The 72089-nt window shown below is 36.7% G+C and overlaps 1 long non-coding RNA gene across 2 annotated transcripts; it reads right to left on the reverse strand.

Annotated features, from left to right (window-relative positions):
• Positions 1-24165: 24165 nt before the first annotated feature.
• LOC140610457 (uncharacterized) lies at positions 24166-44750 on the reverse strand. Of its 2 annotated transcripts, none has more exons than XR_012012109.1 (3): positions 44633-44750; positions 34053-34204; positions 24166-26068 (listed from the first exon to the last, which is right to left on the reverse strand). It is a non-coding gene; the product is annotated as an uncharacterized lncRNA (long non-coding RNA). The 2 variants fall into 2 exon arrangements; XR_012012110.1 differs by lacking the exon at positions 44633-44750 and adding an exon at positions 37183-37299.
• Positions 44751-72089: the final 27339 nt, after the last annotated feature.

Genomic DNA, 72089 nt, shown 5'->3' on the forward strand with positions numbered 1-72089 from the left:
CATGGTAAGAATTAGAATCCATATCCTGCTTCTTTCGACTAGTCCACATCTGCATCTATTCATCATTAGTTTAGGACCTTTTGGAGATACTGACAAATCTATTGTGGCAGGCAGGCTTCTGAATGAACTGCAAGATTTCTTTCCTCTGGCATAAGTTTTGAGTATTTTTTTGAGAGTGGAAAGGACCAGAAATATGATTAATGTCCCTCCAATGATTAGTTACCTCATATGGGAACGGTAAGGATGCTTTGCAGGTGACATTAAGGCTGGTAAACAGTTGATTCTAATTTAATCAAAAGGACTGATATCCTGGGTTAGCCTGACCTAAGAAGACGAGCCCTGTAAAGAACGATCAAGCAGTCAGAGGGGGGAAAATTTATATTTGAAGCAGCATAGATTCTTACTTTTTGGTTTTAAAGATTAAGACTATCATATTATGAAGAGGACTACTTGACAGGGAATAGCAATTGGCTTCTGGAAGCCAAGGGCCTAAGTTATGTAGTCAAAAGGAACTGAATTTTACCAACAGTCATTGAACTTGGAAGACCCTCAGCCAATACTCTGATTTCAGCCTATTGAGACACTGAGCAGAGGACATGCTCTGCACATGTATTAGCTGCAATCTTAACTATGGAAACCATGAAATAATATATTTATGTTGTTTTAAGCTGCAAAGTTAGTGGTAAATTTTATAGACAGATAGAAAACTAATGTACACATAGTGAGAGAAATATTTAATTTTCCTAGAATAATGCCTTATGTTACAAATGTTTCTTCCTTGAATAACTTGAGTCATTAAACTTGCGTCACGATCTAGCCCAAAATGTTTCTTGTCATCTAACCCCAATTCTGCGGAGTCCATCCGAACCAAACCAAGTAACAAGCATTTGTTACATCCAGTTCAATTTACGTCCTTATTTGGGGCTGACCCAGTTAAAAACTGGTCAGCAATTAACGGGTAATTTGCCTGACTCATCATTCTTGAGTGTTCATTTCTGAAAGGAGGCTTTGTCAAAACGTCAATCGTTGTATTCGGCTGTGCCTATAATCTGGTGGCTTTCCAGTTCTTGCTGAATAAGGAGCTAAATATGCATTTCTATTTTGGCTCCTAATTAAATGTGCATGACATAGTGGAGCTGAGAAGAGCAGAGCTTACCACTGCTCTTGTTTCCTTTGTGGTATGTGCTGTAAACCAGAAGTAGAATGAGACCAGCTTTATTTTAAACACTAACAATATATCCTAGGAACCAAGGAGGGCAAATTTACATAATTGGGTTTGATTTCACATGTGATCCTCATGGCCCAAAGAGAAGCAGCAGACACTGTGGGGGAAGGACCTTGTAGTTTCGAGAGTAAGAAAGCTTAAGAGGAGTAAGTTATAATTCTTATAAGACATTTGACCTTGGAAAAATCATTTAACCCAGCTGAACTTCAAGCTCTTCATCATACTGTATAACTCCCTTTGCTCTTTCTCTTCATATCAAAATTCACCTGAATTAATGGTAACTCTATTATTCTCCATGAGGTCCCTCTCACCATCCCATTATCTGCATCTCCACCTCTTTCTAACTTCTCTCCAAAATAATTTTATCAGGAGTGTTCAGTCTCACTGTCTCCACTTGTTATCTTTCAAATTTATTCTTCCTAATAAAGCCAGAAATCACTCTCCTACATACACTTATGTAGATGTTGAATCCCCCTTTTTCAAAACCCCTCATTGTTCTCTAGGTTCCTCATTTTCTATGGGATTAATTGGTACAGTCTTAAAATACCACACAAGATGAAGAGTGGCGTAGTGTCTGTACCTGACCTGCAGGTACATCCAATGCATCCTACATTCAAACTACAGAAGACTATTTATAATTTCAAAATGGTTCACCTCTCCATGCCTGCTTTCGTCTGTCATCCTTTTTATTCATCCCCTAATCCATTCATCCCTCCAAGATCTAGCTTCAATGAGTTTCCTTAGGCAAGCCTTCTTCCTCATGTGGCAGGTGAAATAAATGCTTCATGGCACTTGACTCATACAACCACTGGGATTGGTTGACACTACTGGGATTGGCTTTAAACGCAGCTGTCTCCCATACTGAATTGGGACTCCATGGAAGCAAATAGTTATTTTACTATTCTTTTATGTTTTCGCTGAACTCAGGAAATTGAATTAATGAATAATAAGTTGAATGAATGAGTGGATGTGGAATAATAACAATAAATAATCTTTACCCATATTTACTACCTGTTTCTGTGCTAAGGGCTTTGTATGGATTAAGTCATTTGACTCTTATAAGAGCCCTTCAGGGCAGATGTTATTATGTTCTCCATATTTAGATATTTAAACCTAAATTTATTGAAGTATTTTCTCTAAGTTCAAACAGCTGGAAGAAAAATGGGTTAAGTGACTATCAGAAGGTTTACTACAAATCTAAAATGCCTTTGTTTTCTTTCATCACCAGAAGGCAAGTATTAATTACATGCATTATAATATTTGTGTGTTTTAGTACATTGCAATTCTCAAAGGAGATCATCCTACGTAGTAATTATCTTTGCAGAACATTTTAAATATCAAAAAGTTAGGATATTGGGGGTAAATCAATAGCTATTGGAAGATGTTTTGAAAGAAAGGGAGTCTAAATGCCTAACACAAATTCATTTCCTTATATTTTAAGATTTGACAGTCCCAAAATAGTGGCTTCTAAAATTATAGAGTCTTTTGGGCTTTCACTGTAACTTACTACATTTATTATAAATTCTCTCAATATAAAAAAAATTCTCTCAATATAAAACATACTAATATTTAATGAATTCATGCACATTACTTTCTTGCAAGACTTACTGATTTAGGAGAGTTGAAAGACAGGTATAAATCATACCATCTATCATTTCAGATCAGGTAACACCTTTGTAAAACTGTCTAAAAATTAAATATTTCAAGTTCAACAAATTGTGCATGTCACTGAATATGTTGGATGTCCCTAACCATTCTGCGCCTTCCTGTATTTTATATGATGAAGTTTCTTGACATTGTCAATGAGCTTTGCACCTTTGGAGTGCTCTTGTTACTCAATGAGCCTCCACTCCTCGTCCTTTTGGATTCCTTCTGCTCAAAGGATAACTCAGAGCACAGAACGCTGAAATGGAAGGAAGGAACCAGAGAGATGTGTGCATGAGCCACATAGACTCTCTTGCCTCCCAAGTACCATATCTTTAACCAAATGAGCTAAGTTGCCCTGGTTGTTTCTCATTCTTAGTCTCTGAAAAAGTTGGCATCTGAATTTGAATCCCCAAGGGTACCTACTTTAGAAGTTATATTCTTCCTTTTTTGTTTCCTTGAAAGAAAAGAAGAAAAAGAGGAAACTAAAAACCAAAATGGGAGAGGGAAATGAAGTTGGGGGTAGAGAAGTTCCTGACCCAGTGCAATCTTAAGTGTAATAAATAAATTATTATTATTATTATTATTATTATTATTATTATATTTTTATTATATTGTATTTTTACAGTAGTATTCTTTATTTCTCCTCTGCTTTCCTGTGTGTTATTGTTGTCATACCTATGTTATAAACAGCACATACATTATTATTTATAAAATAAAGATATTTAAATATTTAACTATTTCAAAGATATTTAAATAATTAAGAATACCTTATGCACTTATCCATGCATTTACCATTTCCTGTGTTCTTTATTCCCTTGAATAGATCCATTTTTCCATCTGGTAACATTTTGTTCTGCCTGAAGACTTTCTTTAATTGTTTTGTAGTCTTCTGGTGATAAATTCTTGGAGGTTTTGAATGGTGAAAAAGATATTATTCTGCCTTTTTTTTTCTTTAAAGATTTTATTTAAATTCAAGTTAGTTAACATATAGTGTAGTATTAGTTTCAGGGGTAGAATTTAGTGATTCATCACTTGCATATGATACCCAGTCAGCATTACAGCAAGTGCTCTTCTTAATGCACATCACCCAGTCACTCCTTACCCCCCTACCACCTTACATTGACCCTCAGTTTGTTCTATATAGTTAAGAGTCTCTTATGGTTTGCCTTTGTCTCTGTTTATATTATTTTATTTTCCCTTTCCTTCTCCTATGTTCATCAATTTTGTTTCTTAAATTCCACATCTGAGTGAAATTATATGGCATATGTCTTTCTCTGACTGATTTATTCTGCTTAGCATAATACCCTCCAGTTCCATCCACATCATTGCAAATGGCAAGACTTCATTTTTTTCTTTAAATGGCTGAGTAATATTCCATTGTGTATGTGTATATATATATATACAGTGTATATATATCTATATATGTGTATATATGTGTGTGTGTGTGTATATATATATATACACACATCTTCTTTATCCATTCATCTGTTGATAGACATCTGGGCTCTTTCCATATTTTGACTGTTGTAGACATTGCTGCTATAAACATTGGGGTGCACGTGCCCCTTCAAATCACTATGTTTGTATCCTTTGGATAAATATCTAGCAGTGCAATTGTTGGGTCATGGAATAGGTCTATTTTTAACTTTTTGAGGAACCTCCATACTATTTTTCAGAGTGGCTGTACCAGCTAGCATTCCCACCAACAACATAAGAGGGTTCTCCTTTTTCTACATCCTTGACAACATTGGTTGTTTCCTGATGTTAATTTTAGCCATTCTGATAGGTGCGAGATGGTATCTCATTGTAGTTTTGATTTGCATTTCCCTGTGATGAGTGATGTTGATCATTTTTCATGTATCTGTTAGCCATTTATATGTCAGGAAGTTGTTTCTAAAAAAGTATTTTCTTTTTCCTCAGAGGGGAAAGACTGTAAGATTGAAGGAAGATGCTATTAAAATTAGGACAATCTTTCTCTACATTCTGGAACAGTGCCAGAATGGGCACAGCTACAGATGGTTTACTCTCTGTTAAACTATTAAACTACTAAAATTCTCTCGTCTAACCCCCGTGTGGAGGGGAGTGAGCTAGTGAGATAAGTCTTGGGTATGTGTGATGGCTTTCTCAAAAATTCATTCACCAGCCACTTTTTGTTCATGAATCATTCAAGCGTCTCTGAGATCCTGGAGCCCTGATAAGATTTGGAGGCCGGCTATGTGAATTTCCACTTCCTGTGGCATTAAATCTCTCTCACCATGATTCATGCCATTGCACATTAGTTCTTCAGAGAAGTGGAAAGGTGGAGGACTACAAATAATCCCCTGGGGACCTTAAGGGGAGGTGATCTCTGCTCAAGAATGGCCAGGAGGGGGTGCAGAAACATAATAACGAAGCTTCAGAGTGCATCAGAAAAACAGGATGAGAAGGATTTGGCAGCTGAGGGAGTAGTGTGGGCTCCCTTGTGTGAGGTGCCAAATAGCAGTAGTTTTTTAGAAGAGGAAGCTGCAAGAGGAATATTGCTGGGAAGACATAAGGGCCAGGCTATGGGATCCCTAGAAGACCAAACTCAGCATAAAAACTGATCTGGTAGTCCCAGCAATGCACCAGAAGTTGTTTAATGCCCACCGTGCATTTTAAAGGATGATTTACAAACGTGTTCTTAACAAAAGAAAACGATGACACTTTCTTTAGTTATCTCAGCCATTTCCTCCTTGAAGGTAGAATTCATCACAGGTACTCAGAGGGCAGAAATCAACATTCTGTCTTTGAAAACAACTCAAGCTACCTTCTTTTGGAACCTATACAAAGCTTCTGCCCAGAAATATGTGATGATTTTTAAGGCTTTTAACTTTGGCAGGAAAGTAGAACGATTCACTGTGTTAAAACACCTGAGCTAACACAAACACTTGATTTTGCCCAACGTTTACCTAAGAAGCACAAAGTATAAATATAGTTCCCTAACAAAGCTCAGTGGAGCTGAATGACGCTTTAAGGGCAAGTAAGAACAGCGACTTTTTCTTTTCAATCAGATTCGAAGAGAGTAACAAATCCAAAGAGATCAGTTAACCCAGAGTAAAAATGATAGTGAAATTGAATGAACCCTCAAAAGACATTTGTTTGCATACTCTAATTAGAATAAGTTACACTTTCTCTAGCCCATGCTTTCCATCTTGGTGGGAAATGCGATTGTGAGAAAATGTACCCCAACTGAGCAAAGTTACTGTACTTCCACAACTCTATCGAGAATTTCTATCCCTGGAGCAAACGTACAATTTCTTTCCCACATAGCCGCTATTCCTATAGATTAGGAGTTATTTATACTTACCTCTACTCAACACACTCATCGGTCTGCTCAATATCACTCCCTCTGGAATTTGCACTAGTTGATGCCCACTGCACGCTGAATGTTCCTAGGCAATCTGCCCATGTATTTCTCATGCCAGCACTTGAGATGTAACCCTACCAAAAGCCAAGAGCTTTTATTTCCAAACTTGTTGACGCTAAGTGTGCTTGTTGTTGCAATTATGTAATTTAATTATTAAGTAGTGTGCAATATCATGCAAAAACAGTGTTAAATTATTTGGAAAGCCTAATAAAAGATAAGCTTTTATGAATAAAGAGTAAATTATCTGTGGGTGAAATAGCTTTAAGATAGCAGAATTTCTCTAAGCTTTTGCTTCTTTTAAAGAAAACAAACCATTGATCAAGTAGAGACATGGCTGGATAGAAGAAATACTGCAAAATCCCTTGGTTCTCTACACACAATCCTTGGCCCTTGCCATCTCCATGCACTCCAGACAACTTTCCAATGTAGCATTTCTTCTGCTTCCAGAATCCTCTTTGCCACCAGAATGGGAGGCCAGAGATTCCTTAGAATGAACATCCACTGGGAGCAGCCATCAACAAATGATTGACAGAAATGGATGGGTAAATACCTGGGTCCATAGCCCCATGGGTGGAATATCTCTCAAGGGCATGTTCCATACTGGCCTCTAGATTTCCACAGTGGGTTCCAGTTCTCCTGATCCACAGCTGTGCTGTGCCTTATAACTAACATTGTTCTGATGGCTTTGCATTCCCTATCTCTTGTCTCTACTTTCTCTATTAATGTTTCCTTCCTAATAAACCACATATATTCAGAATAGGTTCTCTGCATGCTTCTGGTATGTCTCAGCTCAGATTGCCATGCACAATACTACATCCTGGGTGACTTAAATAACAATAGACATTTATTTCTTCACAGTTCCAGAAGCTGAAAGTTTGAGATCAGGCATGATTTTTTGTTTGTTTTGTTTTGTTTTGTTTTGTTTTGCTTCTGATGACCTCTTGCAGATGGTCACCTTATGCCTGCGTCTTCATATGGTAGAGAGAGAGAGTTCTGATTTCTCTTATTATAAGGCCACAGATCTAATCACCTCCAAAAGGCTCCACCTCCAAATACCATCACATCTGCAGTTAGGGCTTCAACATATGAATTTTGAGGTGCACAATTCAATCCATAGCAAGGCAGAATCAAAACCAGGACAAAACATTATATGGAGCCACAATCAATTGATATACACTCAGAGGAAAGGCCATGGTAGCAACTATAAAGATTGATAAATAACTAGGTATATAAACCTTTTAAGTAAAAACAAATTTTAGGGTATGCATGTAATCTAAATAACTTTTTAAGGTATCTGGCCCACTGTAAAATCTCAATTGTGATTTGAAAACAGTCTTCACATTGTGACCCAAACCTCTGACTCCTTAATTAAAATAGACACTTCTTTTTCCCTCTATTTTTAGACAGGTTTTTTTTGGCCCACTTTTTGAATGTCATTTTATCACTGCAATATGACTAGATTTTTAAAGGTGAAACATTTCAAGCATATAAAAAAAAATGAAGTGATGTAATGGGAAGAGGCACACCAGTAAGGTAAAGTTTTTGTATTTGCTTCAATATCTTTTTTTTTTAATTAATAAAATATTGCAGACCCACCAAAAGCCTTATCTCTCATCCTTCCCCATCCTGGGCCTCTCTCTCCATAGAAAAGCACTATCCTGAAGTCCACGCACATCATTCCCCTCCATATGTATGCACAGTACTTTTATCACACAGTTACAAATGGTGGTGATCCATTCAGGTCCCACGCAGCCATCCCTCAACTGCTGACATCAGCGCTGCTGGCTCACCGCTATGTTCCAGGCTGGGTTGAAGCACGGCCTATCCCTGAAATGGCCAAAGGTTAGATGATGCAAATACATATTCAGCTCCCTTGCCTCTGTGTGGAATAACTGTGAGGAACCACCCTAGCTCCAAAACTCCCTGTTGGATGGTCTGAGACCTCAGTTACAACCATATTGCAACCTGGCTTCTCACTCTGCCCAATTCTGCATTTCTCAGTTCTCTAAATCTCCTGCACACAACTCTCCATCTCAGAGTGGGCTCTCAGAGAATCCAATAGAAGAAAAGCCATAAATATATTTGTGGTTGTATTTTTTTTGCTTTAAAATTTCCACAAATGGGGGGATCCCTGGGTGGTGCAGCGGTTTGGCGCCTGCCTTTGGCCCGGGGCGCGATCCTGGAGACCCGGGATCGAGTCCCACGTCGGGCTCCGGTGCATGGAGCCTGCTTCTCCCTCTGCCTGTGTCTCTGCCTCTCTCTCTCTCTCTCCCTCCCTCTCTGTCGATCATGAATAAATAAATAAAAATATTTAAAAAAAAAATTTCCACAAATGGGATCATACTGTTTTATTCACTCTTTTATGATTTTGAGATATACCCATATTGCTACATTTGAATATAAATCATCTTAACTGCTATATAGAATATGATTCTATGAATAAATCATGATATATTAATTTATTCCCATACTGAGAAATAGTTTATTCCACTTTGAATATTACGATCATGGCTTCAATGAAACCTTCTTTTCTTTTGCATAGATGTGAGTGGTTCTCCATAATAGACATCAACATGCAGACTACTCATTGAGAGACTATGATGCTACAAGTTATCAGCCATTTCCCATAGCTCTAAAGTGGTTTATAACCATTTTCTTTTCCAACAAAAGTATAGGTTCTCATTTCTCTGTATCCTGGCTGAAACAATGTATTAAAAATATTAACACATTATTTTCTGCAAAGAAGTGAGATATGAAATATAATTTCTTTAAAAATTGAGATTTTTGGGATCCCTGGGTGGTGCAGCGGTTTGGCGCCTGCCTTTGGCCCAGGGCGCGATCCTGAAGACCCAGGATCGAATCCCACGTCAGGCTCCCGGTGCATGGAGCCTGCTTCTCCCTCTGCCTATGTCTCTGCCTCTCTCTCTCTCTCTCTCTCTCTCTGTGTGTGTGACTATCATAAAAAAAAGAGAGAGAGAGAATAAAATGGTATACTGAGTGGTTTCTCTTAAAAAAATAAAAAATAAAAATTGAGGTTTTTCCAATTGCTAGTGAGAATCCATGCTTTTCTTCCTTTTGTCTCTTTGTCATTAATATTTTCTCCTCTGTAGATTACCTATTCTTGCTGTATTTCCATTAGGATATTTGTCTTTCTTATGTTGATATGTATGTGTACATATAGATAGAAAGATATAAAACATATTATTCTTTATATACATTAGGTTCAAGCTGTTGTTGGTTATGTGCCAAATATGGGGCTTGATTCTCCATTGTATTTATGGTGTCTTTTATTTATAATATTTTAAAGATTTAATGTAACCAAATGTATTCATTCTTCCAATTATGCATTTTACTTTACATGTTCTGTTTAAGAAATTATCCCTTATGCCAAGGTTATAAAAATATGTTTTGGGCTAAACATTTTATAGTTTTCTTTCTACATTTAAGTTTTTATTCAAGCTGAGATTGATTTGTATATGGAGTTAAGAGAGATCTAATCATCTACTTTTCTTTTTTTCCATTAGGGAGAGTCTGTTATTCTAGTGCTACTTAGGTAGTCGTATACGGTTCCTGGATGATTTGTTCTGTCATTTCTGTCATAGGTGTAGATCCTTATAGTTCCTTTTATCTTTCTTTCTTTATTCTAGTCTTTTTGTTTGTTTGTTTGAGTTTTAGTTTGATTTTTTGCCTTAATCTGATTCTGGACAAATATAAATATTGCAGAATTTGCATGAACACATCAATGCAATATTTACATGTGCTAAGTCAAGTCTTTCCCTATTTTTTAAACTTGTTTTTTTATTTGATTTTGTGTTGATGGGTAATTATTTATTTATCAATGTTAGCTTATAAATGCATAGTAGTCTGTTTGAGTGTTCTACTTATTCTTGAGTCAGGTTTGATGAGATGTTTTTCTAGGTTATTGTCCCTTTGATCTAAATTTTCCAAAACATTATATAATTATTCATGATGCAGTTTTGTCCTTATGTGTGTTATGAACATTTTTTTCTTTTTGCTGAGCAAGTCTTCCAGAGATGTATATTTTGAAAGAACTAACCATTAACTTATTGATCCTTTTGATAATTTAAAAAAAATCTTCACTCATTTTTGCTTATGTTTACTATTTATTTTCTCATATTATCTATATTTGTTTTACTTGTTCTGCTATCATTGTTTTAAGTGGAGCTCTCAGGTTATGTCTTCAACATTGTCTCTCTTCTAAAATTTGCATTGTGACTACAAATTTCCCTCTAAGTAATACGTTTAACTACATCCTACTAGTTAAATATAAAGTGCTTTCACTATTATATAGTGTTAAATATTCTAATTTTTATACAATATATTCTTTCACCCATAATTCTTTTTTAATTATTTTAAGAGAGAGTGAGCGAGTATGCTCACATGTGCGTGCAGGAAGCAGGGACAGAGAGAATCTCAAGTAGGATCCATGCCCAATGCGGAGCTCAACACGGGGCTCTCTATCTCATGATCCTTGAGATCATGACCTGAGCCAAAATCAAGAATTGGTCACTTAACTGACTGAGCCACTCAGATGCCCCTCCCCTGTCATTCTTTTAAAGTGAAACCATGCAATTTGTTTCAAATTTCCAATCTTACCAAGTTATGAACCTATTTTGAGTATCTTAAGTGTTCCTTTGGTAGAATTTAGTCTCAAATTAAGTGAATATATTATTTAAATTATATCTGTGTAGTACAATGCAGACTGACATCCTCACCAGAGCATCTCTCTTTTCTCCTCACCACAGCATCTCTGCGAAGACTTCTTCACAAAGTCTTTTTAGATGGTCCATTGATTGACTCATCAACACAACTTACCCCTGCTATGCTTCTACTGGATGGGCCAGATCTTTTTATTTTAGTACAGTTAAGCCTTCTTTGCTAAGTATTTTCTGTAAGGTATGCAGAAATCATCTATTTCCCTTACTTTTTATCTTTGCCATGGTTATTTCAAAACCATTTGTATTCATAGTTGAACTCAACGGGGTAAAAAGAATGGTATTAAAAGATTCAAATTCTATATTTGCAGCCTGAAGGTCTCTGGAAACTCCTACTGCCCTCACTCTTTAACCTTTACCAATGAATTAAAATTCATCTTTAGTTTTAAAATAACTGTAATATTTGGTTTGAAGAGTGTTTAAGGGAGCTAAAACAATTCAGCTTAGGTTTGTAAGATAAAAAATGTGTGGAAAATTTAAATAGTCTTTTAAAATTTGGCTATTTTAAAATTAAGCTCTCTTATTGCTCAAGTTAAAACACTAACACATGTGCACACATGATGTGATCCTTGTTGGACACCCCCATGAAAACCCTTTTTAGACAAACATGTTTTACCTTTTTCAATAAAAAAAATAAAACAAATGATCTAGTTACTTGCATGGTGAAGAGAGTAAGTAGAATCAGGACTCATCCTAAAATATGTTTAAATAATGTTTGTAAAAAAAAAAAGAAAAGAATAATTAATGTTTGTAGTATGCCTATTCCTAATCAAGGTATTGTAAATACCAAAATACAAAGATGTATTAAACATGGTTCCTTTACCTCGTTCAATGGTTCATGCTAGTGGGACAAAAAGAAAAAAAATAATAATAATGTTCCCAGTGCAGGAGTTCAGTAAAACTGTAGAAGAGGGCAAATTAAATCAGTTCAAGTTGCTTATGAGAGTAGAGGATGGGTATTTTCTGGGAAGGAGTTACACACCTAACTTTTAAAAAAACGAGTGATTTTGTTCTAGTAAAAGCAGTGGAGATGATTGGTGTTCAGGCAGGTTCATTGGAAGCTATGTTTGAGGCAGCTTGCCTGAAGAAGTCTGTTTCAGAGCACTCTCAGGAGTTACACTTGTCAGAGAGGAAGGGATTGGGAAGCATAACTGGGCAGAGGAAGAAGATGGACTCATAACCAGTTGAACAGAAAATTCAGCCGATTTCCTGCGGCCTCTGCAGTTGGACTTGTCAGTTTCACAACCCATGAATGTCTTTTTTAAGGATCTTGGAGCTATCCCTTTGAAATACAGTCATCCAGAAATACCGCATCCCTATCTCCCCGTCATCTCTGTGAGAAGGCAGGAGCCTAACATTGGTAAGAGACAATTAGCAAACACAGATGGCACAATCATACTGATCACAATGTAACATTCTCAATACTTTTCCATTCCCTCATCCAGGGCTTAAAAACTCCCTCACCTTTTGTTTCAGTAGAGTTTCATTCCTCTCCTCTATTCCAAGTCTGGACATTTATTGCAATTATTGTAAATTAAAGTCTTTCTTGCCTATTTAACTTTCTTGCCTATTTAATAATTTCTTGCAGTATTTCTTTGATACCCATCACTGTGGACAGGCTACGCCAGGAGAAGTCTAGCCATGAACAGAGCAGTTTTCTTCTGCAATGGACAATTCCCAGAGAGGGACTCAGCTGGGATCCATCAGCATACCACACTTCTAGCAGTGGGGAAATGTTTGCCTCCTGAAGTGTGAGGTCTGGGCAGCACAGCCTGGCTGCCACTGTAAAAGCATTCTGAGATTTTTTAAACCAAAGTCAACTCCCTGGATTTTACAGAGCCTGCGTATTGAAAGGAAGGCCATCCTGTAAAATACTTTATATTTTAAAAATCAGTAAGATATGTGTCATCTTTTAGGGCATTTCTAAGTGCTCACCAAAAAGTGAATGTTCATCTTTGCAATTTATTTCACCTTTATGTATTCTATGACTGTGTTTTGAAGGCTGTCTACTTTCTACCCTACCCTAAAGGTAATTTGCTACTTCTGTCAAATTCTAAGTCAAACTTCTTATTAGCTATCCAATTAAAATTAAAACTCAAACCCAAATTTGTGCAGTCAATATTCTTCTTGAGGACAAAGTGTGTTTACAGAAGTGCTGTTCCAATATTTAACATTGTCATACTCTTTACCATCTTGCGGTGGAATCTCAGAGCCAACATAAGACTGGTATTTTACTGATACTCCCTTGACTGCAGACTTCATGGAAAGGATTTGGTTGGGGTTAAGCTGTGTGAGTTTAATATAAATCCCCCGTTTACTGATGTTTGTATGAACTAGACCCTTAATACCACCATGAGAGCCAAGGTCTGCATAATCAGTTTTCAGGTATCCTAGAAAATAATGGAAAAATAATAAAATAGAAATGTGTAATGAATTGTTTTCTTCTTTTGTTAATTTGAGTACTAAAGCTTTTCAAATCTTTTGAAATAGTTTTTATTGAACAATAATATGCATTGAGAAACATCCACAAATCAGAGGTATGCAGCTCCATAAATTACCAAAAAATGAACATACTCATATAACATCACACAAGTGAATGAATAAAATAGTACTAACACATCCAGACACACCCTCTTGACTTGTTCCTATCATTAACTTCTTTCTATTCCCCAAATGTGACTACTATTCTCATCATATAGATTGCTTTTACCTATTTTTGAAATTTGTATAAATAGAATTATACAGTATGATATCTATTTTACCTGGCATCTTTTGCTCAAAATTATGCTTATGATTGATACATATTGTTGTGTTTATTTGGAATAAATTTAGTTTCATAGGTGTATATTAGCTCATTACATGAATAATTATTAATTTGCTTACCTATTCCATTGTTGTAATTTGGAGTTGTTTCCAGAATTTGGCTACTATAAATATTTTATGGACTATGTTGTATTTTTTGGCCTATCTGTGTTAATATCCTTGGTGAGTATATATCTCTGAATGTAATTGCTGTATTGCATACAATCGGTATTATTGCATATATTGTGTTATATGCTAGTATGTAGAATTAGCTTCAGTAACTCTGCCAGACAGTTTGCAAAAGTAGTTACACCAAGATTCTCTTGCAGTGTATGAGAATTCCACTCGATCCCTATCCTTGTCAATACTTACCAATCAGTCTTTTTGATTTTGGCAATTCAGGTACTATAGTGATAATGATATTTCATTTTAGATTTATAGTGTCGATTTACATTTCCCTTATGATTAATGAGATTGAAAAATTTTAGCTTCTGAAAGTAAAGTAGGAAAAAGCGTAAGTGGCTTCAGGTTACATTAGTCATATCAGCAATTGAGACCATTCAAAGGTGGGCTTTGATCTCAGTGAAGTCAATGTCAACCTAGTTGTATATGTCAAACTAGGTATAAGCATAGACATGAGCCTTTCCCATAGCTTCCCTCCTTTGTGAACCCCAAATTCTATTTTTTTCTTGCAATTTTGCGAGAATCTCAAAAGCCCTGTTAAATTTTCTTCAGAAATCAGCAATAACTCAATTGGAAAAGAAGACCCAATGTGTTTGCCTTTTTCTCAGACTGACCCCACAAATCCTCATTGTGTTGATGGCATCCTAATTCCTTCAAACTAACTTTAATACAAATTCTGTGAAACTTTTCTTGTCTTTCTGTGTTGATGTGAACACATCATCAGCAACTTTTCAGATGTAGCTTCTTAAATTCTTGAAGTTCTTGTTGGGATTTGAAAGAATGTATTCATTAAATACTATCCTAGCTTTGACCCAAAGATTGAAAGTAATTGAGAAACAGAAGAGCAAGGAAGATGGAGATAACATATCAACTTTTTTTAACCTAAATAAGAGCTAGTTTGGAGATTTTTGACTTGCATACATGCATGACAAGAAGGTACTTCCAGATAACAACCCTAGAATTCTGTTTGACATTCAATGAGAGAGAAATAAAGGGAACAGAATGATCTCAGTGAATCTTTCCAACTCTCAACTGCCTCTCTTTTTGCAGAAACAAAATCTGTACACTTAAGCTTATTTCATATCTGAAACCAGAAAAAAAAATCACATTTTTGTTTGTTTTCCTCCAGATTTCCTCTCTCACATCCCCCTCAAAGTAGAGCTGAACTATATGTGTACAAGTATTTAGCACAAGTACAAAAATCAGATAGTGTTTTCCTTCCAAAAGAGTATTAGTAGGACATAAAATTTTGTCTCCTGCTATGAGAACATACATTTTACATGCCAAAGACATAATTTTATTGTTCTAAATGAGGAAGAGATCCAACAGACTTGTTATTAAAATGTATTCATCATACACAGCTGCTGATCATCCATTCTGATAAAAATCATAATTTGTGGCATATTCCCTTCAATCTCAGCACCAGGTCAACTCATTGGTTTCCTCCCAGCATATTTTGCAGCCAGATTATTTTTTTTAGGAAGACTAAAATATTCTGTAAATTTGAATCAGTTATTCAGTGCATGCTGTGCAATCTCTTGCTTGTTTATTTACTGCTCTGCTGGTCTTATTTAATACTTGTTTTGACAATTCTTCATTCAAATATTTGTTCTTGTCATGGCATTGACCCAGAACTGATTCCTGAGTGAAAAATTTTGGACCTGCTAACCTCATGCTGACCCTCAGGGAAATGTATGATAACTATTTTTTGGCACAAAAATTTTGTTCATCAGTTTTTATGAATATGTTGATCCTGCCGTTCCCCTCGTTGATTGCCAAAGCATATGGTTCTATATTACAACTATAAAATAGAAGAATATTCAGACTCCACGTTCTTGACAGGTAGTATCACCTTGAACTATTTGCTGCCATCACACATCAAAAGCTTGGTCATAGGAAATAATAATCATAAAAACAGACATGCAAGTCATTTATCTGACTGAAGAGTTGCTTTATATTTTTGGAGCAAGTAACATCATGAGTGAACAGATAAGAACGTGGGCTCTGGAGCTAAGCCACTTGGGCAAAAATGTGGTTAGGCTGCTTATACCCTATGTGAAGGAGCTACTGAATTTCTCTGTACATGTGTTTCATCTTTCTAAAATCACAACAATGTTTTAAGAAGTAAATTAATTAGTACATATACAACACTTCAAATAATTCCTGGCACATAGGAAGTTTCATAAATTTGGCGACTCTTAATTTGGTTTTTACACTTAAATTCTTAGCTAGTTTTAGAACTCTTACATCTATTTTAATTTCCATCAGTGCAAACCCCTGTTTGTTTACTGCCATATCCTTCAACACCCTTCAGATAGTACATGTTCAATAAATAAGTGCTGAATAAATGAATTTAATTCTACATGGACCCCTGATTTTGCCTTCTTTGAGTGATAAAACTTTTTTCTTATAATTTTTATAAGAAACTTATAAAAACGTGATGTTACATTTATTTGGGACAGTAAGTCTAGAGAAATATTTTTAAAGTTATACAGCACCCACTTTATGAGAGTTCATGGGACAAGTCCTTCATGGGTCTCAAATATAGGAAGATCCTACCCTTCTTCTTGAGGACTTAGCTCCTGGAGACAAAGAAATGCAGAAATGAACAACACAATTTCTCGCTTTAAGGAGCACCCAATATTGTGGTTATTGGGGCCATCTAATCAGAGATGAAAAATATATTCCAAATCTGGATATGGAAAGAAAACTGTAAATTGAAGGCCACCAGCACTGATTGATGGGAGCACTCTAGGAGACAAAGAGAAAAGTTAAATTTAACACACAAACACACATACACATCCTCATGCTTGTGATTCTAATTACATTCTAATTCGTTACTCAGAAAAAATGAAAAGTTTTATAACTGCCTTTTGCAGTACTACTAGATTATACTTGCTATAAAATCTAGCATCTGACAAATTCAAATCTGTGATTAATGTTAATGCCAATTGCATATTGTCGGCATACAGTGCACCTGCACACACATTTCCAACGACAAGCACCATATATTACCTTCAAATCAGCAAGGATTGTTTCCAAACTTGGAACTGATTTAACATATATTAAATCCCAGTGTAAGTATGTGCTACAAGCTAATGCCAAAACATCTTGAAAGGCCACATTTTAAAAACAATACAGGAAACAAATTGCACTTGAAAAAAAAGTACACAGTCTGTTGCTTGAAGCATTAAGTAAGAGATGTTGGGTTCTATGATCATGAGGACCCTGGACAGGTTATATATTGCTTTTTTTCCATAACTCCTGACTTTACGATTCTCAGGATTATACAGGGAAGAGAAGAAAAAAGACACATTAAGAACATTATTAAAGATATGATCCTTGACCTCCTGAAATGTTGATATAAAGAGTAAAAATATTATATCTTAGTTAATATTGATGCGGTTCCTGCACTCTTCTGAAAATATGTTTTACAAAGCTTGACTCATTTTGTACAACATTCAAGTTGTTCTTATGTTCCCCTTCTTACAGGCAAGTAAACAGAGGATCTACATAGCTAATTAGATATTAACTGGGTGATTGGGCCCTGCTCATTTGTCTCCATCTTGCTCCATATTTCACAGAGTGGGCTCCTAAAAATGCTGTGGATTATAAGCTTTCACTAGAAGATTACAGATGGCTCTTTCTCTAGCTACATGAGTTACCCTATGCATGGCTCATAGTGAGCACCTCATGATTGTTTGTTGCTTTTGAACTATTGGTGGTGGTGTGGATATTATTATTATTATTTAAAGATTTTATTTATTTATTCATGAGGAGACACAGAGAGAAAGAGGCAGAGACACACAGGCAGAGGGAGAAGCAGGATCCTCACCGGGAGCCCAATGTGGGACTCGATCCCCAGACCCTGGGATCACTCCCTGATCCTCAAGGCAGCTGTTCAACCGGTGAGCCACTCAGGCATCCTGGTGGTGGGGATATTATTATCACTGTTCTGAGGCAAGTGAGCATGTTCCAAGGTCAGAAGTCTTCTTGGCCTCCAATATCAGTAAAGAAGCCAAATAAAAATAAGCAAGCAGGCATTTAAGCAGGAGGGCCACCTTAGCAGAATTTGAGAGCATCTGGTAACCTGAGATTGGTACAAATTTTCAGTTAACAAATCCAATATGTACAAAACTTGACCAACCTGTCTATCTGATTAAATTTGATCATGCAAAGTGAATTTGTCACTGAGCTCTGCTTTCAAATAGCAGATCAATAAAATAAGAATGACTCCAGCTATTTAACTGGTTTATGTCTATTAATCTTCTCCCTGTTTACAAGGCATAGCAACATGCAGTGACCCTGTTGGACCTAGGAAAACTAGAATTCCTTTGAGGATCCCATCTTAGCGCAGAGGTTCACACACTATAGCCTATGGGCCAAATTCATTCAGCTGTGGGCCAAATCAGGACGCATTCATTTGTCTACATACTGCCTATGGCTGCTTTTGCACTTAGAATGGCAGCATTAGGTAGTTGTAATAAAGACCACATGGCCTATAAAACCAAAAATGGGTACTATTTGATTCTTTGTAGGAAAAGTTAGTTGACTTTAGAATTATGTACTCACTTATATCACAAAACATGCACACACACATACATAGAAAAAAATCCTTATTTATTCTTTATTTTTAAATATGCAGACACCTTAGTAACCTCAAATCCAACTCTCAGGACCAGCCTAGTAGGTCCTTAACTCTAAGCTTCTGAATATTCGTTCTTGCAATTAACACTGTGCAGGAGAGTGCTCTGTAAATCTCTAGGCTTCTGGGATTAATGTACAGTAGCACATACAGCAACTAAGGAATATTCTGCAAGTTTAAGTATTTCATGTCCCTCTTGCATTTATATGTTTGTTGGTTTAGAAATAAGAGGCATGGAGGGTAATATTAATTCTTTAATTTGGCAACTAGATGCACACCGAATACTATAATTGAAAAATTATATTCAAAAAGAATCAGTAGAAACGAATTTAAAAACAAAGCAACATAACTTTATTAGATTGACATTGCTTTAAAGATAATCTAAATTATCTAAATGTGCATTGTTAACTTTCAGTTCTATTGGTTGGTTTAAATATCTAAAAAGAAAAATATTGTTTAATGATAGGTGTAAAATATTTCTAATGTTTATATCTTATACATACTAAAACTTACATTTCAGATGTGTTAACATTTACTAACCTTTGAATGAATTTACATTTTATTTTTAGTCAGCTAGAAAATTATTTGCAAAATAAAAAAAATATGCGAAAATTATGGTTATACATGATAATATTGCTGAAATAAAAATAATTAAAGTAAATTATGAAATGAATATATAAAAAATTACTCATTATGTTCATCTTTATTTAATCAAATCACCCAAATATCATCTTTCCATCAATACAACACCTAGACATGAACTATAATAATTAAATTTGGTCTTTTTGATATTTTTATATTTCTATTGACGTCCAAACATATGATTTTTTTGAAGTTGTATTTATCAATACAGAAGCACATAACATAGGTATTTATTATCTTGACTTATGATGTTCAACTCTTTAAATACATAGTAAGAAGTCAAAGGCCTGTTGACATGCATGCAGTGAGACTCAGGTCAGAATATCTATCAGCAGGTCTGTGTGCTCCTGGCTATTTGGGCTCAGATGATTAATCTAACTTTTCTGTACCCAAGTTCCTTATTTGTACAGTTGAGCATCATCAGCCACATCATAAGGTTTCTGTGATTATTTGATGAGTCAGTGTCAGTGTAAAAGTGGCCAGCACAACATTTGGCTTATGCTAGTTTATTCTTCTAAATATATTGTGTCACATGAGCTTCAAAGTAATTAGATTGGTTTTATTGAGTTCTACCTGTATTTCTCTTTAGTAGATGATGAACCCGAGCTTCAGAAAACCTGGTATGGATATCACAAAATTAGTGAATGGTGGATATGGGGTCTTCCCGCATGACATAACGGAATAATGATGTAAGGATATGTGGTCTTTGGGGTCAGAGATCCAGTTTTAAATCCCCTCTTGACAACTTCCTGGCTATGTGACCCTGAATAACAGCTGATTGGGGTTAGGAGTAGCCATCTCTAAAATTTATGAGAATTAAATAAAGTAACATAAAATATCATATAGATGCATGTGATTGATATGGCTTCCTAACTTAGTCTCTGTATTTGCTTGTCTTGCATTCAACATACTTTTTAGCAGTGGGAATATGTCTTTCAAATAAAATTTCTTGTGGAACCCCAATATTTAATACAAAATACTTGAAGCGCAGCTTTGGATGACATAGAGCAAAGAGCCCTTGTGTTTAGAAATGTGACTTCTTCCTCCCATTCTTTATGGCCATGGCAGCACCTGTGGCACTTCCTTTGAACTTTTAGGCCCTGGGAAACACGGTTTGAAATAAATACCCTGAAATCATTTTCCTCCTTGTATCACTGCATATATCTACATAAGAAATCATTTGCAGGAGTAACTCTTCTCATGAAGCAGTTCTGACAGTCCAAGTGGAGAAGAATTTTCCATCTGCCTCTGTTGGCTGATGTTGCCACTTCTGAGCAACATGAAAATGTCTCCCCAGAATGCCTCCCACTTGTACTTCCTTTCCCCATTTTGTTCCAAGGCTGGGCTGACAAAGCATCAGTCATCACTATGACCTTGACTTGCCTTGACTCAACTTCTCCTTTATGTAAAAGCATTCTGAGACTCTTCCCACATCAGACTGATAGCCAGATGTAAACTACCAGTTTAAGTGCCATCTGGAGTTACTTGAGTTTGCTAACACCAGGGTCACATTTTATACACCTACAGTTTTCTTTTAGCTTTTCAGATAAGACTAGATTTTGCCAACACTGGCATTTTTCAGTAACAATGTATTTTTCTGACAGTCCCATTGAAAGCAAGTGGAGCTTAGCACCTTTCAATTCTGATATTGCCTTTGGCTCTCACACAGATGTCTGTCATTGTAGCTTCTATTTTGGGGGTTCTGGAATGCACAAGTCTTGGAAGACTATGCTATGCCAGTCATCAACATAAATCAGACCATGTCATTCTGCTGCTGCTTACTACTCCCTAATGGGTTCTCATCAGACTCAAAACTCTTCATCCTACCTTTAAAAACCTACATGAGCTGACCCCTCCCTAGTCCTACATTATCTAATAACACAGTTCTTCTCTGTCACTCTGCCCCACCGTAATGACCCACTTTCTGTTCTGTTGACATCCAGAGCTCATTTCTGCAGTAAAGACTGGACTAACCTTCCTTATCTGGAATGTTTCTCCTCCTGATTTCACATAGTTGTACCTTCATGCCATTCAGGTCTTTGTAAATGTTACCTCCTTAAAGAAAACTTTACTGAATTCTTAATCTAAATTAGCAATCACACAAAGCTATGATGAGTTAAGTAAGCACTTAACTACACCTTTCAATTAAAAAGATATTAAGTTCTATGATTTCCTGTGTATTTGCCTCTCATTTTGCAATGTAAATTCCATGACTGTAGTAAACCCCTATGATTTGTTCACTGCTCAATCTCCAGCATGGAAAGCTGAGCCAACCACATAGTAGATATTCAATAAAGCTTTATTTAATTATTGTTCAATTAGCTGCTTAGCCTTCCAAATCTCCAATTTCCATAAGGTCAGATCTTGTACTTCAATATTACATTGGACAGGAGAGACACAATGCTATGCTATGCTCAATCTCATTTGATGTTCTTTCCAACTGGCCACACAAAGAAATGACTAATCAACCTTTTGTAGTTAGACAGAGTTCTGTGACTTGTTCTGGTGACTTAATATGGTGTGAACGAAATTGACCTGTATCACCATGGGTAGAGGCAGAAGTTCCTCACCATTCTCCTCTTTCTTTACTTTGGGCATTGACCAGAGCCTGCAGGCCAAGATGGTGGACATGCAACACAGAAGCAGCTTGTATCTGTGAGTCATCACACAGAGCACAGCTGCCATGGAGGGTTGCTCTATCCACAATGGACTTTGTATGAGTGAAAAATAAGCATTTACATGTTAAGTTGGTTATTCCAGCACAAGCCTAGCCTGTCCTGTGTAATGAATTGGTGTAGAATAAAAGTAACATAGACTCAAGAGCTACCCAGAATTAAAGCCAGTTTATGTCACTTGACCTCACTAAGCCTCTATAAAATAGAGATAAAATGCCTAATTCACATGAGTCCTATGAGGTGATAATGCACATGAGAATCTGGAATGTGTGAATTTTCATTACATTTTAATTTTGGATTCAGTTTCTAGAAACAGAAATTTGCCTATTCTCCAAACCTACAATATAACACCTTGCATCCCACCTTGCATCTTAGCTTGGGCATGATGAAGAATGCCAACCTCAAAGACATTCATCACCCACTCAATTTTATTGGCCATACTTTTAGGTATAAAGAAGTGTTTTAGGAATAAAATTCTGAATAAAACACCCTTTCCCTCTAAAACAGCTCCTACTTTGATAATGATGATGGACACACATAAATTTCATGAGTTATGAAAAAATAATAAATGTTATGACAAAGGCTCCATACAAGTGGAAGTAAAATTTAAGTGGATCTAGAAATATAAGGATCAATCTGTGAGAGATTTTTCTGCCCATGCCCTTCTAATCCAAGTTCCATATAAACTTTGCTGGAGAGCACCACAGACATACATAGGTACACTCCAGAGCCAAGATCGCAACTCACTCAAGCTGAGGAGGAGGCTGTCTTGAGAATCTGTGCACTAACCTTTCCAATTATCATTCTCAGAGGTCAGAGGCTGTAACAAGTATTTCCCTCTAGATTAAAAACCAAGTTCAGGGATCCCTGGGTGGCGCAGCGGTTTGGTGCCTGCCTTTGGCCCAGGGCGCGATCCTGGAGACCCGGGATCGAATCCCACGTCGGGCTCCCAGTGCATGGAGCCTGCTTCTCCCTCTGCCTGTGTCTCTGCCCCTCTCTCTCTCTCTGTGTGTGACTATCATAAATAAATAAAAATTTATAAAAAAATAAAAAAATAAAAAAAAAATAAAAACCAAGTTCAAAATGATCCCTTTATACTCATGCAATGGCCTTGCCACTTACTTCCGACAGTAACCAGTAACCTGCTCAGAGTAAATTCCTGACACCCCCTCTTCCAGAGACACACTCAGAGCTTCTCACCCTGGCTTGGAAGACCTGCATAAGCTAATTCCTTTTTACCATCTTTATCCACATTCAATGACTCCCATCTTCCAACACAGGTTCATAGGGGGAATGTGAGCTTTGGAATCAGAGGTACTCGTCTGAATGTACATTTGGCAATAATCATAACAAAAATATGCAAATTAAAGCATGTAAGATAAGAAATTTTCCAAAACAAGACCATAGCATGATAAATGGATCAAAGGAAGTTCCTCATCCAATATGGAATGAAGGAAAATGAACTACAACAGAGGACTGAAGAATAATTGGTAAATACAGGTGAGAAATCATGTAGTTTTAAAGCTAGAGAAAGATATAATTCATAAAGGACCATCTGCCACATGCTTTGAATCACTGAGAGCCCAAATTGAGTGGGAAGAAATGAAGGACCTTTGATTAGCAGAATGGGAATTATCATAGTTCTTGACAATGGGAGTGAAATAGACGAGTTGAAGCCAATTTTGACTGGAAGAAGTAAAAAGGAACTGGTAAACACAGAAACTATAGGGTGTGGACAACTCTGTTAGAGGTTCAGAAGCAAAGGAAGAATTGAGAAAAAAAGGGACCCATGACAGAAATTGCCCAAGATAACCAGCCCATGAATTTTTTCCGCTGGGCCTTGATTTGTACCCATTTGATTCTGAAAGGGCATGAGCCTTTTCATAATTAGAATTTAACTCCAGAAGTAACACTTGTCACTTACCTGACCAGTTATTTTGGAAGTGAACATCAAGTGAGTCATAAGGTCACTGTAGAACATTTTATCTCCTTGACTCTTTCCAACTCAAACCCTACAGGGGTCCACCTCCCCACCAGGACAGAGCTCTACTATGCTCTTGAAGGTTTTATTGTGTTCTTAATTCGCTTTGAAACAATCCTTCCCACTAAAGCCATTGTGGAGTGAAAGAATGTTGAACTTCAAATCAGAATTTGTGAACAATAAACACTTCAGAATTCAATGCATTGATAAGAAATATTTTATTTCATTCCTAAAAAATGGCATTTCTATAAGCAGCCATAATCAGATATTGAGGTCTTTGACCCCCTAATGCAAGTTTCTGAGTAAAAATTAGTGAATAAAAACTTTCTTCCAAAATATAGATAAGTGGCCATTCAGTAGTTTTAGACAAACTCCTAAATTTAATACTCCTTATTTTTAGATCTGATTCTGCCGCTTTCTTAAGAGGAGATTTTTGGACAAATCACTCTGTCTCAGGGTCTCATTATCTTCATCTGTAAGGAAAAGGAAGTAAGCCTAAGTTATTTTTTCAACTGTAACATTTTGCAACTTATTACTGCATAGCTCACAGTTAGAAAAGATTCAAAGACTTTATTCTATGTATCCAATCAGGTTGCTTAATAAAATAGAGTTGTAAGATTAAAAAAGGGCTACTGGTCTGTGTTAAGTGCATTTCCCAAGGAAACTCTGAAAGCGTTAAACAGATAGCTGCTTGTGACACTAATGAAGTAGCAGTGCTTTGCTCTGATTCTGAAATGGAAGGAAGCCATGAGTATCCAAAAAAGAAGAGGAGGAAAAAAAAAAAAAAACCTCCCTCCTGAAGGCAGCTATTCTGGGAACCTAGTGAGCTGCACACCAGGCATCTTCCTGACCTGCCAATCATGAGATGATTTCAAAGAAGGTAGGTCAACTACCACCCACCTGACTGCAGTCTCTCAGGAAGATAGAAGCTGACTTGAGGAGAATGTACTAATGAATGTAATCTGTTGCCACTTTGCAGGAGGCTGAAATGATCACTTCCTGGGAGTTAAGATTACATAATAGTAGAGCTGCATTGACTAGACCAGGAAAGAGACAGCTCTTCCAACTTGTCTTGGGAGTTGGGTGATACTAAACAAAAATAGTTTGTATTAATGAAACAAATAATTCTGGTACTGACTAGTGATTTTAAACTTAAAAAAAGCCTCTGCTTCACTGCTCTTATTTTATCTTTTATAGCAATACAAAGAACACAGACAGAAGCCATAGAGAAAAGAGGACGGGTCTATTGTGGAGAGTCAGAGCAAGCCAGCTTGGATTCACAAGCAGCCTCCATCTCCGGGTGATTGGGAGATCAAGACGTTTGCTGACTCTCTTAGCATGTTTCCTTACCTGGAAACATGAGAGGGCCATGATAATAACTAATTTACCAACTATTTAAAGAATTTATAAGAATTAAGGGTGAATGTAAAGAAATTGCACTGTACCTAACATATGATACTATATCACCTATTATTATTATTATTATTAATTATTTCTGCATTTAGAATATCTACTAAAGTGCATTGACTTCTAAAATGTGCATTTCTACAAGGCTGTATGACTTCTAAATGATGAGGTTGTGTTAACATGCACCAGCCACCTCCAGTCTGAGGAGTGATGTTGACTATAACAGTAGAAATCCTACTGAAGGAAAAGCCACTAATACAAATGTTCCTATCTGCTTTCAACACTGTACAGGAGATAGAATATCACATTCTATGAAAATAAATACTTCTTCTATGGCAGTAAATCTGTCCATGTGGTAGAAATGGGCACAAATAATCCACTGTATCCACTGTATCTCAATCACATCTTATTTTGATATGATTAATTTGTTCTGCTCTAGCTCAATCCTCATTTAAAAAATAATTATTATGACCTTGTTTCTGGTATGGATTTGTCAATGGAAGACAAATGCATTGGCCAATAAACAGTATTTCATAACCCACTTGATACATTACATTTCTCACTATAAATTGGCATATTAGTATTCTGGTGTACTTATAAGCTTCTTATGTAAGATGTTAAAATGAGTTATTCCTCTGAAGCCCGTTCATTGCCCAGCTTCTCATCTCTTCCTCTTCTTTCCACTCCTTCCATAGGATCCTTTGGTAGGACATGGTCTCCTACATGGGACACAAACCTGTCTTAATGGAAAATAGAAGACATATTCATACCATTCTGATAACTATAATTATAGCTGGCCAAAAATAGAAAGTCCAATCTGCAATAAGTCTTTTACAGATTCCTCAACTTTCTGCTCCACTCCAGGTACAATTCAATTGTAATTCAACTGCTCATTCTTATGCTATTTCCCTAATTCAATTGCACCAGCCTGCTAGAGGTGAGAGAATAAACTAGAATGTATTGAGTATCAGCTAATTTTAAAACAGGTGCTGGATATATGTATGCAAAGAAACATACACAGTATCATTTAATTATAAAGAAACTTTCTTTATTAATACTGTTATCATCTCCATATTTCATATGGGAAAATAAGGCTCAAAGAGAAAGATTTCCTTGAGCCTAAGGACCGATACTTAGTAACTGGTAGAACTAAAATTACAAGCCCTGAGCTGTATGACTCAGTAGCCTGTGCTCTCACACTGTGTAGTTTCCTACATCCCACCCACGACCCATTTATGCTTATAGCTTTCACAGTGACCAGCACATGGTGTACTCTCATCAAGTATTCATTTACTGAATTAAATTATACTAAAGATAACTAGCCTAAGGGTGACAAACTAAACACTGTTGCTCCAGTTTGCTAGAGACTGAGCATTTCCCTGGACTTTGGACTTTCAGTTCTAAAAGCAGGAAAATCCCAGACATAGGTTGGTTACCCTAATAGCATCAATATAAGTAGAACATGATATACACTCAAAACACATTCATACCCATTTTAGTTCTATCCATGTCCTATTTCACAATGCGTGTGAGAAAAGAAATGAAACATAATAGATTAGTGGATAACAGGTGCTTGTTTAAAGAGTAAGAAGTTCTAGTATGGCAATAACAACTTAGAAAATTGTGCATATTTCTATAAATTGGAATTTGGCTTAAAAATATGATAAACAGAGGATGGGTGAAATAGGTGAAGGGAATTAAGGAGTGCATTTGTTGTGATGAGCACTGGGTGTTGTATGGAAGTGTTGAATCATTAAATTGTACACCTGAAACTAATATTACACTGTATGTTAACTGAAATTTCAATGAAAACTTAAAAAAAATATTTAAAATATGATAAACACATCTACCTATCTATTTAGGAATACCTAAAATAGAAATACATATTTATTTTTAAATTCTGTTCTCATTATCATAATCTATGGTATCATCAAAAATAATCTATATTTCTAGATGTAAAAAAAAATTGTTATAAGCTCCTCGAAAATGTTGTACAACTTTCAGACAAGAATTAACTCTGAGCTGGGTGACAGCAATGCATATAGAGTTTGTTTCATTCTTTAAATTTCCTTCATATATATTATTGTATTAGTTCCTAAAACCAAGTATATCTTTCAACAACATCTCATTTAGCTTTTTACATATGCTAGAATTATTTTACAAAAAACACTTCAATTTGCTGATAAAGAAACTGGAACTATGGAGATTCATTGACTTCACCAAGTATACTTGTGTTTTAAGCGGCAGGGCCAGGAGGAATAGCAAGTGTCTGCTTTCCACAGCTCCAAGCTGACTGTCGTTAACGGAAAAGCTAGCATGGAGCTGACTTTTCAGTTCTCTGTAACTTTTCCTTATCAACTGACATTGTCCTCTTACATTTTCAGGTCTTGACTTCTGTAATGATATCTTCCACATAGGCAGCAACACCAACACTCTCCGACATCAACTGGTCCCACAATATGGCCCAGAGAATCTTTTGTGTTTCCCTCATTTTCTCCACAGTATCTCTTTCAACGACTTTTCACTTTGCTCTAGCTTCTGATCCTAGCAATAATGCCTCCTTTTCAGCAGGTGACCTAACCTCAAATTCTACAAAGGTAGACAAAGTATTGGATGATAACTCTATTGACCACTTGCCAAGGAATTGGAAGGATTGCTTCTTTTTTGGAGTCATCCCGTAGCATCATTTTATTTTCTCCTTTAGGGGAAGCTGATTCTTTACTATTCCTTTTGGTTCTGTACCTTTGCCTTCTCACTTTCTTCTGATGCCTTTCCTTTTGTAATTTACTCACTCAACCTGCTTCCATCTTTTAGATGACCAAAAAGAACAAACCAATAAGCCACCACCAAGATCGCCTATAACAGCAAGTACAACATTCTTGCTCTAGGAATCCACTTTGAGAATATATTGCACACTTGTGGAAAATGATGTATGAACAAGACTATCCATTGTAGCCCTGTTGGCAATAGACAAAAAAATGGGAGGAAGTTGAAGGGTCCTTCAAGGATTGGTTAAATAATTAATGATATAATGAAGTAGCATGAGACTGTGCAAGAGAATAAGGGAGCTATTCATGATCTAACATTGTAAAGATTCCCAAGATAAATTATGAGGTGAAAAAAGAAAGGAACACAATTGTATAAATAACAATGTAACTTATATTTAGATACAAATAATAAGATAAGAACTTATATTTTGATTTGCTTGTATATGTGTAAGGAAACTTGTGAGGATATAAAAGAAAACTGGACATCAAGGCGGCGTTCAGATGAGAACTGGGCAGGAGTAGAAGGGGCTATAGACAGAGACTTCTCACTATAAAAGCTTGTGTACTTTTTGGTTTATGAACCATATGGATGCCCTACCTATTTTTAAATTTGATTAAAATACCTTATTTCCACATTTTGCTCTAGTTACCAAATTCTCCTTACTTTTTTTTTTCATATCCAAACTTCTTGAAAGCTCTCAACATTGTTGTATACAGTCTTCATTTCCTTTTATTCATTCCTCTAATGCTTTCCAATTTCTGCCTCCATCATGACAATGAAACTGATCTCTCAAGACTTCTGCTTGTTAAAGTCTACAGCTACCTCTGGATCGATCTAAAGTGTGTGTAGTTAGTTTCAACATCTTTGCCCTTTTCCTTAACTGCATGATCTACCATTTTCCTGGATTATCTTTTTCCTCCCTAGAATGCCTTTTCAGTCGGCTTGGGAGCTTTAAAACAGAATTACCAGAATCTCAAGGGAGCAGGGAGTACAAGTATCATATAATATTATCTATGCATGGAGTAAGTGCCTAATGTCTGAAAGACACAAGCTCTTGTCTCTCCTGTATCAATTCAAACACTTGGTGATTTTCTTTCCATGTCATTAGTTGCAAGTTATATGTCAATAACTCATAAATTAATATTTCCAGCTTCAGTCTAACTTCTGAGATCTAAATTCTTATATCCAATGTCCTGTTTGCCATGTCTATTTAGATGTACTATGAGCGTCTCAATCTTAATGAATGCCTCAAAATGAACCCTTGATTTCCCCCTCCTCATCCACTCTCACTCTATAGCCTCCTTTTATGGAATGTCAGCACTCATTTCTTTCTTCCAAATGTCTCAGACATTATCTCTGGGGAAACATTTACATCCTTCTTTTCTTCTTTATTTTTTTAATGCCCCACATCAAACAATCAGCAACTCCAGGCATCTATTAACTTCTAAAATAATCCAACTATTTGTCATATCTTCTCCAATAGCACCCTAGTCAAAGCCACCATCACCTGTCCCATGAACTACCGTGGTGCTCCTCCTCCTCCCGCCCCAGCTGTCCTGAGTGTCTGCAGTCCATTTCCTTTGAGGTAGCCTATATTATCTTCTAAAACAATGGCATGGTCAGCCACATCCCTAAGCAAAACACTTCTCTCCTATGATTACCTTCTGTCTTCATTTTCTTTTGAGCATAGACAAATACCATAAACTCATAGTTTAAAACAACATCCACTTACTAACTCATAGTTCTGAAACTTATAAGTCTGGGAACAGCATCACTGGGATCTCCAGGTTGGAAGGCCCAGGGGCCATGATGAAGATCTTGGCCAGGGCTGTAGTTGATCTGAGGCTCGGGGTTCTCTTCCAAGCACATTCAAGTTGTTGGCCGAATTAACCTCCTTACATCTGTGGACATCACAGCAGCTTCCATCCTCCACCAGGCCAGCAGGGATATTATTCTCACTTCAAATCTTGGGTCAGGCCCATAGAGAAGAAGCTCCCTCTTTAAAACCTTCTATCATATAATGTTATTTATGCATGGTAGCTACTATCCATCATATTCAGAGCTCAAATTCACATTCTAGGAAGAGGTCATAAGGGCATCTATGGCTAAAGGAGGGTATCTGGTTGTTCTGGGGGTCTTTATAAATATATGTCTACCACACCTTCTCACTTAGATAAAATCCAAATCCTCACTCTGCCCTTACAAGATCTGCCCCTGCCTACCTTTCCAGCCCCATCTCTCACCTCTTTCTCCAGTATTCACCACCTACCAGGGTTTCCTTGCTGCTCCTCAAACATACCAAACCTCTCTTGTCAGGTGCTTTTGCATTTTCCATTCTCTCTACTTGTTGCATTTGGTTATATATCCTCATAGTTAATTCCTTCTGCTCAAATATCATCTTATCAAAGAGACTACCATATATCAAAGAGCACCCAAGCACCATATTTTCCTTCAAAGCACATCAGCACCCTCAGTACCCCACATAACTTGTTCAGTGCATATATGCACATGCAAATGCATGGATGCGCGCGCGCGCGTGTGTGTGTGTGTGTGTGTGTGTTCAAAGCAGAAATGTGAGTTCCACATGAGCAGGAGTTTTGTTTGGTATAGACAGGACATCCCAAAGTTTAGAGGAGAACCTGACACGTAGTTGGCCTCAGTAAATATGGATTAAATCAGTGAATGTGTTGACTGAGAAAATTGATTCATGAATGAATGAATCAGGTCACCAAGTTCAGTTTGGTTTGAAATTTTGGTCAGCTTTAGAATTCATAGGTGAGTGCTAATACCCCATCCCTAAATATCTTGAATCTGTCCAGGTAGGTAGAATGCCAAAATGTGCATTTTAAACATTTATCTTGTTGTTCAGATGCTGAAATCCATAGACTACTTATACAAATATCCATGGTGTCATTGGATTGTTGATTGGGGTCTCAAATACTACCCTGAGCCACCTACCAAGTCACGTTTAGATCGATGTCTAGAATCAAGATCTGTGGCTTTCCATCCAGTGAACATTATTTATTAATTTAATGAAATACTATATACCAGATGGTGCTCTAAGCACCAGGTGACAGCTGGGAAAAAGCAAGAGGAAGCACTTGTCCTCATAAAGCTTATCTTAGTGCAGGAGAGACAGACAGTGGACAAGTGATGAATAATCATCCTATAACTCCCATTCTGGCCATCTTTAGGTGGCTTCCTCAGCTTCTATTTTGTGATGGTTGCAAACTACCTGAAAATTGTAAAGGGGATTTTGTTTTAGACCTCAATTCCAGTTCACTCAGTGATTTTATGTATCCTGTTCTCTGAACAGCCATCTCTCTGGAGAAGGCCTGGATCACCCATATCTTCCCTCTAGTAAATAATTAAAGGCACTCAGAATAGGACAATTATCTGGCTGTCTTTCCTGGGCCTGGCCTCCTGCCCTCCACAGAACACATGGTCTTCTTTTGACAAATGTCATTGGTCCCCAAAGCGTGCTTATTCCTGGTAGCAAGTTTAATGATGTGAGTATTGCAGATCATGTCCCCTTGTAATGCTAAGCATTTATAGAAACTACCTCCCACATCCTGCAATTAAAGCACTGTCTGTAAAATAATTAGTCACTAAGAAAGAATGTCAGGCACTTTTAGGGGTTAGCAGGATGACATTAATTTCATCAGTAATTGTTCAGGCAGGCCAGGATCTTTTCAAAAAGCTACTCAAAGAAATAATTTCTATTCTACTCAATTTCATATGCACATGTTTCATTGTTTCAAAACAGTTAAAGGTAAGTGGCAAGGTGAGTGATATCAGATAGGTGCCCAGGAAGAGAAATATGAGAGGCAATGCTGTTTTTAACAAGTAGTCTAGTATAGTGGGAAAATTATATGCTGAGGAGTCACTTAGAGCTAGTTACAATTCTTCCTTCTGCCACTTACCTAATGTGACCTTGACCAAGTAACGTAACCACCACTCCTGATTATAATCCACATCTATGCTAATGGATGGAGTAACATCTGTTTCACAGGGATATTGCAAGGGTTCCAGGAGCTAATATATAGATATGCTCACCACAGAGATGAAAAATACATGGATAAAAGAAAAGGATGTAAATTCATAGCAGCAACAATGAAGATGTTAAAAAGCAAGTAATTGCAGAATTTAAGACCTGGAACGGATCTTAGATACTGGTAGAAATCCCTTATTTTAGAGACAAGGAAACTGAATATGGTGTTGCCTCCAAGTCTTTGGGCCTCACCCAGAAAAATTTGCTGGAAAAACTTTGAGCATAATCCATGTCTTAGGATACCAAACATAGTGTTTATTCACCCTACGCATCACTTCCGCTTCACTCCTATGTACTTCTATTTTTTTTATTTTATTTAAATTCAATTAGCTAACATATAGTACATCATTCATTTCAGATGTAGTTTTCAATAATCCATCAGTCATGTGTAACACCCAGTGTTCATCACATCACGATGTACTTTTAAAGCACAACCAAAAAGCTCTGTGATTTATTTCATAGGTATTTCCATTTAAGATGTATATATCGTTATGAATTAGCAGGATTTAAAATTGGGCAAGGAATTATTAAATCTCAATTAATAGAAGACAATAATGCCGATGAAAACTTAGTTGCAAATAGGCATCTAGACGTAAATAAAAATAACCTGTGATCAATGTGGCAAAATTCAGAATCTTTTAAATTTTCCTAGTGCTACACACTATTAGAAGCCAGGTCCATATAGAGGAAGCAGTTTTTAGCGGGATTATGCTCGGAGTTTTAGTGGCTTTATTCTTATCTCAGATTCTGTTTCTTGTGATGGGAAAAGACTATATCTTCCTCTGCTTGTTTGCTCATCCAAAGTGAAGTCTGTTTGAAAATGGTTAATAAATGCAACACAATATCCCCCTTTCAGAATTAGCCAATTTGGGATAATCAGATTTCCATCATTTAAGGGGCCAATTTTCCTTTTCTTCCTCCTCATTTGCTTTCCTGCAGTACACCTGCTGTACAGTAGTCAGCAGAGGGGGGATTTGAATAATAACACTACTTTACATGTAAATGGAGTGTTTCATCCAAGTATCTCAAAGATCTCTGTAAACATTATCCAGCTGAATACAGATTATGAACACCACTTTGAAGCTAGGAAAATGGGCACCATATGAGTAAGTGACTTGCCTAAGGTCACACACACTAAGACTGTGGTGTTGCTCAAAAGAGGCTCCTGGTTATTTGAGAATTTAATCACTCTGATTTGCCCAGGTAAGTGAGTCCATCTGCCTTACAACTCAGAGCTCCTGTATATTCCCACTTGAGCATCATTTATTGTATTCTCATTACGCACAATTACAGCCTCTCCATTCCATCAGACATTTCACCCCATAATCCATCTTACGACTTTCTGTCAATGTTGACAATCCATGTAATGTCACATATCATTATAATTCTTGAGGTTAAAGACAATGTGCATGATTTTCTCTCACTGAGTTTTAATTTCCATGTTTTAAAACCTGGCTCATTGAACATAATGCAGTATGTGAAAAAGCATAGTTTAGAATGAGGAGAGAATCTACAATTCTTATTTGCATATCTAATCCACGGGATAAATGAAATACAAAGGTTGATAGTAATGGAGCACTGAGGTTGCCAAGAGTAAGATTTTTAAAACCTGGGAATGTAAAAGGCATTTTGAAAGGCATTTCTACTTAGTTATACAAACGTGGTGTTTATCCTGTCTGACTTAGAGGGGAATGAAGCTAGGCTATCTTTATTGTAATGTATACAAGAGTGGGTAGCATATTTTAAGAGAAAAATCTCAACTTTTCCATTTCTAAGATAGCAATTTGTCATTAAGTATGTACAAAATGTTAAGAAATGTGAACATATGTAAGGCACCTGGCACACTGGGAACCCTATGGTACTTCCCTTTTTTGTTCACTCAAGAGTAGGTATAGTACTCTTACCAAGTGGACAGTAGGGAGCATCCCAGTGCCATCTCACATGATGTGACCTCAATGTGAGCACAGGAGGGATGTCCTTTGGTTCCGGTACTGCTGTCAATTCCCTGTGTGGTCTCGGTAGGTCACTCATCCTTTTTTGAACACAATTCCTGCAACTAAAATGGAAAATCTTAAATCAGAAAATCTCTCAAGTTCCTCCCAGATCTAAAATGTTATGAGTATTTTATAATCTGGGCACATCATGATTGACTATGAGAGTCTTAGACCATGAGACTAACTCTAGAATATTAACTGTGTTGCTCCAAATATCCCTAATTTCTCTTGATGTCTACTTCATTACTGTCTATCTGTATAGTCCAATACGAAAGCCACAAGCTACATGTGACTAGTAAACAACTCCAGTGTGTCTGGTCCAAATTGAGATATGCTGTAAGTATAAAATACATTCCTTATTTTAAAGCCTTATTTTAAAAATCATCTAAAATGTCATTGTAGTTTTAATTGCATTTGAAATGTTATATTTTAATAAAATAGACTACTAAATTAACTTTTTATTTTTCCTTTACATATAACATGAATACTTTTACTTTAATATTAACTTCTATCAAGTTTAATAGATATTTTATTTCAACTTCTAAAGGACAGTGCTATCCCAGACAACACACAAAATCTATACATGTGTGCTGATATGTGCACTAATGAAGGCAAACTGCAGACTTTCACCTTGAATAATCCTTTAAAATATCATTTAATCCTATCCCCTGACCTCAGCCCAGTTACATATCATTATTCCTATCCTATGGATGAAGCTTCAGATCTCAAGTCAGAGATACTACAAAAAACTGTGTAGCAGTGCCCAATATCCAAGTCTCCTACAATGTCATTGTACAAATTTACTTTATTTCCCATTGCACTTTACATCCAAAGATGTTAAAGTCTGAAGGTATTAAAGTCCAAAATCAAATTATATTGCCCTTATGAGTTAAAATTAAAAGAAGCTAAAGCCTAAAATGAATTATCTTCAACTTTTTATTCAGTCTCAGCTAAAGGGTTTGTCAATGTCCAGTAGACTGAGGTTCCTTTAGCAACTACCACCTGAGCTCTATGTCCCTGGAATCCTATTCCCAGGGATTGTATTAACTCAATCCCAAACTCTCAGGATCCTTACTTTTAACATGCCAAAGAGTGAAGTGTATACCCATGAATATCAAAGAACCGGTTCCACATTTACTGAATTTAGAGGCCAATATCTAACTCTTAAAAGAGCTATGCAAAGAAAATGATGTACCTAGAATGTGTATTTGGGATTGACCATGATTGAAGATTAAAACAGCAAGACCTGTATTTATAGTGATCCTTACCCCTATGACTGAACCACTTCCAATCACAGCAGACATTGAGTTGTATCTCTCTATAAAGGCAGATAGATGAGAAAATAATAATAATAATGTCTTCTTGCTCTTATCCTTACTGAGGTATTGTCAGTCTATACATATTGTCCAAAGTCCACAACAAATACATTTGAACTTAGCTGAGATAAACAGTCACCAGTTAGTTTTGATTCTACCCATTAACCATTTCTCAGGGTAGAAGCTACTTTCTCTTTTGAGCCTCATGTTTCTGGAGCCTCAACACTTAAATGAGCACAAGCTCTTTGTAATTATGTCATATGCCACTATAATGAGCCCAGGCATTTTCAGTTTAAATGGAATTGTCATCTACTGCCTACTTAACCTGGGCCTAATACTTTCAGCTATGCCTTGATTGGCTCATTGTTGTACATCTGAACTTGGTGTCCTGAAGTTTAAAGCAGCAATGTCTTATCAGATAAAGGGCTAGTATCCAAAATCTATAAAGAATTTTTCAAACTCAACAGCTAAAAAATAAATAACCTAATCAAGAAATGGACAGAAGATATGAATAGACATTTTTCCAAAGAAGACATACAAATGGTCAACAGACACATGAAGAAAATGCTTAACATCATTTGGCATCAGAGAAATATAAATCAAAACCACAATGAGATATCATCTCACACTAGTCAGAATGGCTAAAACTAACAATATATGTAAGGATGCAGAGAAAGGGGGGGACTCTTTTTTTTTTTTTTTGAGATTTTATTTGAGAGAGAGAGAGAGAGAGAGACCATGAGTGGACCAGAGACAGAGGGAAAAGCAGACTCCCCACCAAGCAGGGAGCCAGATGTGGAATTTAATCCCAGAACCCCAAGATCATGACCTTAGCAGAAGTCAGGCACTTGACTGATTGAGCCACCCAGGTACCCCAAGGGGAACTTTTTACACTAGTAATGGTAATGCAAGTTGGTATAGACACTCTGGAAAAAAGTATGGAGATTTCTCAAAAAGTTAAATATAGAGCCACCCTATGACCCAACAGTTGCACTAGTAGCTATTTATCCAAAGGATACAGACATAGTGATCCCAAGGGGCACCTGCACTCCAATGTTGACAGCAATGTCCACAAAGCCAATCTATGGAAAGAGCCCAGATGTCCATTGACAGATGTATGGAAAAGAATGGATAAAGAAGATGTGGTGTAATACATACAATGGAATATTACTCAGCCATCAAAAATAATGAAGTCTTGCTCTTTGCAATAATGTGAATGGAACTAGAGGGTATTATGCTAAGTGAAATAAGTCAGCAAAAAACAATTGTCCTATGATCTCACTTATATGTGGATGTTAAGAAACAAGACAGAGGATCATAGTAGAAGGGAGCAAAAAATAAAATAAGATGAAATCAGAGAGAGAGACAAACCATAAGAGACTCTTAACTGTAGGAAACAAACTGAGGGTTGCTGGGGGTGGGGGATAGGTAAGGGATGGGGTAATTGGGGGATGGGCATTTAGGAGGGCACATGATGTAATGAACACTGGGTGTTATGTGCAACTGAATCACTGAACTCTATCTCTGAAACTAGTAATGCACTCTATGTTAATTCACTGAATTTAAAAAAAATAAAATTAAAAAATAAAACAGCAAGGCCTTTATTTAGAAAGATTCTTACCTCTATGGTCAAATCATTGCCCATGTTGCTTAGGAAAAGCTTTTCCTGTATAGTAAGCTCTCACCCTATAAGACCCATTAGGGCCCCTCCCCAAGTTACTTACCTCTTAAGTCTGTTGAAGACCCTATTCCTGCCCATGGAAGCTAAATGCATTTCATAGCTGCAGTAAAATAAACTCTGCCATAATCCTCTCTGGGTCATCTAATTCTGAGGCCAGAGGCCAACAATTTTTATCAAGGATGGCTGCGTCAGCTGGGGCCAATTATGAAGCCTGTGGAATTTCACTGACACCTGCACATCCCCATATCCGGGCCTGGCTCTAAGGAAATAGCCATTTCCTTTGGACAAAGCCACCTAAAACTGCAGTCATCCACCAAGGTCAAAATATCCCATGGCCAGTTAAAGCCTTTTGGCTAAGCTTTAGCAGTTAGAAAACCATCACACAATTATAACAACCTGTTCAGCCCAATCCATGCCTTTACAAACCGTGAAGATTAAAACACATGATCCATCCATACACTGAAGTCCACAGTGTGAAGACCTGACACACCAGCACAGCCAGCCACTGTTTGGGTGTCTTCCTCCACAAATGATTCTCCCTTTTTCATTTTGTGACTTTTCTGACCCATTCAATGCAGGTGATCCAATGAATAATAACCTGTTTTCTCTACCCAGGTTATGAAAACAACAACAACAACAACAACAAAGAAAAGGAAGATAGCAACATCATTTTTACTACAAATAAAAGCTGGATGGAAAACATGGCTTATGGTGGACATATCTATGAGCAAGTCAACCTACACTCAATAGACCCTAGAATTAGCTCGACTCATTCTTCTAGGCAAAGGCAATACTGGATGAGACCCACCTCCTTAGGTAGAGTGTAAAACCACATAAGGGTGGAACATGGGCAAGAAGAAAGGAGGAGGTATAGTAGCATCCACTTATCCATGGCAGATACCCCAGTGGATGCCTGAGACCATGGAAAATGCTGAACTGTATATATACTGTGATTTTTTCCTATATGTATAGACTTATGATAAAGTTTAATATATGAATTAGCAGAGTAAGAGATTAATAATTATTATTAATAAAGTATAACAATTATAACAATATGCTCTGATAAAAGTCATATGAATGTGATCTTCTTTTTCTCAAAATATCTTCTTATAGTGTGCTCATCCTTCTTCTGATGATGTGAGATGATAAGATGCCTACATGTGAGATGAAGAGAGGTGAATGATGTAAGCTTGTGATTGTTTTGAGTTATTATCGACTCTCTAACTGTCCATCAGAATGGAGACAATCTTCTTTACCACTACAATTGACTGTAGGTGACTGAAACTGCAGAACATGAAATTACAGATAAGGGGGAATTCTGAACTAACTGGAGTATAGTCATTTATTCTCAAACTACCAATTATATGAGTCACTCCATCTCTTCTTTGAAGGAGTTTAGGGGCAGAGAGAAGCTGAGAGAGTTGTATTTATGGAGTTCTATATAACATGAAGGAAATCTCAGGGTACAGAAGAAGCATTAGCCCCAATCATAATTTTTACAAAATTATAATTGTACATTCATCCAAATTTCTTTTAAGATTTATTTATTTATTTATTCGTGAGAGACACACAGAGAGAGAGAGAGAGAGAGAGAGAGAGAAGCAGAGTCACAGGCAGAGGGAGAAGCAGGCTCTATGCAGGGAGCCTGATCTGCGTGGAACTCATCCCAGGTCTCCAGGATCACATCCCGGGCTGAAGGCGGGGCTAAACCGCTGAACCACCCGGGCTGCCCCAACCAAATTTTATCTTTCAGGCCCACATTCTTGAGGTGTATTAGTTTATCTAAATTAATGCATTTGAAAAAATTTCAAATTGTATGGCTTCATAGCCTCCTCTATTCACAGTATATGGTAAAGCATTTTTCCCAAGATATTGCAGTAATCCACATTATATCCTAGATTTCACTCCATTGATCCACCAAAATTGTTCCTAATATGTTTGCACTGTGGAGCCTATATTGCCCCATCGGTCAGAAATATCAGTTTTCAATCTCTGTCGATTTGAATCATACTTATTCTACAAAGCCCAACTAAAATCCTAGTCCTTTTAGAAAACATTATTTTTTTAAATATAGAATATCCAAGTAGAATATCTTTTCTTATCTGGTTCCCATGGCATTTTGAATTACTAGTACAGAACTTACTGTAATCTACCTTATATTATTGATGTTTACCTCCATATTTGTCTGTTTTCTGGAAACTAGTTTTTAGGCTCCTAAATAGCAGGGGTCATGCTATTCATCACCTCTGAATGCTCACAGTGCCTCTGTGATTCATCATTCTGTATTGCTGGACTCTAATAATGCATTCTGAGTTAAATTAATTGCCTCAAACATTGAAGTTTATAGAAAAAAGATGGCGGCATGCCCAGGAAATTAGCTTAGCAATTGTCAGATACTTCAAGTTCAAGGGAAGGGACTCAGCTCAAATTGGTTTAAGCAAAAGAGGAATGTTAGCTTATAAAAGTGGGAAGTTTTTGGTTAAAGCCAGTTTCAGGTACAGTTAAATTCATGTTTTCTTTTCTTTTATTTTTTAAGATTTTATTTATTTGACAGAGACAGAGAGAGGAATGGCAGGCAGAAACAGAGAGAGAAGTAGGCTCCCAATGGAGGAGCAAGCCTGATGTAGGCCCCAATCCCAGGACCCTGGGACTTTAACCGACTGAGCCACCCAGCTGCCCTTGCATTCATGTTTTCAAACACTAACATGAAGCTGCCATCTTTCTTTCCTTTTCTTGATTCCATTTGCTTTTGCCTTATTTTCAAACAGGTGTTTTTTGTCTTTTGGTTTTGGTTTTATGTTGTTTTTGTTTTTGTTTTTGCAAGTAATGATGAGAAAGCCTTACTCAGCTCCAAGCCCAACTTAAATTTATAGCTCTTAATTCCAGAGAAAATGGAGGCATTTTCCCACTAGTGATCCAGCAGAGGACTCTGATTTACTGGGTTTGGTTCATATGCCTCACATTGAGCCAGACACTATTACCAGGAGGCTGAAACATTTCCTCCAGATCAGAGGGTTTAGAATCAGGTCCACTTGGGCTTCTTTGAACCAATGTTGTTGCTAACAATGGAGGAGAAAGTTTTTGCTCAAAGGAGGACCTGCTGTATACACAAATAGCATTAAAGAATTAGAACTAACATCAATCTTAGTGCTTCCATGTACCAGCTATTTGAACTCACACTAGGTATTAATCCCCTTTTAAAGTGTTTGTAAGAGTTTTTTTAGAATTAAATGAGACTCTAAATAAAGCACCAAAGATACATAACGTACTAAGTAAATGTTAATTCCCATAAGATACTTCCTGTACATATTCCTTAATGTCATACCTATTTAAAATAAAAGGGTATCTGAAAAAAAAAAGTTAATAGAAAATAGAAGAAGAAAAGGAAGGTGATGGATGTATATAGAAAACCCTACTAAAACACAGTATAAACCAACAGTGATATGAATATGAGAGATCACATTTATGAAGCATCACATTGAAATCTTTTTTTTGGGGGGGGGAAATTCATTGTGTGAATGCAGTTGATAATATTAAGTTCCAGAATCTTCTTAATTGTGTCCTATGTCACCATGAATGTCCTGCAATGGATTTCATTGCACCCAAGTACCATTCTTTTATTTTTCAAAACTCATGTACCACAAAGACTTCAAGAGAAAATATAAATATAAATGGCATTAAGTATATTAGTATTCACTGCACACCATCTTTCACTTGTGGCCTTATAATTCTTATATCCACTATGCCACAGATAACTCCTTAAACAGAATAATTAATTCAGGTTAAGTTTTCCAGCAGAGAGTTTTATGTTCACATTAGATAATCAGGCACCATGGTTATATAAAAGGAATTTATTATTTCTGAAGAATGTCCATTGGGGAGCAGTGACAATCACCAAAAGTATTTTTTAATATGTGAACTCACCTAGGAAACCACACAACAAGGGCAGAACAGTCTGAGTTAATTCCAGATCATGATTTATATGGTAGCCATGAGCTACTACTCTTTATGCTCATCATCCTTGGTTCTTCAACCACCTGCATCAACCACATTTCAGTTGTCATACAATTCAAACTATATTTATGATAACAGTTTCCAGGCTAATTTTTCTGATACCTATCACTAATGGAGCTGATTGTAAAATTTGTGGAAACTTCATAGCCTCTTATTAAACACAGTATCCATTAAATACTAAATTATATACACTTACAATTAAATTATATTAAAAACACAATTAGTAAATTTATAAAACCCATAACTTCCTAATTATTTTAATTTGTTGATGGCACTTTACCAAGAGCTGGGTATGTAAGAGGGATAATACATAGACTTTGCCCTGGAAAGGCCCATTGTCTAGAGACTCATCATGTTTATCAAACTATGGTTTGGTGCATACACTGGAAGTGCCCACGAATTAATAAACGATGATGCAGGAATGGATCCTATGGTCAAATATATTTAGAAATCCCTGAATTATACAAGTAAAATAAATTATGTCACTGTAGGACTTTTCTGGAAGTTTATATGCTAATGTGCTTTGAACAGCTCAAAGGAAATGAAATAATCAGTATTTTCAGACTTACTCAAGTAAAAGAACAATTTTTAGAAGGATGTATTTTCTAAAACTAAAGTTCCACAAGATATGAGTTTGAGAAACAATGCACTAATAGAATAACACTCATCTTCTTTTTGAGTGCTCATCTTTGGTCACTTATTCTCCAATTTCATGCTCTATAAAGAGACCAGTACACTCCTGTCCACTCTTCCCACCATTCTCTTGGTCAAGTCAGTTTCATGCTAATAGAAGAAAATTGAGCAGTTTCCAAAATACTGGATTGTATGAGTCAACCCACAAGCAGAGCAAATGACCTCTAGAAGTAGAGAAATGTTTAAAATACGCTCTTGAAAGTAACAATCCAGCACTTAATTGTGAGGCATCTATTCATTCTCCTAAGGTATTTCTTATAGCAATACTTGTCTGCCCAGAATTTAACATTGTTTAAAAGGACAGGGTGAGTAATGAAAAAGAGTAATTCCATATAAATCAACCCAAGAGCAAATTAGGGTGATGGACTTAGCAGAACAAGAGGCTGGCAAAATTGTAAATCCTCTGAGTCGTCTACTGCTCTATGAGCTTTTGTTGAGACTTTCCCTGAAAAACGTATTGCAGATTATCACTGTTATCTGTGGATGTCTGAGACATACTTTATCACTACAGGAGACATTTTAAAGTTTGGGTGGAAATTCAGTGGGCAGTCTTACATCTCAGGCTTTCAGTAAAGGAATATTTCAGCTTTTTGGGGAAACCAATTCTGATATAATACAAATCTTTGATATCATATGATGTCACTTACCACTCTGAATGCAGGGTTCTTTCTGATGTCAAACACACACATGAACTCACCAAGATTTATCTGTTTGGTAAAACTGAATTTATCTCTTTTACCAAGAATAATGTTTTTAAGTATAAAAACAGATGATAGTAAGAGGTAACAGGTATCAAGTCTAATAAAATCATCAAATTTCCTTCTTCTTCTATACATTCCCCATTGGAGAACTCACATAACTTTTGCAGAATTCCTTTTTGTTACTGTGGTGATTGAAATCAAATATTTTTGTTGTTATTTTGTTTCTTTTGTGTTTGTTTTTTCTCCAACCTTGAGCCTTCTCCTAATTTCCTGGACTGCATATCCACCTCCACTTAGGTAATCTGTCAATAACTCCAATTCAACATACCTCAAATTAGACTCATTAATCTTTTTCCTAAAATAATTCTATTTTCATGTTCACCATCTAAAAAAGGACATAACTTGTTTTCACTCTCTCCCTATCCAGCCATTCCACATAAAACCTTTTTTTTCTTGCTTCTCATATTTCTTGACTCTTTGATGCTATCTTCATGACCCCATTAAAAAAACAACACTCATGAACAAAAATAAATGAACTTGATATAAGAAAACAATGATTTGAAGCTTTATTTTGACATAGGCATATCATTTCATGAGCATGCTTAGAGTACTACTATGACCTAGGTAATTGCAATCTAGTTATATGACCTTGGAGAAGTTCTACAACATTTCTGTATTTCACCTTCATGAGAAAAAAAAAAAAAAGAATCATAGCCTCAGAAGGTTATTAGGAGGATCCAAGGAAATGATGTGCATATGCTTGCTTTGCAAATCATAAAGCAATAAAAAAGCAAACAATTCCACCATTTCTGTTCTATAACCTCACTGATATCACCCCAGTTCAAACCCTGATGATCCCCTTCCTTCTAAAATTGCATTAAAGATTTAGCAAGCTCTCCACCAAGATTAAGCATTCACTCACCTACTCATTTGCTCATTCACTTACCTAACATTTAATAAAGACGACAGAGAGCTCAACATGGCCTTGAAATACAGACATAACCTGAGACTTATTATCTGAAAAAATAGCAATTGCACTTGCTATAGAGGGTTAGCACAAGTTAATGGGTGAATCTCCCCGCACAGTGCCTGACATCATATAGTGGGTGTTTGCTAACTGTTGGTTACTGTCCTTTTATTAGTGTTAATGGTTGAAGCCCACATTTTCTGGCTCCCTGCCCAGTTTTCTCTAGATATAAAACACTGTCTTCTTTATACAAACATTTTTTTTTCTGCCTAAACAGCTAAATCTCCGTGATACATGCTTATAGGTAGGAATATATATTGTGTCCCCATGGATTTCAATATTGAATGAATAAACATTTAATGAATAAAACTTCCTCAATATTATATTGATGTGAAAATAAATCATTTTAAAGCTATTTAAAAGCCCTTAAGGCAGTAGGCTATCAGGATACAAAGAGGCACCTGGCATTCATATCAACACCCATAAAATAGAATAATAGCCCTTCCACCTTTTTTCTTTCTCAGGCACTTAAATTTTTCCAACTACTCATTTGCATTTCCTTTGAATCCTCAAGCAGTTTTCAAAAATAGCTCTTTTATAGAAAGTAAATTAATCAACAGACATGCAGTTTTCACTGGGAGCAACATCACAAGGAACTCCCGCGCTCATGAGCTCAGCAATGCAGTGACCTCAGTTTCTCTCTTCCTCTCTCCCCCCTCCCTCCCTTTCTCTCTCTCTTTCTCTTTCTCTCCTTCCCTCTCTTTCCCCTGCTCCCTCTCTTTCTACCTCTCCCACTCCCACCTCCCCTTCTTTCTGTCCCTACTTCTCCTTCTCCCCCTCTCTTCTTCCCTCTCCCGTTCTCTCCCCACCACACTTTTTTATGTTCTCCTATCTATCTATGCATCAACGAAAATTGGCTGAGTAAAACTGTATGTGAATCATTTTGCAACTGCATTACAAAGTTAGAATTTGGTGTAATGATTCTTGCTCCTCTCTCATTTTAATAACTCAAACCCACTTCTGTGTTTCCCCGTTGTTGCTTCTATAAATATGTGCCAGAATAACAATAATATTAGTCATAATTTGTAATAATCTACTCCATAGACCCCAGTACATACCTCAGGCATAAGAATGAAACATATAAAATTGCTGAGAGCCTGTTCTGATGTAGAAAAACAGCAATTTCTATGACTTAACCTAAAAAAAAACAAAACACACGTCATGACTTTAACTGCTTGTTCTCTGTTTTCCCACTAGACTGAGTGCCCTTTTAGAGCAGAGATTTGTCTTAATTTTTTTTTCTATATGCAAGGATACAAGCATGATGCTTGGCACCTAATAGGTGTTCACAGGAGTTTGTAGGTAGAAAATAACTCTATTTTAGAGAGTGTTCATGTACAGTAATGCTGGATGATAGACAACACTTTACAGTGTAGATGAGGCAGGGACTGTCAGAAAAGATAACTGAATTGTTAATGAGACACATCTTGTGTCAATGAACCAGCTTTAGAATCCAGGCTCTACTCACAGCCAGTTCTAAGGTCCAAGTAATTTCATCTAATCTCATCATCAAATCACACCAACTTAATGAGTAAGAAATTATAGTTAATTCTATTTACAGATACAAAATGGAGTCCAAGGCCATCTAGACAACAAGTAGTGGCGCTGGGTTTAGTGACACTTATCCAGCTTCAAAGTCAGATGCTCTACCATTTCATCATTCTATTATTCCCAAGGCCTACCTGGAAAAATAGAGATGAGAGTCAAGTAAGATGATAAATGCTCAAATACTTTAAAAGTTAACAATAGTTATCATGAGTTGTATACTTATGTCCATGTACTGTATTAGACCTTTCATATATTTTATCTTATTTATTCTTTAAAATAGATTTTGAAATTAGTTATTATTTTTATTATTTAATGAATAGAATGAGGTTCAGAAAGAAATAACTGTCCAGGGTCACCGGGTGGTACAAAACTGTCTTAAATTCTTAGTTAAAATCTTAATAACTTAAATGCAAATATAATAAAGTTAAAAACAATTAAAAAAGAAGTTGAACTGAAAACTTTATATTATCTTTATCTAAAGTAAGTGGAGTACCAAAGTGCATAGATATATATTCAAAGCATGAGCCCACTGTCCAGAGAGACAACTTCATTTAGGCCTCAAATCTCCTCACCTATAATGTGGAAATAATAATAAGTCTGTAATTTTGAGAATAGGACATTGTACTTAAAAAGCTTTGTATATCATGTATATGCTATCCAGGAGAAGCTACCTTCAACCTTTGTCATGATTCTTTTTGTTAGGGTTTCCCATCAGTTAGGAGGCATATTAACAAAGTTTCCTCAGTTGGAAGAATATCTATTTAGGTAAGGCCTTTGGGGAAACAAACATTTTTGGATGATAAGGGGATGAGGGGAAGACAATGCAGTAATATTGGACCCAATTTCGTTGAGTTATAGAATGAAACTCTAGGATGACTTGTTAAAAAGTATTTGAAAAATATGGTTTGAAGATTGAGCTCAACCATCTGCTTGGGAATTTGGAAATTTGGGAGGAACTTCCCTGAATTTCACTGCTAAAGACTTAAGGAGATTTTAGATAATAATGCACACTATAGGGGCACCAATAGTGCATAAAAAAGGTACAAATGGAAGGTACAAAAGTATTTTCCTCAGTCCTTTCTCTGGCAGTATGTAAGGGAACTTTATTTCTTCCTATATCTCATAACTTAATCTCTGTGCTGTCTTGATGAATTATGGGTTCATAGTCTGTCTCAGTGCCTTCATTCTTATATGTCCAAAGGAACCTACGTTAATGTTCTCTCTTGGGTCATTTTTTACCATTTATATCTGGGAAGCTTTACACATCCAAGTGTTTGGATAAAACAGTTCTCCATGTTAGACAAGACTTTAGCTTATAGATCATGCAGAAAAGCTCTCATAAAAGGAACCTTCTACTGCTGACTGCTCCTGATATTCTTTGGGGCATGTCCTGGGTCCTCTCTGGTCCTCCTACATATGCTTAGATCCCCCTCAGCCCTACATGTGCTTCCATTGATGCTATACTGCCTCAGCTATGGCACTCATCACAGTCTATTTCAATAATCTGGATTAGTGCTCTAATTTTCCCAATTACTATATATGCCAGAAGGACAGCAGCATAACCTCCCTTGTCTACTACTATGACTACTCTGTCTTTAGATCCTAGACTATACAAATGACACTAGATTCCAATTAACACTCAATTTTGTGAGTAAATTAGTTTATTAATAAAATAAGTAGTTCACATATTTATGACCCCTAGAAGAATGTAATCTCCATAGAAAGTACTCAATACAGGTTTAGTGGGTTTAGTGGTCCAAAGGAACCACTAAAGGAAGAGAGAGGAATCAGATTCATCAAGGTCAAACATTTTCCCAAGGCCATGGTCACACAATTATTGAACAGAGAAGAGAAACCAAAACCCAAGCCTTCTGACTTGAATCCAGGGCTCTGCCTGCTCTTCCAGCCACTGAAGTAAGCATGTTTATTAAAACTATCTTTATATTTAGCCTCCCTTCTAATTTAAGCTCATGTTTTCAGTATTGTACCTAACAATTTAGGTTGTATTCACTGCTGATACATATTTCTAAATATATGCAGTAAATTTAAATGAATAAGATGCCTTGCTGAGTGGAAAATCTGGATTATTATGTCCTGAAAGCAGATCAGCACAACCATTATATGCACATAAAAATAACCTTAGGGCTGTTAATATGAATAATACGTTTTACCACCATTAAAGCAAGATTTAGACATTTAGCCTTTTCTTCCATAACAGGCTGTTCATTTTAGTACAGGAAGACTCTTAATAAAAAAGATTAATGAGGTAAATAGCTTTCTTTTATATACAGTTTTTTCCTCTTTCTGGAATTAAGTATCTTCTGGAAACTCAACTGCTCTCTTTGCTATAAATTAAAGACTATTCTTTGGTCCAAAAGAAAAGACAAACCAGGTGCATACAATAAGAGATTACCTTAAGTATTGATACTCTCAAAGACATTCACTGGAGAAAAGTTTCCTTAAAAATTAAAACTTCGTGAGGTTGCTCTGCCTCTAAAGAGTTTTTTCAGCTGGTGAACTATCTAAAAATACATATGAATTGGGTTCAGTTAAAGAAATTATGCAATAAAATGAAGGGAGGTTTAAAAATCTCCCTTTTTTATTTAAATTCAAATAGAACAGGTCTCATCTGAATTGATACTTTCTGTGACAATGCAAATTCTGTGTCGAATGTGAGGCAAAATTTTTGATTGCCAGTAATTCCCTCCCATCTAGTTTCTCCTTAAACACTGATGCCTGAATCCTTTGGTTTAAGACTCCTTGCCTCCTATTAATAGATGATCTTGGGGAAGAGGCAATCAGTCCTGGACAAAATGAGATGTCTCTGACCTCAGGCTACTCAAGGATGCCTGTATTAAGCTCCGTTGGTAGCTAGTCTTCACAAATCTTGTCTCTTGATAATGCCCTCGCCTGGTACTGGATAGGGCTGGATAACCAATAGGTTGTTGTAGAAATGATGGAGCATGACTTCTGAGGCTAGGGCATAAAAAATATGGTGGCTATTTCTTTCAATCTTGGATCATTCTCACCAGGAAAAGTCAGTCTCTATGTCATGAGGACACTTAAACAGCACCATGGCTCCTGAGGCCTCCTGCCATCAGCTACATGAGTGAGTCATCTTGGATAAGAATCCTGCAGCCCCAGTCAAGTCTCAGATAACTGGAGACCTGGCCAACATCTTGACTGCAACCGCATGAGAGACCCTAAATCAGAAACACTCAGTTAACCTTATCTTGGATTTCTGATGCCCAGAAATTGTGAAGTAATAATGTTTATCATTGAAGCTACTAAAGTTGTGATAATTACAGAGCACTAGATAATTGATTGAAGTGCTAATAAAACCATTTACATAGCACCTTTGCACACTAGATACATGTTAAAGCATGTCCCTTTTAAAAGGGCATCTAATCACTATTATTATCTATTGTTGGCAAATCAGGACATAGGCTGGAGAGGATCATTGAGTGAACTAGTGCCACATGGCTCATCAATGGTAGAGTGGAAATTCAAACCCAGGTCTACAAGAAATCTAATTGTTTGTTTGTTTGTTTGTTTGTTTGTTTTTCTCAGCACACCATGTTCAGAGGTTGTGTTCAAAGTTTGATTTAAACAGCTAATGCATAGACAAACAATAACCTGCCCAAACCTCCAGTTCCAATTCCTGTGTTCTTCCAGGTATCCTGCAGGAAGAGGCATCAGGGCTTCTAGACCCAGGTACTCCTTCTCCCAAGTGCCAGTAGTCCAACTGGGGACAGACCAAATCCAATGATTGGTCAATGTGAGGGAAGAGAGAGAGGGAGAGAGAGAGAGGCATAGCTTCTTTGTCTCTATTGAAGACTATTTGGAAGGTCCAAACCAGTTCCAGAACCCTCTCCAGGCTGAGCTAACATCTTTGTTGCAATATCATTGCACCTCAAACTCTTGTTATTCTGATGCCTTTGCTTTAATTTCCTCAATGTTGATTGCAAGACCACTCTTCAAAAGGCTTCCTGCATACAAATTCCTACTTTAGAGTCTATATCCAGGGCAACATTTACAGTTTGTCTTACTTCTCAACTCATTTCCTTATTTTTAAAATGACTGAGCTGGCCTAAGTGTTTCTAAGATAATGATTCTCACAGTGTCATCCCTGAACCAGCAACACTAGCTGGGAAAATTGAGAGAAATGCATAATCTCTCTCTCCACACCAGTTCTACTAAACCAGAATCTTGAGAGGTGGAACCCCAGAATGTGTGTCCAACATGTCCTCCAGGGGAGTCCACTGTATTATGAAGTCTGAGAACCATGGTGTAAGGTTTATTCTAGCTCTCAAATATCTTGGCTTTGGGTTGCTGTCATATAAATATTCTCCAGCTAGTTGGTCGTGAGTCTTTACCAGATTAGAGCACACTTAATTTGTGTTCCAAACCATGTAAAATTAGATTACATTCAGTAGTTCTTATATGTAGGCATTGAACACCAAACTGTAAATACTTGCGATGTTGCAGTAGGAGTTTATTCTAGTCAGGCTGGTGGGTACAAGGGAGTATAAACTTTGGTACAGGAGAAGCTGCCTTCTGATACCATCTTTACGATCATCATAATGCATAACCTTTCAGAAGTCATGGTCACTCTCCAAGCTGGAGTCATTTTATCTGTATAATGGTTTTGCATATTCATGCCCTGCATACTTTATAGAAAAGCAGCAAAGAATGAATGATATAATTTAAGAAATAAAGACAGCTCATGGTCACATGTTTTCCTTATGGGATCCGGAAACTTATACATCCTGTGAGCAAAGAAAATACTGCATGAATATATGACTATAAGAGCTACTGCTCACATGTATTGAGTATTTACTATGGTCTAAACATATAATGTAGTATACAATACATATGCTTCATTTGATTTCTTATATGGAGGGCAAGTTTTACAGAGAGAGAAATGATCATAATGCTCTTCCCTGTCAGATCAACTGATTCAACATAAACAATTTCTATATTGAGTCACTTTTCTCTAGTGCCTTTGTTTTTCTTCAAAATTAAATCTTTAAGAATTTAGTGATAATAATAAATGAGAATGGTAATACCTAACACTTTCATAGCATTTACAATATATATGTTATGTTGTTTCAGGAATGTGCCTATGTATATAATTATACATAATTATAATAAGATCTTATAAGTATAATTATATATAATTAAATAAGATTTTATAATTATACTTATCATTATAATTAGACATCTATTACATAAAATATCATATCAAACATTATATTATTAGGTATTAATGTTAGCCTAAATTTATAGATTAAACACACACACACACATACACTAGAGCGCAGAGAGATTAAGCAATTTACTCAAGGCTGCACAGCCATATATGAAGAAACACTGGGATTCAGAGATTTCTTTTAGACACTCTTGACTGTCACCACTGTGAAATACTGCCTCTCAAAAGAACACATTGCTGACATTATCTTAAATACATGTACATATTTGAGCACCTTATTTGTTAACACTTGATGTGGTGATATAGGGTATGGCTAACAGGGTCAGCAGATTCAAGAATGGGAATCTGCATAAGAAAGTACAACAAAAACCACAGAGCACCCAGAATTCTGAAGTCCCATTGGTCTGAAGCCCATATATTAAGTAGACCTGAAAGTGGATTCAGAGCTATCTTTGATCTTTTATTCTTGGCTGACCAATTTTTTTCTTACAATGCTCTTCATATTTTGCTTATCTTTCATGGTAAGAAGTAGAAAGTGCTGTCAACCAAAACAACCACAATGAATAACCACTAGGTTTCTCAGATTCCTTTGCTCTGAAGACACCAGAATGTGACCTCCATTTAGCCAATCAGACAACTCATGTAAGAGATGGTTGAAGAAGAGAGTAGCATGAAGAGAGTAGCCTGTGACTAGGAAGATAGCTCTTTTGGTCAGAGTGCCAGAAGGGACAGCTCTGATTAAAGCTGCCCATATCTGGTGTAGGGTGTGGTCCATGGCAAAGAGCAGGTGATGTTGGTAGTGATGTTTGTGCTTCCAGCATGGTGGGCTTCATTCCTGGCTGTTGTTCCCAGTTTTTTTCCTTACTGGGTAACATGTAACTCTGTTTCTTGGTTCATCCTGGGGGTTCTGTGAACTTATTAGTGCCTTTAATAAATCTTCTTGGCTGAAACTAGCTAGAGTCATGTGTCACTTATCTGTTCCTGCATAATAAACCACTCCCAAATTTAGTGGCTTGAAACACTTTGTTATTTTTTTTCTTTTTATAGTTCTGTGGCTTAGTAATTCAGAATGGGTTCAGATGGCTCGTTCCACTGGACTTTTCTGGGAATACTCTTGTGGCTGCTGCCAGCCCAGAACTTGACTCTAAGTGGATGATACAAAGAAGCCTCACACATGTCTGACAGTTAGCTGGGGCTCTTGGCTGGAGAGTTCAGGCCAAATCTCAGAAGTTGCATACCACCTTGTTCCCCACTTCTGTTGGAAGCTGTTGATAAGATAGGGAGTGAAATATTGAGTCTCATAGAGCCTGAGTAGGGAAAGCTACTTTTAAAAGAATAACACAGTGAGACTATATATGATAGAAGTAAACATTGAGGATGATGAGAGCATAAGAAGTACAGGAGAGGATATGACAAAGACAAGAAAACCTGAAACGAATGATATGTCTATGTGAGGAGACAGTTGGAAGGGAGTGATAACAAATACCTGGGCTCTCTTGGTATGAAAGTGATGATGTGGGAGGCTGCAGGAGGCAGCCAGAGGAAAAAAAAAAGCAGAAGCAAGCTTAGGAGAGTCCTTCTGTGTCAGGCAAAGGAGTTGGTCTGTATCTTAGAGGCAGTGGGTGGACGATGAGAGATTTTAATCAGTGGTGAAAGCTGGTGACATTTCTGCTTTAGGAAGATCACTCTGGAAACCATGAGAAAAGTATATCTGAAAGCAGCAAGACCTTGCCTACCCTGAGGATAGCCCAAGGGCATCTTACAGCCTCTGACAATGTATGTCTCTGGTTGCCCTTATATCAAATTTTCACCCTGAAACACTGTCCACTTGAATATCATTAAGCTACTCTCATGCACAGTTTAAAGAACTCACAGTTGGAAATGCCTAGATATTTTAAGGGTGGGTTATTTGATTTGCTTTTTTCTAGTCTACAATAAAATAAAGAATAAATGGCTCCTAACCTATGCCTCCAGCATTCCCCCTATACAAACCAATCTCAATTTAGACTATTAGACCAAGCTGGCTTCTACTCAAAAGCTAATTTTGGATGGAAGCATGAATTTAAAATTCCTGGCAGCACAGAGACAAAATTTCTAAGTAGGTCTAGAGGCACCTGGATGGCTCAGTTGGTTGAGTGTCCAACACTTGGCTTCAGCTCAGGTCATGATCTCAGGGTGGTGTGATCGAGCCCTGTGTCAGACTCTGTGCTCAGCAGGGAGTCTGCTGGAGATTCTCTTCCTCTTCCTTTGTCCCTCCCCTGTTCATTCACTCTCTCTTTCTCTCTCTCAAATAATAAATAAATAAATCTTTTAAAAAAAATTTCTGAGTAGGTCTAAATTTATCATCCATAGTTCCATATATTCCATCATTCTTACTGCCCTATTTACTTTATAGTATTTATCATTATCAATAATGACAAGTTTATCAGAATATCTTTCTGTGATCTGTTGTCACCACTAAACTGGCAGCCCCATGAGCACCAACCATGTCCCTCTTATTGTTTTGCTCACACTGCTCAGCACAGTATCTGTAACACAAAAATCAATGGATATGTAAGCATGGTGAGTAGGAAAATGATCTCATTTTGTACAAGTTCTGTTTCCCAAAGGAAACTTCATGACTGCCATTCAAATTTGTCTTATGAAAGCTAAGCTGGATGAGATACCACATGTGATGGTAAAAGGAATGTCTTTGGAGTCCAACAGACTATGATTAAATCTTGCATTTGCACAGATGGCTGTATAACTTCAGAGAATGTGTATTAGTATCTTGTGGCTCCCAAAACAAATAATCAGAAATTGAGTGTCTTAAAAGAACAGAAATGTGTTATTTCACAGTTCTAGAGATCAGAAATCTGAAATCAAGGAGCTAGCATGGCCACACTCCCTCCATAAGTTCTAAAAGATAACACTATCTTGAATCTTTCAGATTTTGGTTATTCCTGCATTCCTTAGTTTCTGACAGCATAAATTCAAATACTGCCTCAGTCTTCACATAGAAATCATCTGTCTTTGTGTGTATTAGTCTGTGTTCTCCAGACAAACAGAACCAGTAGGATATACGTACCAAGTTAGCTCATGTGCTTATAGAAGCTAAGAAGTCTCAAGATCTGTAGCTTGCAAGCCAAAGAGACCCAGGAAAGCCCACAGTATTGTGGTTGTGGCTTAAGAACTAGGAAACTAGGAGGCTTAAGAACTAGGAGAACTGATAGTGTAAGTTGAAGTTTGAGTCCAAATCCAAAGGCAAAAGAAGATCAATGTCTCAACTTGAAGACAGACAAAAAGATAATTGTTTCTTACTCAGCCTTTCATTCAGGTCTTCAGTGGATTTGATAAGTCCCACCCACATTGGAAAGGGCAATTTCGGGATCCCTGGGTGGCGCAGCAGTTTAGCGCCTGCCTTTGGCCCAGGGCGCTATCCTGGTGACCCGGGATCGAATCCCACGTCGGGCTCCCGGTGCACAGAGCCTGCTTCTCCCTCTGCCTATGTCTCTGCCTCTCTCTCTCTCTCTCTCTCTCTGTGTGACTATCATACATAAATAAAAATTAAAAAAAAAAAGGAAAGGGCAATTTGATTTACTCAGTCTGTAGATTCAAATGTTAGTCTAACCAAGAAACATCACCACAGGCATGCCTGAAATAATGTTTAACCAAATATCAGGGCACCCCTGTGGCCCAGTCAAGTTGACATATAAAATTAATGATTATACTGTGTCTTTTCCCTTTCTGTCTCATAAGGACATTCTCATTGGACTTAAGTCCCACTCAAATTTAGTATTACTTCTCAATCCTTGCATTAACTAGGTCTGCAAAGACCCTTTTTCTACATGAGATCACATTCACATGTACTAGAAGTTAGGACTTGGACACATCTTTTTTTAGAAGACAACTGGATTCATTGCTATAGTAGTTTATTAGAACTGCCATGACAAAATATCATAGGCTGGATGATTTTAACAACAGAAATTTATTTTTTCATAGTTCTGAAGGCTGGAAGTCACTACAGGAGGTGGCCTCACCTGCTAGAGCCTTGGAAGAGATAGCCTCACTTTTGAGATCCTTCTTCCATTTTTTTGAAGGCTAACACATTTTTGCAGCTAGATAAGTCTATTGGCTTATCTTGTACAATCAAGGAAGTCTGACAACCTACATGTTGCTCCATTTCTGTCCCCGGCAGTCCAAGCTGGCAGTGTTTCTGTTCCTATAACTCTGTCTCTATTCCTGGCTTCTGCTGAGATGCCGGTTAGATCCATGAGTCACACCCATAATCTCTTCAGCAAATGATTTTTTTTCAGCCATGCTCTTTGTGTGCTCTCCAGAACACATTACCTCATGTTTTTGTGATTTGGATAGACTGAGAAGTTTCCAAATCTTCAAGTTTTAGTTAATTTTTGCTTAACACTTCCTTCAATTATCTCTCTCCTCTCATATTTTCCTAAATGCAGTAAGAAGAAACCATGCTACGGCTTCAATATTTTGCTTAGAAATCAACTTACAAATATGTCACTTGTAAAATTTCTACTTTCCTCAAAACACAGAACATGATTTGGCCAAGTTACTTGCCACTTTATAACAAGGATCATTTTTCCTCCAGTTTCCAATAATGTGATCATTATTTCTGTCTGAGAATTCACCAGAATCATCTTTAATCTCCATATTCCTAGCATAAATCTCTTCTAGACTTTTTCAAGCACGCACCTCAAAACATTACTAGTGTCTACTCATTAGTTGACTCTAAACCCGTTTCCACATTTTTAAATATTTATTACAGTAGCACCCCACTTCTCAGTACTGAAATCTGTATTAGTTTGTTAGGGATGTCATAACAAAATATTCAAACAGGGTGGCTTAACAAAGAGAAATTCGTTTTTCATCATTCTAGAGGTTTGAAGTCTAAGATCATGGTGCAAGCAGATTTGGTTTCCTCTGAGGCCTCTCTCATTGACTTGCAGATGCCTACCTTATTGCTGCTTCTTCATATGGTTGTCTTTCTTTGCACCCACAGCCCTAGTGTGTCTTTCCATTTGTATCCAAATGTCATCTTTTCATATGGACACTAATCAGATTGGATTAATACCTATTTATATGACCTTGTTTCACCATAATTATCTCTTTTAAAAACTTCATCCAAATACATTAGGAGGTACTAGAGGTTAGGGCTTCAGCATATGAATTTTGGAGGGTAACACAATTCATTCCATAATATTTACACAATGTATACATACTTTCAGAGGGAAGTTTAAATATACATGTAGAAGAGCTCCTCCTATCATGCGCTGGCTTAGGTTATCAAATAGCACTTAGAATGATCCTCTCAAATCATGATCACCAACTCAATCATTCTATGTGAGAATTCTCAATATTTGCATACAAAGCATAAGTCTTATGAGTTACAAGGACTTGAACTTTGCCTTGTTTGTTACGGTCTTCTAGGAAAAACAACCATTATTATTGTGGATTCATTTAATCAAACTTGCATGCCTGATATGTAAGAAAAGGCTTACTCTTCTGCAAAAAAGAGGTAAAGTAACATTCATCAAGCCCAAATTCATTCTTTCTCTCTCTTTCATGTATCTGTTTAGTGAAGGCCAGCAATAAATTGGCCCTTATTTTAAGGTGTGGGAGATATATCTAGCTCCTAGTTGATTGAATGAGACAATTAATTACCTGTCCTAAGGTAGCTTACATTATAGAGGACAAGAAAAATAAGTACTGATATATAAAAAGATAAATTGAGTGTGTGATAACAGTTTTGAACGCTAATGATGATGGCAATAGAAAATATATTGGGTGGGGGTGGAGAAAAAAAGAAGGTACTTCAGACCAAGTGGTGAGAAAACCTAACCACAGAAGGGATTTAAATTGGTACTTGAGTAATTAAAAGTAATAACTTCAAGGTAAAAGTGAAGAGAAACATTTTGTGCAAAATGAAAAAAATCAAAGACCCTAAGATAGGAAAGGAGTGTCATTCTCTAGTTAAAAAAAAATATATGATAGTAATTAAAAAATGCATGGGACGATTGCAGTGTGCTGATTGAGATAGAGTCACAGTCTAAAATGACCTATTTTTAAAACGTAATGATATATCCTCAATGAAGAAGAAACAGTTGAAGGATTTTAAGCCAGGGAATGAAAAATCTAAAATTATACTTTTCAAAGGATACTGTCAGTTGTGTGAAAAATTATAACTTCTAGCTCAGGACAAGGGGTAAACTCACCACAGCTAATCTCTCCCAGGGATTACACTAAAACTTTATATAAAATGAAACAAGCAACTATTTGAAAACTCTAAAAAGTAAATAAATCAGTTTGGAAAAGAGTCAAAACCTAGAGAGCAGACAATATAGGGGTGAATTACTTACTTTTTATTACTCCGTGGCTTTGCTCCAATGGGGGTCCTAAGCCAGAGTACTCCATGCCTGTGTCATTGAAATCCCAACAGGAGTGAGAATGGTGCAGAAATAATGACCAAAAAAATGCCCTAATATCATGAAAGATATAAATTTGCACATTCAAGGGGCTCAGTCAACTCTAAACGTAAACTAAAGAAAAACAATAAAACAATACCTGGACATTATAATCAAATAAGTCTTTGAGAATAAAAGACCAAAAACAAAAACAGTCCTTTGAGGAACTAGAGAAATGTAACACCTTACATCATGTAGAAAAACAATGTTCAAAAACTATACATTTCTCATCAGAAACTATGGAAGACAAAAGAGAGTGGAACAGCATTTTAAAATGCTGAAAGAAAAGAAAATAAATAAAAGAAAACGCTGGAATGCCATATCCAGTGGAAATATTTAATAGAAATGATCACAAAATAAATTTTAGATGAAGGACAACTCAGAGAATTAAGTTTCAGAAATTCTGATCCAAAAAAAAAAAAAACATATAAAATATTGTCTTTATATTAAAGGGAAATAATATCATAAAGGAAATTTGTGGGTTCAGAAATAAAAGTAAAGGGGTGCCTGGGTGGCTCAGTTGGTGAAGCATCCTCCTTCAGCTCAGGTCCCTGGGGTCCTGGGATCAAGCCCTGTGCCTGACACCCACTCAGCAGGGGGTTTGCTTCTCCCATTCCCTCTGCCTCTCCCCACTGCTCATGCTCTCTCTCTCTCTCTCAAATAAATAAATAAATAAATAAATAAATAAATAAATAAATAAAATCTTTCAAAAGAGGAAAAAAGTAAAAACAACAGAAATTGTAAATATATGGGTTAACAAAAAAAGTCTATTTTCTTCTCTTAAATCCTTGAGAATATGCATGACTATTGACAGTTAAAACGATAATATTGTTTGGTGGAGCATTCAATGTAAAATTAGTGCATATGACACCATAACATAAATGTCAGAGGGGAAGGAGAAAGACACTGGTATGGTTGTAAGCCTTCCAACTCTTTCTTGAACTACTAAGATAATAACTATATGTAAATAATGAAAGCTTAATCTCTAAAGCAACCACTCAGAATAAATATATAAAATAAATTCAATAGTATATGAGAAAAAAAAACAATGGATAAAAATTCAACTAAAGAAACTGAAAATATAAAAAGGAGAACAGAGAAACAAAGTTCAGGAAGAAAAGATATAAAACTGATGATAAATGGTAGACCTAAATCCAACATAAAGATAAATAAAAATGGTTTATTCTATTGAGCCACTCTGGTGTTCCAATAAAAATGGTTTAAAGACAATTATTGAGAGCCTTAAACTGTCAAGTTGGGGGAAAAAACAAAGCACATATGCACACACACACACACACACACACGTATTTATATCTGCAAAAACTCTACTTTAAATATAAAGATGCAAATAGACAAAAATTTTAAAATGATACAAAGTGGGCAGCCGCGGTGGCGCAGCGGCTTGGCACCGCCTGCAGCCCGGGCAGTGATCCTGGAGACCCGGGATCAAGTCCCGCGTTGGGCTCCCTGCATGGAGCCTGCTTCTCCCTCCAGCTGTGTGTCTCTGCCTCTCTCTCTGTGCTGCTCATGAATAAATATATAAAATCTTAAAAAAAATAAAATAAAATGATACAAAGTTGTGATATTACAAAAATAAATCACTCATCTAAAGAAAGCTTGGGTGCCAATATTAATATCAAAGAAAGTAGACCTGAGCACAAGAAAAATTACCAGGAATAGGGGCATCTGGGTGGCTCAACGGTTGAGCATCTGCCTTAAGCTCAGGGCATAATCCTGAAGTCCTGGGATCGAGTCCTGTATCAGGTTCCCCGTAGGGAGCCTGCTTCTCCCACTGCCTATGTATCTGCCTCTCTCTGTGTATGTCTCATGAATAAATAAATAAAATATGTTTAAAAAAGAAAAAAATACCAGGAATAAAGAGAAAAATCACAAGAAGTTTCTAAATTTGCAAGTGTTTATTCACTTCAGAGGATTTTAACACATAAATTAAACCCTGATAGAACTGAAAGTAAATATTAAGCAAATCAATAATTTTACTTGGAGATTTCAATATTCTTTATCTCTATTAAACAGAAAAACTAACCTGAAAATCAGTAAGGCCATAGAAGTCCTAAACAACACTAACAAAAGATGTGATGTATTTGATATTTACAGACTACTCCACCCAGCAACAGCGGGATACAAATTCTTTTTAAGTGCACACTGGACATTTGCCAAGCTAGATAATATTCTGAGCCATAAAACAAAACTCAGCAAGTTAAAGAGTATAAAATATCTAAAGTCTAGCTTGTCATTATAAAAGAATTGAGAATGAATCAGTAGTAGAAAAGGTATCTTGAAAATCTACAAATGCTTGAAAATTAAATGCACTTCTAAAAAATCTGAGTCAAAAGAAATTCAAAAGTGAAATTGGAAAATATTTTGATTAAAAAATTTTTTAAATACACATCAAACAAAGTAGGATGATGATAAAGCAATGCTTAGGAAAAAATATATATAGCATTGCATACCTCTATTATAATAAGAGCAAAAGTTTTAAATTCACAATTCCATCATTAAACTTAAAGAAAAAATAGCTAGAGGGGCACCTGGGTGGTTCAGTTGGTTGAGCATCTACCTTTGGCTCAGATCATGATCTCAGCATCCTGGGGATCACCCATATCAGGCTCCCAGCTCAGGGGGAGTCTGCTTCACCCTCTGCCTCTCCCATTGCTCATTCACTCTCTCTCTCTCTCTCAATCTCTCTCTCTGTCTCAAACGAATAAATAAGATCTTTAAAAAAAAAAAAGCACAAAAAGCTAGGTACATAAGATCAAATTAAACCCAAAGCTGACAGATTAAGATAAATAATAAAGATAATATCAGAAATAATACCAATACTATTCAAATTCTTCAAAAAAAAATGTTCACACATTGATTTTGTTATATAAATACAGAATTATCCAAACCAGAGTCAAACACTGAAATGACACTAAATATCAACATTCTTTATGAAACTAGATGTAAAAATAATGAGCAGAAAACTAACAAGTCAAACACAAAAGTATTAAAAAATTAATGCATCATGATCAACTAATATTTATCCTGAGAATTAAGAGCAAATTCATCATTTGAAAATTAAATAATATAATTCACCATATCAGCAAACTAAATAAAAGAGATCATCTCAATAGATGGAGATAAAGTACTTGACAAAATTTAACGTTCATTCACATCAAAAACCCTTAGCAGTAAGAAATATAAAGAAATATTAAAAACTTGATATTTAATGGTGAACAACTGAATACTACTTTCTTAAGATTGAGTTCAAGAAAGGATGTTTTCTCTTGACACTCTAATTCAATAACAAATAGGAGGTCTGAGAGAGTGCATAAAGGTAAATAAGTGAGTAGATGATAGGTGGATAATAGATGATAGATAGATAGGTGTAGGTAGATATGATATGAATTGAGAAAGAAAACTAAAATTATCTTTATAGAACAAAAAACTCAAAAAATCATCAAAAAGACTCTCAAGTTGGTTATATATAACATGTTTGTAGTAGAGAACATCGATATAAAAATTAATTGTACATTTATCTACTACCAAGAAAAACCTGGAAATTGAAATCTGAAAAATATCATCTGAAATCATGAAATACTTAGGTAAAACTAACCAAATATGTGCATGAAAAACTACAATACATTGATAAAAAGGAGTCATTGTGGACTTAAATAGAGGGATATACTGAGTTCATGGATTAGAAGACACAGCATTAAGATAACAATTCTCCTCCAAATTGATCCATAGATTTAATGAAAGCTCAATTAAAATTACAGCAGGATTTTTTTGTAATTATCAATAAGTTGATTATACAGTTTACATGAAGAGTCAAAGATTTGAAATAACAAAGTGATTTTGAAAAAAAAGAAAGTTGGCGGATATGTACTCTCTGATTTCAAGACGTACTATAAATCTATAATAATCTAGATAGTATGACATTAATGACAGGGTAGATATATAGAACAGTGAAGCAGAACAGAGAGTATAGGTATAAACTCCGCATATAGGATCGGTTGATTTTTGCCAAAAATGAAAAAGGGAGTTCAATGGGGAGAATGTATCCTTCTAATATGTAGTGCTAAAAGAAGTGAAAAAAAAAATATGCCACCCTCTTCCAAAAAGAATGAAAAAAGAAAAGAAAAAAAAAAAAACACCTTAATCCATGTTATGTACCTTTTGCAAAATAAGTGACTGTAAATTGATAGCAGATTTGACTGTGAAAACCTAAAACTATAAAACTTTGTGATCTTGGGCTAAGTGAAGATATTTTAACTATGACATGAAAATGATAATCTAGGGGAGAAAAGAAGATAAATTAAACTTAATCAAATTTTAATGCTTATCTTTTGTGAAAGACCATGCTAGGAGAATAAAAGACTAGACATAGTCTGGGATAAAATATTTGCAAGACTCATACTGACAAAGAATATACAATAAATATTCACCAAAAAATATATACAGATGGCAAATAAGTACCTGAAAAGATGTTCAAAATTGCATATTATATGTAACATTATAATATACAATACTATATATACAAAAATACTATATATCTACAGATATAGATATGTAAAATGAAAAGATGTGCAATTATATATAGACTATATATATAGACTCCAAGTGCTCAAGTACTGGCAGAAATACAGAGCAACTGGAGTTTTCTCATACATTTCTCATGAGCATGAAAAATTGTAAAACTACTTTGGAAAACAATTTAGCAGTTTCTTATAAAGTCAAATGTATACATAGCATGTGACACCTAGGAAATTAACTGGGAAAAATACAAAGTTATGTTTTCAAGAAAACCTATGCAGCTTCATACTCATCTTGAACTTGAAATAACCCAAATGACCTGCACTTCATGAATGGATAAACAAATTATAATCTATTTCTACCATGGAATATGACCCAGCAGGAAAAAAAGAGCTAACTATACACACAACAACATCGACAGATCTCAAATCCATTTTCCTGAGTGAGAGAAGCCAGACTTGAAAGGTTACAGAACATACGATATCCTAGAAAAAACAAAATTGCAGGAATGGAAAGATCGGTGGCTTCCAGGGATTGTGAGTGGAAAGATGATTACTGGAAAGGAAGAGTAAGAGGGGATTTGGGGGATCTTGGCTGAATCAGTGAGTGGATCTTAAGGACATTTACTGAGACTGAAGGAGGGAAAGAAAGTTTTGGAAGATAGGCTGATAAAGGAGTTTAGGAGTTGTATCTTGGAGATTAATTATTAAGTGTCTGCTTAACAACTATGTGGACTTTACCACCCCAAATGAACCCATTAACAGAGATTTTCCCAGTTTCTTAATATACTGTATATATAGAAACCTTTAACCAATCTTTTATCTGAATTTCCTTTTTCACTTACCTCACAAATTGTAGAGTATGTCCTACATAGTATATATTGGTTTTCTGTACATCCCTGATTCCTTTCGGAAAACCATCTCAAACTGTAAGCACAATGGTGGTATTACAAAATTACAATAACTTAGCCAACCCATGAATTCACAGGCATATCTGAGAGTCTTCCATTTGCTTAGAACCATGCTCCTCTGCTAACTGTTGAGACAGGACGTTGTTCCAAAGGAGCTCCTGGTAGTTGGAAAGACAACACACACACAAACACACACACAGACATCATCCCCCTACTCTTAAGGATTAAGGGACAGTCCAGTTAAACAGGAGGTTCTGATATTTACGATGAAAGGTTCTGAGATTTAAATATTGTTTGCTTAGCTTGTGACAAGCACAAGCTTCATGTGGAAGCTATGCCATGACCTGAACCTGAGAGAATAGGAATGTCCTGTCCATATTGAATCTAGGAATATGTCAAAATCTTCCTTCCATTACCAAAATTTGTGTTCATGTATGCTGAAGAGAAAACAATTGAATCAGTGGGTGTACAATATTCTGTGAACTGTAATATGCCATATAATTGTCAGTTCTACCATTATTGTTATTAATGTGTGCATTATTTTCCTTTTAATCCATGCACCCTGGCTGTTAAACCTTGGTTTTAAAACCAATGTGGGTAAGGGAAGATTGTTTGTGGAGACTGAAACAAATAGCCACAATGATGTAAATCTAACACATTTTTAGTGTTGCAATGTGTCTAATTGTTACTGTCCACATGTTAATTCAGAAGCAAGGCAAAGGGATACCAAAAAGAGACCTGACCTGGGACTAAGAAAATCTGTGTTCTGGATTTATCCCTTCTACTAATTAACTCTGTGACCCTAGGCAGGACTCCATCTCTCTGGGGTCCTCAGATCCACCACCCACAGAGCAAAGGGGCAAGAGAACATGTGCTCCTGAGTTCCTTTTGCATAGACCACTGTATGCATTGTATGAGCAACACTGATGAAAGCTTATCATCTAGAACTTGCTAACTACATTTTATGAGGACATGGTGGAGCCAGAGGAGAAACTCAACAGGGGCAGTTCTCATGGACTTGAGTGATGTCTGTTATGAGAGGCACCCAGAACAGCTGGCCCCAGCCAGGAGGCTGCCTAATGCTGGAGGGATGCTGTGTTAACATCTGGCCCTTGGTGATGTTAAGTTACTGAGGAAGAAAATGTTAACATGCATTGGCTGGATTCAAGCTGTTACATTTGATGGTTATGAATCCCTGGGCCTCCCACTGAGCAAGAGAGTTTCTACAGAGAAGTAAACGCTATCAATAATAATAATAATAACAATAATGAAAATAGTATCACAATGACTGTAATAATAGCTGGGTTTATCGTGTATTTTTCTTACTGAGTAACACTATTACAAGTAGTTTGTGTATAAACTTCTATAATTTGCACAACACTGTAAAATAGATACCATCATTACCTAACTTTTACAGATAAGGAAACTGACACAGAAAAATTAAGTTGTATCTTATGGTCACACATTCATAAGTGGCAGGGCTAGAATTCAAATTCAAACCATCTACTTTCATAGTTGGGTGTTACATTCACTGTGCTGTAACACACACACACACACACACACACACCTTTTCATAGATACAGGTATTATCAAGCGTAGAACATATCCACCAGTAAAATTGGAGGACTGTTTACTGTTTGTCCAAATTCAAGACTTTTTTCTGTTTAAGTTTATATCTTAACATCTTGCAGCAACACATACTCTCCTTCTGCTCTTCTGCTCTACCACTTGACAAAACTCAACTTCTCCTTCGAGATTGTGCTAAAGTGCCAGCACCATGCGAAGAGTTACAGCCTCCTTCAGTGGAGTGAGCCAGTCCTTCATGCTGCCACACGAGTTTGAATTAATTTCTCTTGTCAGCTAAGTACATTGGCTGTTTATGCCAGACTGTTGAATCTGGCCTATGTCTCAAGTTCAGGGATGGTGTTTTGTATGCTTGTGTATACCCAGTCTCTTCTGCTATTTCTGGAATCAAGTACGTGTTTGGTAAATGTTTGATGAATGAATGCATTCTTGAGTGAGTGAGTGAGTGAGTGAGTGAGTAGAAAAATACATTGTCCCAACTGATCCTCCCGACAGCCCTGTGAGCTACTTAGGGGACCATTCTTAGTCTCCACTTTCCAGAAAACAAAACGAGGCTCAGAGAATAAAATGTGTTCTCCAAGTTTCCACTATAATTGAACTAATATGAATTCACTCCTTGATGAGTTACAGATAGAGACTACACCGGGTAGAAATGTCACATGAAGGAAACTTCATTTGCAGGAAATAAGAAGATAATGGGTAATGACTTCCAAAGCCTTGACTTTCCAAATGAGAGTGAGTTGGTTTATTTTATTAGGGTTAGGATGAATATTCAGAAAGAGGAGCTTTGTCATATGCAGAAGAAGGCATAAGGTCCTGCAGGTATACTTAGAAAACATTGCTATATAGGCATCCTGTTATGTTAGTCAAGGCAGGGCTGTCCCTAGGGCAGAGTCTTTAAAATTGTAAGGAAGCAGAAGAAACTGTCAGACAAGGGGAAGGGGCTTTGCATATGCTCTGAGAGCCAGGTATAAAGTTATGGGGTCTCAGGTTCGAAATCTAGGGTAAGGAATGCAGGGTCTTGTTTACTTTTGAAACAGTACTGGGAGTTTCACCATTGCTAATGTCTCTGATATGATTAGACTATGTCCTGCCTTGGTAGTAACTGTTAGTTTTTGCATTGCCTTTGTTCTCTTAAAATCTTTTTGCATTTCTTTGTAATTTTGATACCTCCTAAGAAGGTCTGTAAGAAGTATGCTAGAGCAAGTAAAGCTGGTAAGGCATAGATGATGGAAAATAAAGGGAGGCCAAAAATGACTTCTCTTTCTTTTTCTGGGGACCTCTAATTCTTTCTACTTAGACCTCCAGTTATCAGAAATACAAGCCAGACTAGAAGCCCAAATCTTTTGACTCCCAGCCTGGTGCCCTGTCTAGCCTTGTCTAGCTGGCCCTAACCCACTGTAGATAGTGTGAAGACATGAGATGGGGCACTGTCCACAGGGTGGGAATGGTCACTGCAAACTCCCACAAAGAGGGGTGTTCTTTGCCTTGCTGTTCTAGCACACCAGAGGGAGGCATAGATAGTGACTGGAATACAAGCTTTGGGCTTCTGTCATTCATTCATTCAGTCATTCACTTATTCATTTAATAAGATTTTTTTTTTTAGTGTCAACTGACTAAATTTCAGCTACTATTCTATGTATTTAGACTATATTAGTGGGGAAAATAGTCATTGCTTTTGTGGATTTCATGTTTTGTAGGTATATATGGATGCCAGATAACTTATTATTTTCCTATCTTTGCCCTTCTGGAGATGCAAGACCTTGAGTTCTTAAAACTATATTTCCCAGACATCCTTGCAGCTGGGCTCCTATAGGAGTGACCCAGGAGAGGCACTTTCACAGATCTGGAGTGGTAAAGAAGGAAAGGCCCATAGTTACTTGTGGAGACTGAGGCAGAGAGTTGAGTAGAATCCATGGTGGAGTATGTAGCAGTTACTAGGCCAACTCTTATGTGTCCACATTCTTGAGGTTTTTCTGGCAGCTGGGGCCACTATTGCAGCTTCCTTGCAATTCTCATTCTCCCAGGTTTCCGTAATGTCATAGAAGTTTTCATCTGATCTTAGATCTTCCAGCTCTTCTAATGATTTTTTATACACAAACTTTTCCTCTATTGAAATTTTCCCTCTTAAAATGCCTAGAGAGTTTTCTCTTCCCAAATTGTATTATAATGTCAAGTAGTAATAAATTCAGTAGAATCTTGCAGCAGAGCAAGTGGGCAGAGAGAGGATGAGTAGAGTGCTCTTCCCAAGATCAGGGACGGCTTCTCTGAGAAGTGGATCTTCACAGAGAGAACTGAATGAAGAAGCCATGCTGACACCTGAGGGAAGTGCATTCCAGTCCTAGAGAATGGCAAGGACAAGGGACAAATAGAGAATACATAGTTGCTGTCTTTGTAGATAAACCTCAAGGCCAGTATGACCATGGGATATATGAAAAGGAATAATGGGTAGCAGATGAGGTCAGCAATTGGCACAGGGCTCAGTTCAGGCAGGAGCCTGAGGGCCAGAGAGGTTGGATTGTATCATGAGAGTCTTGAGAAAGAAAATGAAATGAAAGAACATGACTGGGTATGCATGTCATCAGAGGCCATGCCAATTGATCAACTGATTCCCATATCAATGATTGTGATGTGGACAAAATTCTAGAATTCACAGAGATTTTATATCATTGCCCCATCAGATTGTCATATTAGCCCTGAGATGTCATCATAGTTTTACAGACTAGGAATCTGAAATTCAGAGACTCTGAATAGGACAGATGTCTGAGATAAAGTACAGGTAGTGTCCATTGATTGATGAATGGATAAAGAAGATGTCACACACACACATGCACACACACACACAATGGAATATTACTCAGCCATAAAAAAATAATGAAATCTTGCCATTTGCAATGACATGGATGGAGCAAGAGGATATTATGCTAAGTGAAACAAGTTAGTCAGAGAAGACAAATACCATATGATTTCACTCTTGTGTGGAATTTAAGAAACAAACAAAATTGGGGTGCCTGGGTGGCTCAATGAGTCAGGCACCTGCCTTCAGCTCAGGTTGTGATACCAGGGTTCTAGGATTGAGCCCCATGTCGGGTTCCCTGCTCAGCAGAGAGTCTGTGGCTCCCTCTGCCTCTCACCCACTCATGCTCTTTCTCTCTCAAATAAATAAAATCTTTAAAAAAAAAAAAAAGAAACAAATGAGCAGAAGGGGAAAATAAAAAAAAAGAGACAAATCAAGAAACAGACTCTTAACTAAAAGTACAATCTGATGGTTACTAGAGGGGAGGGGAATGGAGGATGGGTGAAATAGGTGACGGGGATTAAGAGTGCACTTGTCCTAGTCATAATGAGCACCAGATGTTGCATGGAATTGTTGAATCACTATATTGTGTGCCTAAAACTAGTATCACACTATATATTAACTATCTGGAATTTAAATAAAAACTTGGAAAAAGCAGAAGGTACAACTGAATATCTATATTAAGAGTATTTAGAACCTCAAATTACCTCCTTGCCTCAGCTCAATAGATGCTGACATGTCTATTCTCACTGCAGCAGAGTTTTGGCATTTTTTTCTCTGGAGAGCTTTCTAAAGTGCAGGATATCAGGCACATACCCAAACAATAATCCTTATGCTAAACCTAAACATAATCTTACTCCTAACCCCTAAACCCAACCCTAAATCTAATCTTCTGGAGAGTTCCCTCAGCTGCAGGATACCAAGTACATACCTTCACACTGCCCTCACCTTCACCCTTACTCTGATCTGAGAAGGAAAAAATAAATGTGATATGTATGCACACACATACACACACAAAGAATGTAATCTTGTCATGTACAATGACATGGGTGGAGCTAGAGAGTAAGTATTCTGTTAAGCAAAATAAATCAGTCTGAGAAAGACAAATACCATATGATTTCACTCACAGGTGGAATTTAGTAAACAAAACAAATGGACAAAGGGAAAAAAATAAAAGAGTGAGAGGCAAACCAAGAAACAGACTCCTAACTATAGAGAAGGAACTTATGATCACCAGGGGGGAGAGGCATGGGGGGGTGGGGGAAATAGGTAATGTGGATTAAGGAGTGCACTTGCTGTGAGGAGCTCCTGTGTATTATGGAAGTGTGGAATGACCATATTGTATGCCTGAAAATAATATTGCACCGTTTGTCAACTAACTGGAACCTAAATAAAAACTAAAAAAAAAAAAAAAAAGCAAGTAGGAAGTGACAAAGCCAAGAATCAAATCCAGGTCTCCCAATTCAAAGTTAAGGGTGTTTTCTGCTAACCCACAAGTGGTTTTTGACATAAGTATTGAAATGACCTCACTTCATAGTGTCTAAGAATAAGAGTTAATATTTACATGGGGTGCCAGGTTCCTAGGATTGAGCTCCATGTCAAGCTCTCTGCTCAATGGGGAGTCTGCTTCCCCCTCCCCATCACTTGTGCTCTCTCTGTATCTCAAATAAATTAACAAAACCTTTAAAAAAATATTTACAGACCATTTACACTTTATAAGGCATTGCAAAGTGTTGGACCCATGATTTGCATTGGATGGGATGATTCTAGAGTCCCAGGGGTGAAGGTCTTTGAGCTTAAGCAGCTTGTCAGTTGTTGTGTATTCAAAACAATGGGGCTTCAATCAAAGTGTAGATTTCCACTGGATAGGGCTAGAGTGTCTGAATTCTGCTTTTGTACCCGGTTCTCAGCTGTCAGGTGGGGTCAAGGCTGCTGCCCCAGAGGCCACACTTGAGTAGGCAGACTCTCTAGCACAATAGTGCATTAGTTTTTCAATCAAAAAACAGTTTCGAGTTTCCATTCTATGCTTGGGTCTGCGAAAACAGGCATACAAAAACTCCTAAGGCCAACAGTATACACTGAAACTTTCAAAAACAAACTGATTGCTATTCATTAACATAAACTGGTTAGGAACCAATTTGAAAGACTTTAGCTCTTATTGTCAAAATATCTAGATTTGGACTCTGTTCAATATGTTTATGAGCAGTGTCTTTGAGTTAAAACTCTAAATGTATTTGCTTGGACTTAAACATTTTACTATACTGAGGATTGAGAGTTTGCTAATTGAATATAGTCCACAAGAGAGTTAAATATTTTTATTTATTAATAAATCAGAGGAATTTTTTTGAATAAGTAATTAATTACTTTTAAAGCATTTGAATATATATATGTATTTATATATATGTTTCATTATAACGGAAGAATGATCTTAGATTAGGGGCTATATAATATTACTTTAATGGCTTTCAGATATAAAATATAGCCTTTTTACTAAATTATTGAATACATTTAATTGCAGGTTGTATACTGTGAACTATTGATCCAATAATTATTCATGTGGACTATTAAAAAGGAATGATTCATTTTTTATTTTACCATTTGAAACAATGCTTATATATTATTTATAATTTGAGAGTTAGGAATAAAAGACTTTTTAGTACAATACAATATTTCTAATGTAGAGCAAGCCTTTGTGGGAGTCCAAGGTAACATTATATAATCAAAAATTAAATAACTTTAAATTTCGGTAGGGGAAAAAAGATACCTTTTTTCCTTCTGTTAAATATTTTAATTGCAGTACTATTCACCAGGAGTTATAAGCCTTCCCAATGTAACTAAAATATTTAATATGAAATATAAAATATTTTAAGTGCTCTACAGAGTTCTCAAAAAAGAATTGAAGGGGTGTTCTTTCTTTTCTCTTTTTTTTTTTTCTTTTTTGGCTCCTAGAAAAGAATTTCCTCCGTAGTTCATTTTTCCTTTTATATTAAGAACAAAGGAATTGGGCCAGCCAAGAGATTCAGCAAGGGCTGTTTAGATCTCATCACTTAACTCGTGGTTAAAAGTTTAATCAAGTATTTTATAGATGTGGTGCCTTATTCTGGTTTTTCCACACCCTCCTTTGATTGGCAGTTTCTCAAGTGCATCTCCGTGCTTTGGTGTTTACTGTCCATCTTGTGATCTGCCGATGACCTGATATACTATCATTAATTAAGTGCATACTATGTGCCAGTCAGATGCCCATCAGTTTTATGTGCATCATCTCGTTTAAATGGTTCTGTCCTTAGCCCCATTTTATAAATTAGTAAAAGGAAAGGCAAAGAAGGTCAATTGAATTTCCAAGCACTTCAATCCAGGAAAGGACAGAGTTCAGAGTCACAAAGCAGCTCTGAGTTTTGCCCACTGCTCTCTTTCTACCCTACCATCATTGTCCTTCAGCCATTGTGTGGCTGCATTTCTCAGTGAGAGTGCTGCAGCACAAGGGTGTTGAGCAATGGTGGGAGACTGTTCCCTGCAGGAGGAGCAGCTTATGGAGAGCTTCAAGTACAGAGGGCTGTGTTTAGAGAATGCTAGGATCTGGGGAATGGAGAAGAGGTGGCAGGATGTGGAAACTACATGGCAGAGAAAGGAGTTTAAATCCAAACGTGGGAAGAATATGAGGTATCTCCATCAAGTTAATCTTACGATCATAGTGATGGTTGTATGTGCATGTTAGAAAATAACGTGAAGGACAGGTGGGAGATGGGTAGGAATAAATAGCCAAGAAACTAATAAGTAGACCAGATGACAGATGATTAGGACATTAATTCAAACTCTGCTCACTCTTTACTGTCCATATGAATCCCCTGGGGATGTTGTCAAAAGGCAGAATAAGATTCAGTAGGTCTGGGATGGAGACCCAAATTTTGCATTTCTCACAAGCTTTCAGGTGATGCAGGATGTTGCTGATCTGTGGAACATATTCAGATAGCATTAAGCAACAAGAAGTGAGAGTTTGATTCCTGGACCAACAGCGTCAACATCACCCAAGAATGAGTTAGAGCCACCATTCCCTACTAATTAATCAGAATGTTTGGCGGCCACCTCTGGCATCAGAATGAGGTGAAAATGCCCAAGGTGATTCTAACGTGCAGTTTGAGAATCAACCAGTTGATAGAGAGTCGAGAAAGTGGGGATGGAGGAAAAAGTAACACTTGAAATATTTATTTAGGAAGTAGAACCAACAGGAGTCAGCAAAAGAGTAGAGCTTATTTAGTTCCTGCTTTATGTTAAAAGGGTTTCTAGGATGACCTAATTTTATCTTCAAACCCCAGCTTTCTTTCCTCAAATATGAAAGTTTTTATCATCTTTCTACTGAAAGCATAGGTCATGCTTGGAAAAATCTAACATCTTCTGTCAGGCAATTAAGCAATTTGGATACTTACTTTAATTAACAACGGTGCCTAAACAAAAACCCATTGCATAAAAAGAGCTTTTTAATGGGACACGGGAATTAGCTGGAAAAATGCAGGGTGGTAATATGGATTAAGAATGATGGGGATGATGATTTCCTAAACAAATAAACAAAATTACTTCCAACATTTATTGTAAACCACCCATGAAATATCTGGCAATCTAAACAGGAAGGGAATGTTCTCGCTGCTTTATATAACACAGTATTTCATGTTAGAGAATGAACTTTAATTAGAACATCACTGGTGTCAAATTAGTAATAAATGTTTAAGACAAACTGAGATAGCGAAACTATGGGAATGCTGCCACTAATGTAAAATCTGCTGTAAATTGCAAGGAATTTACATTTTCCATTAGCACACAGTCATGAGCATAAAAATGATAAAAGGTTACATACAGTTTAGGATGTTCTTTAATGCTATTAAAATTATTGCAAAGAAAAAAAAAATTATTGCAAAGAAATGGTGTCTGTAGCACCTACAATTTCTGGAGCTTACAAATGCATGGATTCCAGTTCCTGCATCTTTCCTTTTGAGCTGCATCATGCTGGGGAAATGGATGACCTCAAGCCTGGCTTATCTTCTTTGTGAAATGAGAATGAGAGTCGCTGTTCTGGCAGCACGTGGATCTTGTGAGGCACGTGGGGTAGCCATGTGACTTCGTGGAAAGACCACGGACTTTGATATCAAAGAACTTCAGCTCCAGAGTTCCGCATGCCCTGCCTGATACCACAAAATTTGTGTTGCTCGCTATTTTCCTCACTTGCAAGATGAAGATAAAATGCCTGAAAATGGCTGTTGTGAGAATCAAAAGAAGTAACACAAATCTAAAACATTGGCATGCAGAAGGTATCTAATAATAGCAATTAACAACATTGCCAAATGAGCATGAAGATAACTGGTATATTCAGCAGACATTAGGGGCCATGTTAATTTGTTATTACTTATGTCCCGTTCCCGTCCTTCAGACACTTAATTTGACAATATGGACAAAGTCACCATAAAAATCC

This window comes from Canis lupus, chromosome 2, assembly GCF_048164855.1.
Source record: "Canis lupus baileyi chromosome 2, mCanLup2.hap1, whole genome shotgun sequence".
Lineage (NCBI taxonomy): Eukaryota > Metazoa > Chordata > Mammalia > Carnivora > Canidae > Canis > Canis lupus.